This window comes from Opisthocomus hoazin, chromosome 3, assembly GCF_030867145.1.
Source record: "Opisthocomus hoazin isolate bOpiHoa1 chromosome 3, bOpiHoa1.hap1, whole genome shotgun sequence".
Classification (NCBI taxonomy): Eukaryota; Metazoa; Chordata; class Aves; order Opisthocomiformes; family Opisthocomidae; genus Opisthocomus; species Opisthocomus hoazin.
In genome coordinates, this window is record NC_134416.1 from 25235752 (window position 1) to 25306424 (window position 70673).

General features: G+C 48.5%; 1 protein-coding gene and 1 long non-coding RNA gene across 4 annotated transcripts; one reads left to right on the top strand and one right to left on the bottom strand.

The window, feature by feature from the left end:
• Window positions 1–14977: 14977 nt before the first annotated feature.
• Window positions 14978–30669, bottom strand: LOC142360829 (uncharacterized). Of its 3 annotated transcripts, none has more exons than XR_012763398.1 (4): window positions 30394–30622; window positions 21494–25641; window positions 18105–18228; window positions 14978–16477 (listed from the first exon to the last, which is right to left on the bottom strand). It is a non-coding gene; the product is annotated as an uncharacterized LOC142360829 (long non-coding RNA). The 3 variants fall into 3 exon arrangements; XR_012763399.1 differs by having other exon boundaries at window positions 21833–25641; window positions 30394–30621; XR_012763397.1 differs by lacking the exons at window positions 14978–16477; window positions 18105–18228 and having other exon boundaries at window positions 18264–25641; window positions 30394–30669.
• A 476-nt stretch (window positions 30670–31145) lies between these two features.
• Window positions 31146–36443, top strand: ZNF706 (zinc finger protein 706). Its single transcript, XM_075415772.1, has 4 exons — window positions 31146–31261; window positions 34039–34175; window positions 35379–35486; window positions 36126–36443. The coding sequence occupies exons 2-3, from the start codon at window positions 34041–34043 to the stop codon at window positions 35472–35474; spliced, it is 231 nt and encodes a 76-aa protein (XP_075271887.1). The 5' UTR covers window positions 31146–31261; window positions 34039–34040; the 3' UTR covers window positions 35475–35486; window positions 36126–36443.
• Window positions 36444–70673: the final 34230 nt, after the last annotated feature.

Here is a 70673-nt window from a genome sequence, read left to right on the forward strand (position 1 = left end):
CAGTGTGTAAGAGGTGCTTCATATTGTGCTGGCGTTTTTACAGCATCCTCAGATGGAAATTTGCAAGTGCAAATGAAGTGTAGGGAAGAACAGAAACATATCAAAAATTTGCTTTAAAGCATTACAATGGAGTTATTTTCAGGAGCTTTTACAGATCTTAATTTCAGTGGTACAGGTGGTGCCTAATGTTTGATTAAAATCTAACATACAAACAGATTAGAGTTGTGAATTGAAAGCATGGGAAGTGAGCACTGCATCCTCCCAGCAATACAGTCCAGTTGGTCCTCTCTCCTGGTATGGGGAAAGTCAGGGGTTTGCAAAGATAGAGACAGAGCCAGACTCATCTCAATGGCACCTGGTGAAAGGGCAGGAAGGAGTGAGCACAGATTGAAATACAGGAGATTTCACTTAAAGGTAAGCAAAAAGCATTTTAATGTAACAATGGCTAAACACTGGCACAGATTGCCCAGGGAGGTTCTGGAGTCTCCGTACTTGGAGATACTCAAACCCAACTGGACGCAGTCCTGGGCAGCCTGCTCTAGCTGACCCCACTTCAGCAGGACACTGGAAACAACCTCCAGAGGCACCTGCCAGCCTGGGTTGCTTTATGACCCTGTGAAAGGCAGTGAAATTCCTAAGTGAGACAGGTTTTTCTGCAGAGACTGGTGAGACCAGTGTACGGTTCACATCAGTTCCTTCACGTTAGTTAAGGAGGATTTATTGCCGCCCTCAGTCCTGTAGAATAGAAGCAAAGCCTAAATGTCCAGGGACAAGAGCAATGGGATTATGTGGCTTCCCTAAGCAGAAATTTACCTGCATCTGCTGAGGGATTATCTGCTGTCAGCTAGGGTGTTAGGTAGATACCCAAGAGAAATGGTACTCACCACCACCCACACAGGGGCCAAATCACATTGCGTGTGACAGGGCTGCTCTGAACCAACTCTGTGTGTCTCGGGGCTAGGAGCAGGGTTTTAGGAAAAGCAACCAGGTTTCTCCACCTTACGCAGTGATTACTTCAGCATAAATCAGGGGGGTAGAAAATACAGCAAGTCCAGTCTGGGCACTTTTCTTTCATGAAAGTTTATTTTGTTTCAGCCCCAAACCTACAGATTAACTTGGCTTCAGATGAGTAAATCTGCCTTCCAGGGTAGGAGTAGAGGCTTTTTCATCCTTCAGTTCCTGTCCCAGTGATCCCTCCCTGCCGAGTGAACCTCTGACTGACTGGAGGAGCAGAAAAGTTGAGTCTTCAGGGGAAAACATGATAGATTTTTTTTCTGAAATTCTGATAGGGTATTGTTTTGCCATAACTAAAAGTTCTTGTTTGAGGACCAAGTAGCTCTGAAAGGAACGGTGAACTGGACAAGATGCAGCAGATCAGATGACTCAGCTCACTGTTGTTTTTCCATCACGCTGTTCCCCAAGGACCATGACGACATGGGCAAGTGTGTCTTGCCACCTCTAGGGTGAAAGTCTGCATGTTGGTTAATGTAAGAAGGACACCAAAATGCTATTTCCATTGCAATTATGGGTCTGACTATATGAAAAGCAGAGGATGTAACAGAATTCTGGACCATGAGGCCATATAAAGACAGGGCTTTCAAGTTTTCAAGTGTTGTTCTTGATGAGTCTGTTGTTGATGCCAACATCTCTGGGTAAGTAGTATTGGTACAGTGACAGAGCTTGGCCTCTGAGCAGCAATGCAGGCCCAATGTGGAATTTCCAGAATACTTCTTCATCCTCTCTGCACCATTGTTTTCTGCACAGAAATATGAAAGAACATTCTGCCTGTTACGCTCCTGTGCAATTCACAGAAACTCTCAGCTGTGGTCCTTCCCCACCTCACACAGCCGAGGCTCGGCTCTCTCTCATGCCGGTGAAAAGCGTTGTCTGTCATCTTTAGATTTCTCTTTGTATAGGCAATGGCTTAATGAGTGCTGTGGTAGTGCAGGTTGCTCAGAATTGCTGTTGGGGGCATTATGAGAATGTAGTGAACTTTTGCAGCTTTCCTAGAAAGTAGGACAGGAGCAAAGAGGCAGCAACGAGCAGTTCTGCAAGGCGGTAAGAGGTGTGAGACTCCTCTGCGGGGGCTCTTCCTTACTGACTCATCTGAGAGCTGTACTCCCACTTTTCATTTGAAAATGAAGCTCTGCCCCTCCCTTGACTGTAGTTGTCCCTAACAGTGTTGGCGTCACCTCTGCACCTCTTTCTCTCGCAAGCATGTGTGGGTGGTGCTAGCTTTGCACATGAAAACACTGGGGCGTGCTCAGCCCCGCTCTTTTGTTCTAGTAGGGGTCATCAGCGAATACACTTTCATTTCTACTGTCAAAAATGTTTCCACCATAGCAAACATAAGGATCAAGGCTGCTGATAGGCGAGGTACTCCTCCTACCACACAGTAACTGAAAACAGCCAGCAGAGCCACTGGTTGAAGGTCTTTGCTCTGAAGTGCTAGCAACTGCCTTGCTATTGCTTTTTAAACACCCATGAGACAGTCTTTCATTACGTGTGAAATGAATCCATCAAAAATGGTGACAGGGGAACATGGATCAATCTGCCAGATGGAGGAAAAAGACATAGTTACAAGACTCCTTGCTAATCAGACCAAATGTTTCAGATGGGAGCACGCTTACTCACAGGAGGGAGCTGCTTTTCTGCTGTCCTCCACACAGGTGTGCCAACAGTGACAACATATTGCCACCCCAGGTGAGTGGCAGCTCTTTGAAACACGAAAGGAAGGAGTAAAAAGACCTGGAAATCTGAATTCTGCAATTACTTACCCTTAGGTTAATTCAGTCCTTCGTGCTTTCCGTTGCCTTCCTTGGAGTGGAACAAACAGTCTGGTTTTACAGATGAATGGGATGGCCAAGCCCCAACTCCACAAGTCTGGCACTACCCAAAGTTAATGGTCTGACTCCTAAATCCTGACTACAGGCACATCGCTTGCAGGGAGAGCCTTGGCGTAAAGCATCAACTCCTGTAAATCTGTCCTCTCCTGGAAAGTTCCTGAACGTGCTTAGCCTTGATGGATGAGTCCTGTGCAAAGATTAGAAGCAGGGATTCAAGGCGTCTCTGGAATCACAGATTCCTGCTTCTTAACCCGAGGCCATTTGCTGTTAGAATGGGCACACAGGGAGCTGATAACAAAACTCAGCCCTTCACTCCTGCACAAACAGGATGCGGCGGCAACACGCCCAGCAAGATTTAACAACAGCTCACCTGAAAAATGAGTCAACAGAACAGCATTTTGAGGAGTGAGGGGAAATTTTCTGTTCCCAGGACAACAGCACTAAGCGAGGCTGAAAAGTGATGTTTTCGGTTATTGTGGCAACGCAGTATAGTCTGCAGCACCCAGGATGGAGTCAGGCTGATTTCAGCGCTACAGTCAGAGCTGACTTAATCAATGGCAGTTTTCTGCCCTTCTCAATTGCTGTTGTCACTGCTGTTGCTTCACCCTTGCAGCACAGTTCGTCTCAGGCCGGGACGGTACCCTGAAGGACGAGCCCCTGTCAGACATACCCACTGCAAGAAGTGGTGTCACAGGTAAGGAGCGATGTGAGGGTTGTGATATCCAGCATGAAAAATACACAAGAACTCAAGGATAATTGGAGAGCTATTTCTGTCCACAAACGTTTCATGGGTGTTTATTTTCTCTAAACTGTAAAAATCAAAGGCATGATGTTGAAGCAAGACCTGCTTGTTTTAGGCACTGGAGAAATTATGCAGCAACAATTAGCCTTTATGCAAAGATTAATCCTTAAGTAGGGAGGTATAGGTCTCTCTTAACACTGCTTGACTTTTCCACAGGAGGTTTTATATTTATAAGTGACTGTTCCTGATCACACAGAAAACTTCTGTCTCTTCATCTACTTCCCTGGAGACTTCTGAACTTGTCATCAACCAGATCTCCCAGCCGGAGGAACACTTCCCCACTGCGCAATGAAAATTTATCAGCTTGTTCTTCAGCATGTCTCAACAACTCAGAGATTATTAACTCATCTTTCAAGTGATTAATACTCCTGGGTGTTAGAGAGGCATAGCTCTGATACTTGTGAGGTGCTTGGAGGCCCTGGAAAAGGTGGCAGAAGGGGAATGCAAAGTGTGACAGTTTGGACTGAGAGCAGACTAAGCCCACTCTTGCTTGAGTCCTGTACCCACTCCACTTGAGTCCCGTTTTGGCTGGCCTCTGTGGGCCCCGCAGCGCCAACAGTGAGCAGCCCTTTTTACTCTCCTTCATTTGTATGACAATCCAGATCTGCGGATTCTCGAGGGAGTACATCTGAGAAGAAGCCATTTCACTTAGCACTGCCTAATTATAGCCATGTTGACAGCCATAGTTGTAACTCCTCTGCTAAGAGATTTTTAGTATTCATCAGCAGGCTCCTCATTGGTGGCTGCAGAGTACCTGTCAGTCATGATAATTACTAATGTGTTTTAACTTGCCTCGGAAGCATTCCTAGAATTTATGGCTGTGCTGTGAGTCGGCACAGGCCTCGTTATTCTAGCTCTGCCTTCTACTATGACAGAGGTACGGCAGAAATGCAACATACATAAAGTCATCATGGCCGGTCTCTAAGACAAGTGATGCACTAAGAAAATGCATGACCATGATGCATCCATGTTTTCAGCACGAAGAATGCCAGCAGCACCTTCCTATTAAATCACTCCTGGAATTGCTTTTGGGGCTCTGCCTGTGTTTTGAACATACGCACTGAGGCATGTATATAATTTTCCAGGAGAGCTGGTCTGTCTGTCCTTGGACATATGGCTGAGGCAGCTAATAGGGCTGCAGCATTCAAATAGGGCCAGGCCAAGCAAAAAAGAGAAAGGGAGCACGAAGGGTTTCATGGCTAGCCAGGCATGGGTCCAGTGCTTTTGTCCAAAAGCTCTCGTGTCATGTCCCTAAACTGACCCTGACAGCATCGCAGGAAGCAAAGTTCCTTCAGAAGATTGTCACACCCCTCATTACAACAGGGGATGTCCACAACACTGCTTTACTGGAGTACACTGGTGGCAGTAAAGAACACCTAGATCATGTAAAACGTGGGGCAAGAGTAGCATGAACACAACAGTTTGTGCTCTAATAAAGGGCTAATGTCCTAATCATAAAGTCAGAAATGAAGCAACGTTCCCCCTGCCCCACTACCATGTAACACAAGGCAAACACGGACCAGCCACCCCAGCGACTCTGCTATCTGCGTGCTGCTCCCACAAGCCCCCCCCTCCACTCCCCACCCAGCCTTCTGCCTTCCACAGATACTGGGCAGCTTTCTGGATCATGCTGAACCTTAATGAAGCTTCCCAGTGTGGCCCAGGAGAGCCCCTTCCCCATTTTGTCTCTAGTTGCTGTACCCCTGTAGTGCTGAGCCATGGCTGGCAGCCTGGAAAACACAGCCTCTGTGAACCTTGATGTCTCCCCGCACATGGCAGAAGAAGGGGATTCACATGCAGCACCTCAGCTCTGCTGTGCTACCGCTCTCTAGAGAGTTCCCAAAGCACGTGCCATAAATTGCTTTTCGGTGTGCAGCAGTTTCCGTTGTCTCACAGCCTGTTACCCTTGTGTCCATCCTGACTGGAGTGGGGGTTTCCTTGCACGCTCTGCTCTAGGACCTGAGGAGTGCCCCAGGCTCCTCCGTTCAGGCATAGCGATGCCAAGGAGGCAGCAACAGGCGGATCATGAGGTTGTTCCAGAGGGCTGGGCAGACAGGGCTCACTGGCATGGAGAGCAGGGCGACTGTCAGTGAGTGAGCGGCCCCAGTGCAGTCGTTCTGCCCAGATCAAGATTTCCCTCTGCCAGCAAGAGTCCTTTGCAGGACTACCTGGGACAGAATCCCCATGGAGACCAGTCCTGAAGTCCAAAGCATTGCGGCTGGTAAAAATTTCTGAGTTTAGAAGAGGTTCAATAACTGCTGTAGGACAAATATGCTAATAATTATTTTGGGTAAATATCAAAGCAGTAAGGCTCTGCGTGTTCCCTGCAGGAGGAGGCTGCTCCAGCAGCACCGCTCTGGCTTCTGATGCTATTGTTTTAACTCAGAGACCCATCAGGCAATCAGTTCTGCTACTAGTCCCTGAATCCAAATCATCTCCCTTCCATCACATAGAAACTTTGATTTGATGAACAGACAGATGTTTCAAAATGTGACCTTCCCCAAGGTGAAGCACTCAGTGGATGTGTTATTTATTGGTTTTCAATTTTTCCACAGGCAGACATGTCTATTCCTTCAAGAAGGTTAAACAAGAAGATGTTTAAAAATTCATTTAAGTGCAAATGCAGTCCTTACTACTGTAGTAATTCTTTCTCTTAACTACCCATTAAAGAGCAAGATGTGGTTGTACTGGAGGATAAATAATAGCTTGTCTGAGGCAGGACTGACAGCTTGTAGCTATCCACTGCTGCTGCAGGTGCAGCTTAAACGGTCTCCAGCCCTTTCCTCGGGCTCACTTGCCATCCATCTGCTCTTGAAATTGGACTGTACTTTCCTTCAAGCGTGGAGTAGTGTGTGTCTCACCCAGCAACTAAGCTCTCGTCCTTTGGAGGGAGCAGCATTGAGGTGCTCAGAGCGGCTCCAGCCACCCTGGCTGACCTTGCAGGGGCTTCGTTGGATGGGGCAGGGCCTGGTGCAGGGGAGCAGATGCAGGAAAGGCTCTTTGTTTTGGAAGCGTTGTTCTTCTCTCCCTCTGGGGAAGGAGCAGAGGTCACTCAGGAGTTCGCATTCTGACTTGTGTCTTCTGGCTCCTAAGGAACTTCATAACTGAGCGTGGCTAATTCACATGGTTCTCTTCTCTTATTCCAGATGGTGTCAACAGATCAATGTAGCTTAAATCTTTGGCTAAATAATAATTCCAATAGATGCAAGAAAAAAACCTAGTGGATTATGGCAAAGCAGAACAATTTGCTGAGAAATTAGCTCATTTGATTGGAAACAGTACATTATATGCCCTAGTGAATCCTTTAGAAATAGAAAAATGTGCATGAATAATGTAAATAAGAGCAACATTTTGTACTCATCTTTCCAGGAAAATCAGTCCTGACAGTTTGTTGGATTAGTCTCTTCTGCCTGTTTGTGATGGTGACTTAGAAACTCTTCTTGATTGACTGTTCAGTCAAGTGAAAAGGAAGAATAAAACCAGTGTAGGCTTTTACATGTTCTGTTATCAAAACTGACAGTGCCTGGTCCTAACACAATGCGTTATTCTCCTGTGCCAAACCAAGGCCAGGCCCCTACGCAGACTTTGTTCCGCAGCTTTGGCTGCCAGCGCCACTCTCTGATTTACGCTGTGCCACACAGAATCATTAACGTGTTGAGCAAGTTTAAATTCCTTCATAATCGGGAGTAATCAGTAACACAGGATAAGAATAGTAAGTAAAAACTGCAGCCCGTGATAAAAATAGCCTGACTGAAGTGCTGGAGCTGGAAGACTGCGGAGCTTGGGGCTGCAGGACAGGGACCTCAGAGCCCTCCTCCTACGCCTCCCACATATGCATTTAATCATCTCTGCACCAGGTGCCATTTAATGCCCCATGCCGCATGCAGCGGAGGTTTCTGCACCCGTAGAAGGATTTTTCTGTAAACTTTCTAGGCCCTGGAAGAAAGGGCAGATGTGGTAGTGTTTGCATAGCGGGCATCACAGCCCGGATCCACCACCTCGCTTTCGGCCACAGCAGAGCCCAGGCGTAGGTGGCCAGGCTGGGAGTCTGACCAGGTCCAGCATACACTTGGCACTGGAATCACCCCCTTGTCCCTTGACGAGACCCCCGCGGTGCCTGCTGGCAGGTGGGTGAGGCCAGGTCCTGCCCCGGGGAGCAGTGAAACCCTCCAGGCAGGCACCCCGCGGCACAGGGCTGGCATTCGCCCCGCTCCTCTCCCTTGAAGCCCTGTCGGATGCACCAGCAGCACTCTGAGCACGAAGCACTGTCCCCTTGCACTCCCAGAGCCCACGGCACAGCCCTCGTCCTGCCGCTGGAGAAATCTCGTGGCACTGCCACATCTTGCTCTTGGGGCACACCGGTCCACGGGAGCTCAGCCGTGCGTCCCCAGGGCACAGGAAGGACCACCTGGCCCTGTGTACACACACAAGGTGTAGGGACTGCCAGTCATTTCCAGCTCTTCCCTACACTCTTACCATGAGGGTGCCAGAAACTTCAGAAGTTGAGCAGCTTGCTCTGCTGTTTTTCCTCTCCTGTGACCCTGGCGACAGTGAGTAAGTGTAACGCCCATGGTGCACTCTCATTGCCATAGTAACTCAGCCAGGAGCCGACGGTTGCACAAGGAGATGCTGAAAGGGAAAGCCTGCCGAGGGAAGAAATCAGCTCGCTGCTACCTGCGTGCATCGTCCCTGTCTGCACCGGATACTCCTGTGAAGACAGCGGGATTCCTCTGGCACACAGTGAGAACAAATTACAGCTTAGGTCTAAGTCTGTGCTTGCAAGGCAGTTTTCCCAAAGGATCCAACCATTCTACATCCAAACGAAAAATAACCCACCCCTTGTTAGAAGAGGCTGATTTTCAGCAAGGCTCTGCACTGCCCGCTCTGCACTCCTCCCACTCCCTGTGAAGCAGGGACAGCTCGAGCTGTGCCACCTGCAAGGACGCAGGCACGTCCTCAGCTCTGCGTAACAGCAGCTGCTCGATGCAAAGAGGAGGCCGACGTTCATGTTTCAGCTGACCGAGAGCGGCTGGAGCCCCCACGCACAGGATGCCCAGCGTCTGACCTCAGACATCTCTGCTCCGGCTCCACTGCTGCACAGTGAGCAGACCTTTGAACGGAGCGTGGCGAGGAGACAGCCCTCGCTCCAGGGGGTACCGTCCCCCTGAAAACCTCACAGCAGCAGCTGCTATTTCATGCGTTCGCATTCACAGTGCCCTGTGGGGTATGAAAGCACTGAACACCCACCAGGCAGGAGAACAAGGACTGAAATACAAAGAAGCCAGCCGGGTACTGGGGCCATCAAGGGACATGTAGCAGGGCAAGAATTATATATATACACATATATATATATATATATATATATATACACACATACATATATTTGGGTGAGTATAGTTCATAGGTGAGCTCAGGGTCACCCTTCCTTTTCTAAAGCAATGAGATCAAAGAGGACTACTCCAGGTACATGGAGTTTTGTTCATCTTTTCTTCTTAGTCTTGCCTGTTGGGCAGTAAGCCTTATAACAACATTGATATTGCTGTTCCTCTAACATTCATTACTCTTACTCAGGGACATAAAATTACTGCTCAGTATCCAGGGAGTGAGAGGGATGCAGAGGAGCAGGATGAGACTGTTTTGGCAATCATGGACACAAGGACTCTGTGAAGGTGACATTAGGTAGTGACCACCCTTCGAACTCTGTCTTTCCCAGCAGCCCAGGACACCTCCCTTCATGACACAGGAAAAAACAGGACCATCACTGACATTACACTGTGGTGGGAAGTAGCGAAGTCCCGCCACACAGTCTTGCCTAGCTGCATAAAAATATTCCAGGAAGATTTTCATAACCTTTCTGCCAAGTGTTGTTAACAGCTATGAGGGCCAGGCTCAATTATGCAAGATTTCATCTTAAAATTTCTTGTCAGCAATAGCTCAAGCCCCTCGCTACCCCTACCTAGAAACCTGTGAAAGGGAAACCTTCCCTCTCCAGCAAGCTTCTCTCGAGTCCTGAAGCTGCACAGAAAACAAAAATGTGTATATTGTGGAGGAGAAGAGAACTGGAGCGGTCATCTGGGAACACAGAGAACATAAATCACGTAGATGAGCTATATATATTTGCATGTATACAAGTATATATATCTAGTTATGTGTGCATATGAATCCTGCGAGATCTCTCCCCTCCCCTGCTGCTGTGGGCAGCAAACCTCTGTCCTCCCGGGGCACGAGGTGCAAGGCTGCCCATGCTCCTGTCCCCGTCTCACGCTGCTCGCTGTCTTTGGCCCGTAAAGGCACCTGCCGATATTAACAACCCATTTGAGCAGAATAACCAAAACGCTGCACTGGGAGACCAGAAGCAAGCATAAAAGAATCCTGCTGCTGGGTCTTCCCAAGCTTTACCAGCAGAGAGCAACAGCTAACCCTGCTCCTGGCCCAGCGCTGCAGGGCTGGCTGCTGGGTCTCGGCACATGCAGGACAGCCGTGGGCTACGGGGACGGGCAAGAGGGGACTTTCCTGCTTCCAGTGCTGGCTCCTCACCAAAACCAAAAGCATTGCCATCCCTGGGACCCTGGAGAGCTGTGCTGGGGCAGAGGCTTGCTTCAGCGAGGCTGCGTGGGGGAACCCCCAAACCTTCCCCCAAGGCACAGACCATGCCTGCGCCAGGCAGGCGATTGATTGCTAGTGACACCGAGAAGCAAGAGCTGCTTGGCCAGAGTCAAGACGTCATCACGGTGCTGCCATTGCAGTCGGATACTGTAGTGCATACGCTGAAAAATAAGGGAGTAAACTGAAATAAAGAAGGGCCTTTCATTTCCCCTGTACCTGAGCTGCAAGGAAGATGTTTCTAATTGAAAGCGAAGCGAATAAATTCATGAGCTGCTGCTTCTGTTACAATAAAAATTAATAGTGTTTTCATATAAATGTCTTCACATATCTCAGTCACAACTGTGGGGAACTATTAGCATCTGACCTTCCTTGTCTCGCATCTGTGTCTCTGGCTGGCACACACACTGCTGGTGTGCCAAAGCCTGACGGATCGCCCACCACCCAAAACGTGCATGTGGAGTATTCAAGTTCCAGGTCAGCTGAACTCACTGTGTGTACACCTTGCTGAAATCAAGAGAGACACGGCGTCAGTACGGTCTGTGCTCAGGTCAGAGGAGCTCCTACCAAAGCTCCCCGTTTCATTTACCTCCCTCTTTAACAGAGTGTCCTGGTTTCAGCTGGGATAATTTTCCTCCCAGTAGCTGCTGTGTTTTGGATTTAGTAGAAGAATGCTGATAACACTGATGTTTTCAGTTGTTGCTGAGAAATCAAGGAATTTCTTCAGTTTCTCATATTTAGTTGCTGAGCGTGTGTGCAGGAGCACAGCCAGACAGACAGCCAAGCTGCCCAATGGAAATATTCCATACTATAAATGTCACGCTCAGTTTATAAACAGGGGTTGGCTGGGGGGCAGGAATCTTTCTTTCTCGCTTCCATGAGTTTGAATCCTGTCTTGTCTGGGAGTTTGGGATTTTCTGGGAGTTCAGGCTTTTCCAGGAGTTCAGTCTTTTTGGGAGCTCCACGAAATTCTCAAGTTCTGGGTTCCACAGTTGTGGCTCAGGGACTTGCTGCGAATCGGTCATTGTGTGGTGAGAAAATTGTATTGCATATAGTTTGTCTTGCATAATCATTGTTATTATTACCAGGAGGAGGAGCAGCACTTCCTTTGTTGTCTTAATATCTGTCTATCTCAACCCACAAGTTTTACTTCTGTCCATTCTCCTCCCCATCCCTCTGGGGGGGAAGGGGAAGGGCAAGCAAGCGACTCTCGAGTGCTTAGTTGCCGGCTTCCGGGTTAAACCATGACACAGACACAAGCCTCTTGCCGTTCTCCTGAACTTAACCTTTTCTTTTTTTTTACATTCCCTGAATCTTGCAGGCCATCACTTCTGCTACAGTGCAACGAGAGTTTGCTTCATACAGACCACCAAGATGATCTGAGCCTGCACAGAGCTCAGCTTATGCAATTCCTACTGGGTGAAAAGTGCTGTCTCGGAGTGGTTATTGTTCATGTGTGAAACTCAGTGGTGAGCCATCGACCTACAGCAGTCAGGAGGTGATGGCAGGGGAGAGCAGACACTCCTGAGGGCCACTGCTGGCTTTCATAGCAAAATCTGAGGGGGAAATAGCCATCCCCTAAGTAGATGTGGCATTGAAGGGCACTCTCACCTTCTGGAAATGCAGCTCCCGTGATGGGGGATCTGCCACCACTGCTAGGACACTCAGCATTTGATCCCCCGACAAAAACAGACTTGGACAATTCACTTTGAAAGCTAATGCCATATTTTACCCACTCTTCTCTTAAGAAGGTAATGGGAAAGTACTTGGGGGAATGCCTTTGTTTCTAATCTAAGGCTGATATATACATCAGAAAAGTCTTGCTGCAAACATTTAAGTTACCAGAGATGGAGCCAGGCTGACCAGCTGGCTCATGCCTCCATTCCCACTGGAGTCAGAAACCAGCAGGTGTGGGGTTTGTCCAAACCCCCAGAGCACCTGCACCCTTCTCTGCTGAATTCTCTTTAAAACAGGAGAAAATGAAAGGTGACACATGCCAGTCCCTAGCTTATTTCTAAAATACTAATGGAAGTGGAAAACGAGGTCAGAGACACTGCTACGGCTTTGTATGTGACAGCCTGCACTTTAGGAAACAGACTGGAAAGAGTCCAGGGCAGAGGAAAGATGAAAAGGAGAAGAAAGTGGAGATAAAAGTCAGTGGAGCGGCTGGAGCGTGTGCTAACGCTGGGGGAGATTCTGCAGCTAATGATCAGATGACAGTGTGCAAAGAGATTTGAAAGTGCAAAGCCAAACTGGGAAGCCAGATGAAAAGCTGGAAAAGGCAGGTACTGAAGTGTGTGTGATCGTGGAAAAGAGTCTGGAGAGAGCAAGAAAGTGAGAACAGCAGAACAGAAAGTTTTTCTGAAAGGAGACGAGACATCTGTCATCTACTTCGCCAGGCTCAAAGGAAAGTAAAAGGAGTCAGCGGCATTTCAGCCCTCTCTGCAGCAGGTGGCTTGCAGGCTCCATCCCCAGCTGGAGCTCTGGGGAGTCACAATTAAATGCAATGGAGTGGAATAAGATAGGCTGGAGCACTGCAGCGTGACAGTGCCTGAAGCCTGGAAGGTAGTCTCTAAATCCGCCTGGGAGTCGTTCCTCTGATCTGCAAGGAAAATTGTGCTCACAGTCCTGCTAAGAGCCAAAAAAAGAAAAAGACAGTGCAAGTTTACTATATGGTGGTAAAACATGGAATTCGGTAGTAGCGGGGGAAGGACCCCTGAGACAGAGCCAATGTGGGCTTCCAGCCCTGGACCTCGCACCCTCGGGGCTTGCCCTAGGGGTCCCGGGAGCACTGCTGTCAGGGTAGTCTTCTCAGGAGTCATCTTAGTCCACAAGTGTGAGGACTTGCCAATCTCTGCACAGCTGTTTGCAGGCTGTTTTCTGAGGAGCAGGGGGCACTGGGCAGTTGTGGGTACTTCGTCTTCAGCAAGGCAATCTTAGTCTCAGGTGCGTGGAACTGGATATTGAAGCACTCGCACCCTTCCCTCGCACTCGGTTGTCCTCCACTCTCTGCTTCAGCCCCATGTGAGAGGGGAACCCAGCCCTTGAGATGTCTCCTGGCACGGAGGTACAAAAATGCCTGCCTCCAGCTCGTGCGCTGGGATCCTCAAAGGGCCTGTTTCCACTACAGCCAACAGCAACCTGCTTCAGGCCCGACTCCGAGCTTCCTTACTCCCGTCTTGCGTGGTGACAGTAGCAGGAGAGGTGTGAGCCAAGCATGCCCAGCACTGGGGAGCCAGGCGCCTGCTTCCCCAGCTCTTCCACACAGGCTCCGCAGATGCACAAGCCTGGGTCGCTTCCCAGATCAGGAGTCCAGGACATCCAGCTGCATCTTTGCCACCATCGGGGAGCATAAAGAAGAGTGAAGGGAGGTTCAGCCCTTAAGGCTGAATGTCTCATAGTGGCCAAACCCACGCAGAGCCTGTACCGCAGCCTGCCAAAGCGAGCAACATGCTCAGTCACAGTGTGTGGGTTAGCCACTAGCGTGGCACTGCGTCCTGGTGGCCATCCGGAATCCCAGGCACTCACCAGTTGGGGTCCTCCCAGCTCAGCCTGGGATGCTGTTGCCCGTTCTCCATGAGAAATCAAGGACTCGGAGATTACTGCCTTATCTGCGTACTGGTACCCTTCACTGATGCTCCAGAACTTCCCATATATGTATAAAAGCAGCCCAAGTCCAAGGCTTCAGTGGTATGAGTGATGGGAGCCTGATGGTATGTTTAAGCACCCTCCTGAGATAATCTTACATGAGCAACTGCTCCTGAGAATCCAGTAGCCAAGTTCCCAACATGAATACGCTGCATTAGTTGTATTTGCTTTTGTTTCTATTAGACAAATGTTTCTATTTGTCTCATTAGAAGACAACACCCACAAAGCAGCCAAATAGCTTTTGCAAGCTGCTATTTAGTTGCTTCACGCCGGTAAAGACTAGTTATGCTAGTCTTAGGAAGTCGACCTACATCCCTTCAGCTGTTATTATCTCATCAAACGGACCACCCTCATGCTAGCTAACTCTTGCCCTGTCTTGTTTCAATTAGTTGGCATGGTGGATCTTTTTTCAAGGATTCATTTCATTTGCAAAAGAACATTACGGAGTAATTTCAGAAATAAACGCCCAGCTTAACCCTGCTGTACCCTTAGGAAAATTCCTCTCCACTATGAAGGCTTTTGGCGTTTCCCTTCTCCTCCACTGGCTCACAAAGGCACACATGAGACAGGTCAAGCTCCTCTTTGTGCCACTATCAGAAACAGTAGCTTTGACAATAAGAAAACACAGCTGATGTTTCATGTTGGTCTTAGGCTAAACTCATAAATCCTCTTTTCTAGAGGGATCAAAGAACAGTAAGACCAGAGCAGGCAGGCCAGAGAACCTTACTGCTGGCAAACATCTGGACTTTGCATTCAATTACGGTGAGGTTAGCACATGTGGCTGGGGGGCAGTGCCATGTTCAGGGCCCTGTTTGCACATTTCACCTGAGGCAATGACAGGTATTTAGGGAAAAAAGAAAAAATCCTAGAAGTGGAAAACCCCAAATCTCCCTGCACAGGGCACAGAACTCAACTGCTGGGGTGCAGAACCAAACTCCTGTTTTATCTGTTTTTGTTCCCTGGGTTTTTTGCACCCATGGCCATGCTGTAGTGTGTTCCCAGTTCCAGCGAGAAAAGAGTAGAAAATCTCTTTTTATCCTTGAAATAGCCTGCAGCTTGCTGGTTTCTGAGAGGAGGTGGTGGATGTGTGCTCGGGCCCCTCCAGCTGAGCGGATGTTCCAAGTGCCAGAAGCCACTCTCCAACACACAAGGAAGCCAATGCCTGTTTTATCCCATCCTTCACACTCCCTTGCTCTTTCGCTATGAGCTGTGCAGAAAGATTGTGCTTTGTCAAGGTTAATGAGATATTTATTCTACATTTGATCTCTCCATTTAAAGCTTAATTACTGCCCTAGAAAGCTCCAGTCCTTGGAAATCAGCATCTTTGTGTAACAGAAAGATGGAGCCCTCAGCTATTTCACACTACGTGAAAGGAGCGCCATGTCAGTTCATATTTTGAAGTAGCTCTGTTTTCTGTGAGTCAGTCAATCATAGGTTTTCCTCAAGCGCTCTCTACCCTCCGCTCTCATCCTCCTCCTTCTTTGCTGCTCCCTTTCAAACCTCTCTCCTCCCTTGCTCCTTGACACCCCTGTAAGGACACCCAGCTGGGGTGCATGGTCTCCAAGCCCTTGGAGATTCTTCAGCACCTTGGGGAAAGGTGTCCTTTCCGTGAAGGCACTTCCCCATTTGGTTGACAATTCCTCTGCAGAGACGCTCTCGAGCTGTCTGTGTGACTGTCTGTCTGTCCATCCCATGGGCCAGATGCCTGTCTCTGTGGGGATGCCTTCCCTAGCACATAGCTACGGGCCTTCGGTGAGAAAAGGAGAAGGCCCAGAGACCCAAAAGGAACAAATGCTGGAAACGCAGGGCTAGCTCCATGCAGAACATATGCACCGTTCTGCGAGGGCTTCCAGTTACACCAGCCTGGTGATGCACAAGCTGGGGTGCAGGGAGAACTGAGCCCCACTGCTGCTCCCGCTGGGGCCAGCACCTCACACCAAGACCTGGTAATGACATGGCAAGATGAACTCTGGTACCTCTGTCCAACCTGGGTAACATGACAGAGCCAAGTCCCGTGGTATTGTTGCTGGGGGAAGGGTACATTTGAGCAAGAAGAGCAAATAACACATCAGATCAGAAACTTCTGCCAGGCAGGATGCAAAGCAGCACAGGCCAAACCTCCAAACTGCGTCAGCAGAGCATGTTACACTGAGCTGCACTAATTAGTAGCCTGAAGAGAAACGACATCAGCATGGATGAGTTCTCTCTGAACCAAGTCTCCCCACAGAGACCTGCCTGTGCATCAGCCCCTTCTGCAGGCACTGCAGCAGCTTCCAGCTCTGGCTCCCATTCCTTGTGTTGGTCTTCTCCCATGCTGCGGCCAGGTGTGCCTGGCAGGCACCTTCCCAGGGGCCAAGGAGAGTGATGGGGTGGCTCAGGCTCACAGTGCCAAGATGTGCTGGGCAGGAAGCTGAACGCTCTTCTGTTGCGGGCCGTGAGATCTCCCGAGAACGCAGGGCAGATGGGTCAGCAGGAGGTGCTAGCAGTCACTCCTCAAGTGTCAGCAGGGAACGTTTGCGCTGGGATATGTTTCTGAAGTCAGGATTATGTGTGTTCTCGGAGCTTTATGTAGTCGCTTCTGTTAAGAGAGGAATAGCCATATGTCTAATGTGGCTTAAGATTTTAACAAATTATTCACTAGAAAGTTACTCTGAACAATAATGATTCTAGCATGGCCCATGAATATATAAATATAAATGATCATATAATAATGAAAATATTGGGGCTTCCGCAACAAGTCCCATTCGTGGGTTTTTCCAACACACTCTGAAGTTAATGGAGCAGCTACAACTCATCAAACATACATAGATATTACTGTGGGCAAGACAAAACATTCCTAAACGTAGGTGCCTGCCTCTTACAGACTTACTACATTTAAGAGGTGAGTGTCCTTCCAAGGCCACTGCTACAATTGCAGTTATTCAGAAGGAAAAAGTAGTCAACCTCTGTATTTCAGTCTGAGATAACTTGGTGAAAGCAAATCCAAAGAACATGTGCAACTCAACTTTCCAAAGTTTAATTTTTGACATTTACTTTGACATAACATAGTAGTTCTGTTGGTCATTTAGCCCGAAATGATTCAAAATTTCTTGGTTACCTAAAGAACAAGTAAACAGAACAGCAGACAGCCTTCTCCCAGCATTGCCGGAAGAGAGTTGCTCTTTGGCTGTCCATACCAACCTGCTGTCCTCCCAGTGCAGGACTACGCACTGCTGCACGGCTGCGTTCAGGCTTACCAGAAAAGCATCAGGTTATGACACTCCATATTTTCCTGCTGAAAACTGCTCCACTCCTGGAAAAAAGCCCTTTTGTAATGCTTATCCTAACTATCTTCTGTTCTGCTATACTATTAGCAACAACAATCTCTTTCAAAATGGTCTGTTTTGGAGTCTGCTTTTAGTCTTTTAACCTATGCACAGTCCCTTCACCCATGTTGCTCAGGCTTAGCTCAGCTTTAATTGCTCAGAAGCCTGAGGTGGTGGCAGGGCTGTGTGGTCTAGATAGCTGTGAGCGGGTGCTCTGTCCTTGCCTCAGGAAGGCACCTGTGTCAGGGTGCCTAATCCTGCCTCTCCTTCCCCATTCCTTTCTTCTGCCCGTGTATGTCTACAGCCTATCTCATAGCGGCATTGCCTCCTCCCTTTTGAGAGCGGCAGGTTATGGGGCATCGGCTGTTGGCCCGCAAGGGCAGTGGCTGAGATGATGGCTGAGCCAGCTGAGGAGGTTTAGGGCTGAGCTCCAGCAATGCTTTTGCTGTTTAGTTTGCATTTCTGCTTTGGGCTGAGAGGTAAAATTTTCTCTAAAAAGAAGGGGGCAGCTCAGTGGCAGCCTTCTCAGTGTGAAGAGGCTGTGCCCAGAATTGTCTGGGTACAGGCTTTTGCTTGGCATCCCAGAAGAAGACAGTAGTGCTCTTTTTGCAGGCCTTGCATGTAACAAATTTATCCAAACTTTAAAACAAACAAAAAAACAAACAAACAAACAAACCAGTAGTAATAATAGAGCTGAGTCTCTCCTCTTCTGCTGCACTAACAAGGTTAAACCACTCAAGTTGTCGTCACCGCTCTGAGAGGTGCCTCTGGTTACGACAGCTCTGACGCACGGAGGGGAAACTCCTTTTGGAAGCGTCAGGACATGCCCAGCAGTGGCGATGTGTAATGTTTCCTGTTATCATGGGACCTTTCATTAAATATGATGGGAAAACAACATACGTCATGCTAGAAAAGCCATGCGTGCTCCGTGTACTGTAGCTGCAGCCCGCGAGGTGGCAGAAGGACGCGGGTGTCATCGCAGGCTCAGCCTGCTCCGGCTGCGCAGCTCTTCAGCGCTGGTATTCTGAATTTTGAAAAGGAAGGCAAAAGAAAAATCAGTTGAAGAACAGAAGCATGTTTAATTTTCATGTAAAAACTTTCCTGAGGAGAGGAAAAGCTACTCAGAGGGTTATTTATCTGCATTAAAAACAATCAAGAGCAGTGCAGAAAATAAAGCGTGTGTCTTAGCTCCCTTTTAGCAACGTGTATTTCAAAAAGGTAAGGCAAATAACAGCAATGGCCAGGAATTATTTTATGCCTCCTTGTGAAGTGATGACTGCCAAGAAGACGCCTACAGGCAGTTCTGTTGCAATATAAATTGGCACTTTATCAAACCAGCTCCCTACCAAGACCGCCTGGCCTGTATGTTTATTGACTTATTTATTGACCTGATTTCTACCTGGTGGTAATGAGTTAAAAAAAAATGAGCTTGTTCAGCTCTTCGTTCTAACACATATGAATATCCTGAAGGAAGGCAATCCGTTAATTTATTCAGGAATCAGCAATCATCCTCTCAAGCTCCAAGAAACCTGGGTCATAGTGGAGCTTCTGGGGGAATCCCAGAACACAACTGCCCCACACAGACCACAGGCCTGAGCTTCCCTTTTTAGGGAAGACAGAGTGGCAGCCTTGCTGACTGGCATCCCCTCTAGCCATGTGCTGGGGGGATTTGCTTCCTGGCAGAACTGCGCCTCAAGTAGAAGGGTCATATATATATATATATACACATATGTTAAGCTCCCGGGTGTCCCTTCACTGGGCTCCCAGCATGTCCTGCCTCCACTGGGTTCATCTGCTGAAGGAAAGAAAGCTCATGCAAACCCAGTCACATCCTACATTGCAAAGGACTTTTAAAGCATAGCTTCAAGACACTACTCTGCCCAGTATGACAGCTCAGCAGTGTGGCCTTACTATTAGTTTCCTGGAAAAAGAGCATAGAAAACAGAAGAATAATCTGCTTAATTCCCCCATTTGGCCGGGGGAGGGAGGTCAACATGAGCTCATCGTGTCTCAGACAGCAGAGAACCTTTGCAAAGGACCCTCTGTGTGTCTGCTGCCTGTGCACCCCAGTGCGTGCCCCAAAGGGAAGGCTGTGAAGAGAGCTGCACCCAACCACAAAGCACAAAGTCCAAGGAAACCCGCTTTTATTCAGCCTGCCCCTTGCTCCTGCACACGTTGCTGCTGGGCTGGGGTCATGTGTTGTATTGCCCAGATAAAAGTGAGTGAGGTCAGCTTAGACTGTCTTTATAGTAGATCTTAATTAGGCTGCCTGTGGACTACGTACCTTGCCACCACTGCTCTGAGGAACTAGGCTCACTGGCCATTACCCGAGGAGTTTACTGGCCAGCTAGCTGTGCTGCCTCTGCTCTGGAACCCCTGGAAGCAGGGCCCGCAGCACTTGCTGCTCACCAGCTCGCCCTGCAACATCAGCCACTGCAGAACTGATAACCTGCAGAAAGCGCTTGAGGAAGGGGTCCGTTTTGCTGTGAGGCCGTTGTGTTATTTCTGCTCTATATTCCCTTTGTTAACTTAAATCTCCATAAAGCCCCCTCACCAGCAGGCTGACACCACCTCCTCAGGAACCTGCGGTGCTTCTCGTGGATCCAGTACAAGCATGAAGCACCCACCACTGGGCAATGATCCTCTTCTGGCGCCCTCTGGGTGCCAACTCAGGTTATTCTGCCTGTGGAAACCGTAAGTCCTTCCTAGTGGGGCCAGCCTGGTGCTTTTCTATCATTACAGAGCTTAGTACTCTTCTAGCACCACTGTGTAATTAACATTGCCATCATTTACTGACGGTCCTCATTTGTTTCTCTCCTGCTGCACTTTTGGGCTAATGCAGATCTCCCCAGCAAAAAGATGACTGTAAGGTCATTTGCACCCAAGAATTTCTTTGGATTTAGTGCCAGTGCTCTTAGTTATTACAAAAAGCCTTATCTCAAAAAGTTAAAAAGAAGGTGAGTAGCACAGCTAATCCATGTTTTCCCATGGATTTATAGTTGGATTAGCTGATATTCAGCAAGACACAAACTCCCACCAAAATCTGTGTAGGTGGGATGCAATGTCTTTTCCATGTGGCTTCTGTGTGTCTGAGAGCAAAACCCGCACTGCAGCTTGCAGAGCCTGGGGAGGATGCTCTGTGCACGGCCGGCTGCCTCTGCTGATTAACTGCTCCCTCAGATTTTGATGGAAATCAGTCAATGGGCCCAAAACCGCTAGTGGGACAGACCGAATGGTTGCACAAGCCTCCTTTCCATGGGAAGATGCTCCAGCAGAGCACATGGTCAGACCAGCTGTGTGCATGTCACTAACTGCGCTCTGAGTAAGTCAATTTACCTCAACCAATCTGGTCCTGTCAACAAAAATGTAACTACTAATATGGGAGACATGCCAGTAAAGCCTAAGTAGCTCTGATAACATTGTGTATGGAACAGAAAGGTTAAGATAAAGTCAATGGAAAGAATTTAAAGTCGGGTGAGATCTGAGGCTGAAGCAGAGCCCTGGCGTAGCTGGGAGCCCTGCGCTCAGCCAGGCTCTTCCATTTCTGTGGCCAAAGTACGCCCGGTGCTCGTAAAGGCTCCCCCCGAGACGAGAGACTGCTGGAGACTGATCGCAGGGTGCTACGCTCCTCCTGAGGAGAAAGCCCTTAAAAATACAGTCATCGTCTTAATTGCTGCCTCTGTCTGTTGGCAACAGAAAAGAAATCAGAGCTACTTCTGAGTAAGTGAGCTTGCACAGGCTGGGCCAACGTACTGCAGAGGCAATGCCAGCGGATGTTGTGCTAGAAATAAATTGGACTCTATAGCTTGGATAGATGCCAAGGAGCAAGTTTGATCTCCAGAACAGCAGCCAACAGACCATGAAGAGAAGTTGGCAGGAAAATGCAGCGATCAGCTGTTGAGAGCTGCGACACATCCTGCGGATGAGGAGCTCGGGGCAGGGTACCGCATTCTCATACCATGTGCAAGCTGCAAATGAAAACCACATCTCTTTCAAATTCACTCATGAGCCTTCTAGAAACACTCAGACACAGGAAACAGCATTCAAACCAGCAGAGGTGGACTGGATTTCTCCCAGTATTTCTATATCATACATAAGACTCTATTAAATAGAGAGCGGAACCAGAGAGGAAGGCAAGCACAGCCGTTGTCTGAGCGTTTGCCATGCACATAACACTAACGGAGCTGTGCACATCAGTGCCAGTGAGCAATGCAGCCCGTAGTATTGCACAGGATTATCTCTTGGGATGCCTTGCGAGCAAATCAAAGTTCAGAAATTCTTTGTTCCACCTTCTTTAGTTGTTAAGGAATAATGTTATTCATAGCTGACGTCATCTGCCATGATACTACTTCGGTCCTTATTCCGACTAGGGCTGGGTAAGACTCCGCTGCGACGTGTGCCATTTGAGTGCTGTTAGCCCCATGCAAAGCCAGTGACTGACGGGCAGAAGGGGAGATGTTACTGGAGAACCCCCCAAAGGGGTCAGGGTTTAACGTCTCTGGGCTCTGCCATGTCTCCAGCAGAAGCTTTCATAGCAGGCTGGAACATGTTCACTAACACCAGGCTCGTGCAGCCTGGACTCAGCCCCGTCTTTGAAGAGCAGATATTGGATACTTTTAGAGGATTACCGGTATTGTGCTGGATATCATTGCTGTGGTCTTTCTGTCGCAGCACAGTGGAACAGCTGTTTCCCCCTTGGGGTCTAACAAAATCTTCAGGCCTTTCCTAGAGGCCACCTGACACTTGGTCAGAAGGGTCATTACTGCACTGTGCTAGGGTGAGTAACCTTAATGCTACAATCCGCTGTCTCCGTCATCACAAGCAGTGCAAGAGCTGCAGGCACTCAGGAGCAATCAGGCTTTCTACTGTGTGATCAAGCTGGTTCATCATTTCTGCTCCAGTAAATCCCACCTAAAGTTCTTCAGGATTCTCTAAGGTTAGATGAGACACAACATGCAAGTATCCTTGCTGCTTTAATATCCTCTCGCCATCATGCTTTGTCCTAACTGTTAAAACCAAATATTTTGCACGGAGAACGTTGTTGGCTGAAGTGCTCACAGGTTTCCACAGCCACAGTGCCTTTGCCCAGGGCAGGATGCTGATGTGTCAGGGTCTCTGTGTGTTGTGCAGCACGTCCCAGACTGCAGCCACATTTAACGCCACTGCTGAGATTTAAGAGTGTAGACATCCCAGCATGAGACAGCTGAGGGCAGGGGATCCAGCATCTGAAGTTGGCGCACTCCACAGAATCATAAAAAAACAGAGGTGAATAGTGAGCCTTCCAACTGTGCCCATCACCGATTCTTCAGCGTTGCCATATAAGTCTCCCCAATAGTCCTGAACAAATTCACAGACACCTGGCCAAAGCCTTTTCTCTTGCCTGGGCTGTGCTAAGCACAAGGGTGGATCCTCCCACCTCCTCCTCTTTCCCAAGACAAACATTTCCGCCGCCTTTGCAGGCGGGTGTGGTGAAAAGCCACTGCCAATGCTGAGCCAGCAAAGCCATACGTTCTTTCCTTTATCATCGCTCTTTGCCCAAGCACCTCGCTCGCCGCAGTGCTTCTCTGAGCAAGGAGAGCCGCTGGCTCTCGAGCTGCGTAGAGCATGAAGGTCATTTCCTGACCCAGGCCGAGGTCTAATTAGCGGAGTTATGAGCGACAGTGCCTGTGAGGAGAGTTAGCGAGGCTCTGTGCTGGCACAGGGTTGCAGGGTTAGAGCAATGAGGAAGAACATAGAAGCAACAAGCCTGGGAGATCATTTCCAGTCTAAATTTATCTTGCTTAAAGGTGCCTATTTTTAAATAGCGAACAGGTGAAGTGTGCAAGGGCTGAGGCTGTGCTGGCAGCCTTTGGTTTGAGCTGGAGTTACTTGCTACTGTGGATGCGGGACACAGGGAACAGTGCCAGGAAGAGCCTGGGAGAGCTGGTTTGGAGAAGGGTGCACGGAGATGTGGAAGTAGGAAGGCTCAGGTGCAGGATGGTAGGGGGTTGCGGTTTCGGTTTGGGGATGAGGAGAGGGTGCAGCAGGCGGGTCTTGAAGCTGTGTACCTGTCTAAGCATGGACAGGATCAGGCCTTTGTTTTCTAACCTGGTCTTTTTTGCCCATGGAAGCATTGTAAAAGACACTACTACACTGGGACAGACATGCAAGTCTCCAGCACCAGGCATTTCCACTTCACTTCATTGTAATTTTTGAGCCAAGTCGCAAGAGCACAATTTTTCAAATTAGCTTTACAGACCAGCAGTGAGATCAAAATGAGTCTCTTTTTTTAGATCAGGTAGTTTAAATGAGAGCTTGAAATTTTTCTAGCCTAGTAAATACTAATGTGTAAAGTCTGTACCTAATGTTACCCCATAACCAGCTCTTGTTTCTTTTCAGCTCTGGGACTCTCCTTTAAGTGTTATTCTGTCTTGGCTGATTAGAGATGTGCAGTGAGTGTTTTCACAGAAGCAAATTCATCCTGCTGCGTTTTCTTCTGCAGTTCCCAAGCAAAAGGCAGGCTAAAGGACAGAATGAAACTGCAGCCCTCTGCCTGTGCTGCTCAGCCATCAGCCATACAGCAGGAAAAGGGATTTCCGTTCCTTCATCCCATGGCAGTCTGTCTTAAGAGTAAACTTACGAGCATCTACCGGGACATGACTGTGGGCTTCCTATAACCACGGTAACTCAGCTGGAGTAATTCTGACAATCAGCAAGTACATTCCACCTCACTGCCCCACAAGTAGTGTCTTTTGCCTCTACTTAGCTGCAGACTGTTGGCATCGCTGGCTGCTTCCAGAAATGTGTTTTCTGTTCTGCTTCCATATCCCATAGCGCACTGCGCTGCTGCGGCACACTGGGATCTTTTGCAGAAAGCAATGGGATCAGTAGCCTGGTGCAAACCAAATCATTCCCTTGATTTCTCTTGCCAGGTCCTATTTATCCACCAGTGTTTGTGAGCTAGACCTTACTATGCTCAAAGTGCTGTCAGCAGCTGGCAGGAAACACTGGCAATCAGAGCAATCCTCACAGCTCAGTCTGCAGCAGGTGCTTTGGAGTCCTCCCTTTAAATCATGCAGTGACTTCAGATGAGTGTAACAGGGCATCTGAAAAGGAAAAAGCTGAAATCCAGCAGCTGTTTCTCACTGATCTCTTCCTGAAGCAGCAGACTGCTGGGGCTGAGCCAGCACTGCAGACCTGGGAAAACCAGCAGTGTGTGTGTGGCATGTTCGGGTGTCCAAGGCTGCTTTTCTTCTACAGAGAACGTCCTGCAGCTGCAGAGCCCCTTCCTGTGTACTGACTCCCTGTGATTCTGGGATGTGTCATTCTGGGATGCACCCTCGGCCTTTGCTTCCTTGCTTAGCAAGATTTTACATCCTATTTGGACAGCAGAAAGAGCTTCCTCCCATCCTGGCCTTAGCAGTTCCAGAATGGTGATGAAATCTGCATGTGGATAACTGAAAGACAGACGGAGAGGCTGGCTGTGGATGAGAAGTAACTGCCCCTTCTGCAAGGTACAATAAGCAGCTACCAAATATTTGCTAGTATGAGGGTGGAGTCTTGCAGATGGGCTGCAGAGGGAAGCAAGGAGAGCTGGTGGATGCTTTGAGCCACCTCAGCATAGAGGCATCTCTGGGATGTGCAGCCACTCAGAGGCACAGACTGAGGGATGTATTGCCCTCCGCGAGGCTAGAGGCAAGTTGTCAGCAATGCTGGCATGTTTGTGAGAGGTTTTAATCACAGTTGATGCACATGTTTTAATACGCACATGACACAGTGTGAGGATTTTTTTCATGCTTCATACATATATTTAACTATATTGGTGGAGAGGAGGGAAATCTTGGTACTCTGAATCAATAAAATTGTACGGATATATTGGTTTTCACGATAAGGCAGGGACTTCAACATATACGAGACTCAGAAGCATGAATGGAGGGCACACACAAAAAGCGAATGAACGCATCAGATTAATTGGTGTGCATTTAAAAATAGTAACTGTATGTAATGCTGTGCAAAGCTAAAATCTGTTTTAAACTGCGTGTATAGAATGGAAGCGTGTGTTCTCAAGGTCTCCAGTTTGTCTATGTGGGTTGGTCAAAAAAAGTTGTGACATGCTGAGAAAGGCATTTGTGCCTTGTTGTTTTTTAGCAAAAGTCACATCCAACAAAACGGATTTAAAAGAGACTCCAAAATGCTTAGAGGTCACATGACAATCTTTGCCCATGCTCTCCAGGAGGTGCATATGCCTTGCCAACCTTTGAGCATCTCTGAGCTTCTGACTGCCTCCCTCTCTGTCATTCTTTGTGAGCCTTTTCCTCAAGCCCTCTCTTGTTCTGTCTCTCAGGGGATGTGGGCAGCTCCATGGCGCATCTTTCCTTGCAAATTTTTTTTGTCCTTCGAATTGAGAAGAATGTTCACTGAAGCAGCTCTGTCCATGCTTGCTGCAAAGGGTCAGGAGCTATGAGAGGGGGGAAAAAAAAAAGAGAGAGAAAGGACAATTAGTTGTAGTCTCTGGGCCACCAAAAGCAAACCAACACAACACAATCTACCATCATCTTTGGGACACTCTTCTCTGGCTTTGTCCTCATTTAAGGTGTGGTGGCAAAAGTACTTCCATAGGCTGCCTTGTTGCACAGGTTGCTGAGCCCGTGGTAGGGGTGAGGTAGAAGTGACTGGTGTATCAACTTTTGGAAAAGGTTAACAAATGCGCGGACGCGTGGCAGGCTGTCAGCTTGCTGGGGGTTTGGAAGAAGAAGGGACAGTCCCGCTAGGAAGGATAATGCCGCTGTTGTTTATGTGCTTCTGAAGTCTACTGATGGGAGCGTGGGTACAGCGAGTAGCACAGGGAGGCTGGCAATATGATGGACATCACCTGAAGCTGTCCTTGTTCTGGAGGATGTCACCCACTGAGTGTCCCTGAAACAAAGAGGCTGTTCAGAAAGGCAGCAGGCAAACCAGGAAAAGATGCTGCATTGCTGCTAATGAGGCTCGTCTTTCACAGCTAACGTGGAAGTGGAAGGGTATCGCAAGCCTGAGGTGCCCTGCCAAGAGAGCTGCACTGCTGTACCAGCTTCCTTCCAAAACAGAGCACGGTGTTTGGCTTTCCTTCTCATTTTGTTCACTCTTCTTTCCCCCCCCCCCCTTCTTTTTCCGCTTTTAAACCTTGCAGATCAGCACACTGTGCACTACAAAATACAGAATCACAGAATCACAGAATGGTAGGGGTTGGAAGGGACCTCTGTGGGTCAGCTAGTCCAACCCCCCTGCTGAAGCAGGATCACCTACAGCAGGCTGCACGGGACCTTGTCCAGGCGGGTCTTTATCTCCAGAGAAGGAGACTCCAAAACCTCCCTGGGCAGCCTGTTCCAGTGCTCCGTCACCCTCAGAGGGAAGAAATTCTTCCTCATGTTCAGACGGAACTTCCTGTGCCTCGGTTTGTGCCCATTGCCCCTTGTCCTGTCGCTGGGCACTACTGAAAAGAGTCTGGCCCCATCCTCCTGACACCCACCCTGAAGATATTTGTAAGTATATATTAGGTCCCCTCGCAGCCTTCTCTTCTTCAGGCTGAACAAGCCCAGCTCCCTCAGCCTCTCCTCGTAGCAGAGATGTTCCAGTCCCCTCACCATCCTTGTAGCCCTAAATACCTAGTTCTACAGTAACATGCAGAAAGAGGCATAGTACCACATGCCTTAAAACATTTCTTTCTACAGTATTGTGATTCGGTATCATCTCCTACCAGTGCAGAGCTAAGAATCTACTGAATCTGTGAACCAAACAGGTGATTTAAGACCTCACTCCTGTTTGTATTTGCCACAACAGCAATACTGGGCAAGCCCATGAGCTGCCAAGTCCTAGCTGTGGAAAAGTAGCACACAGCAATTAGGGTCATGGAGGGACAGGAGTGAGTGTTGTGTCAGGGAGGCGTGAACTGGGTGTATGAGAGCTGGAGCTGTGGTTGTGAAAAATGCATTTACAGGGAAAAGAATGGTATGCTAATGCACGGGGAAGAGAGGAGATAGGAGTCCATAAGGCAGAGAGAGGGTAAATGAGCAAAACGCTACCTTATCAGGCCCCTGAGCTAGGTTAAGCGCAGCTGCATGATGTTTTGTATCAAACAATACGAACTGCAGAGGATTCCAGCCTGTCTGGGGTTCTGCTCGCAACCGTGCCATTCCGTCCCTGAAATCCAGCGGTACTGACTCTGATCTACCATCGCATCAGCTTGGAATATCCTTTCAAAGGATACTGGCTTCAAAGCCTGTGTCTTACGACCTCCAACTGCAGAGCCAATCTCTGCTGTTCTCCGTTCTTGTCATCATTGGTCTGTAACCACAAAATCTAGTGAGATGATCTCCGTCACTTGCGGGCCCACAGCACAACCCCTTCTCTTTCCTTCACTTGTTCAGACATGCCGAGGGGTCGCGGTGGGGCACTGAACAAACCCACTCAATAGGCAGGCACACGGTACCAGCACGCGTTCTCCCTGCAAGTGAGTGGCAATGGGCAGCACTGGGCCACAAGCCAGCGTTCTGCCGGCGAGATGAAGTTTGATCAATGCCGCACTGGATCAATAGTAAGCACAAAAGCAAACGAGCAGGAGAAAGACGTGGGCAGTGGTAAAGCATGGTAGGGAAGGGCAGTGGGAGGACCTGGCAGGGGGACAGGAGTTGATTCAGAAGGAAGATGCAGCCCCACCTATGCTGCTGTGAAGAAACCTGCCCTGCACCTCAGAACAACTGCTTTCAAAATGGGTTTAATAACACATGCCAAACTGTCAGCTGTTCACAGCTGGGAAGCGTGTTGGGGACACCAGTCACGCTAAGGTGGGATAGCTCAAACTGACTTGCAACAAAACTCAAGTGTCAACAAGGTGCTGTTTAGTATTTTGCTATAACAACAGAAATCGCATCTCTGTGCAGGCACAGAAAATGACACGGGGCTAGAACCCAGAGAGACTGGAAATAGGCATGAGACGTACTAACAATCAAGACTGTTTAAAAAAAACAAAACCTTAACAAATAGTCCTGCCTTACAGCACTGCTCCTTCCAGTTTTCTTTGCCGCTTTCCTCCTGAGTAGACCGGCATTTTGTTTTTTTTCTGATCATGTTGTTCACCACATTGATGTTTGGCCTTCAATTGGAGCCTTGTTCCTCATCAATTGTCTCATCATGAGAAGATAGTAATGTCTTTTTTTTTTTTTTAATTTGGGCTATTTTAGGGGCTCCGTAAGAGCTAAAATGCCTTATCCATACCCATATGGAGCTGTGTTTTCTATGTGCATGATGCCACTATGGATTTCAGCGAATTGTAACCACTGAAACATTTTTGTAAGGCTTGGCTTGGGGATAATGACAAACTCCTTGAATTTGTTCTACCCTTAACTACTGAGAGGTATTCTTGATTTTCACTCTATTATAATGCAGAATACTTGGTAATACCTGTGGAGTTTATGAGTTGATTTTAAATTTGAAAAAAACAATTAAATAAGAAGCATGCAGAAAAAAATGCTGCAGTCTATTTCTAGCAATTTAAAGATACAACACTTCAGTCTAAAGCTTGCATTTATTTTTCATTTTAACTTCTATTTATACTTTCATTCATATACTCTGGCTTGCTTCACCTCACATGGGAGCAACACAAAGCAGAGGAAGTCTGTAAGCCAGATAAACTGCAATTACGAGGGGTTCATTTTGTCAGAGCTATGCAAGGCATCCAGCACACAGACCGGCCTTGCCTCTAGACCAGCTCACCGTATCCACCCTGTATGTCTCTGCTAACCTGCACATGTGCGTGGAAATATCCTCTTTGGCGTGATAAGTAAGTTTCATGCAGTGAATAAATTTTGAAAAATTATTTTAGAGTGAATGGGAAATTTTCCTTATAATCTTCATAGTAGAAATCTCAGCTATGGGGACTCACATTCTGCTTTCACACTGGGTTTTTGTTTCCTAACGGTCTCTTTGGAAGCATCTAAATTGCAGAGCCATGATGTGGGCATATACAGGGACCGATGCTGTGCCCAGGAGCTACAGCACAAAGGGGCACAAGTCAGAGCAGCCAAAGGAAAGGCTGCAGCCCCCTGTCCTGCAAGGAGATCCTCTGTTCTCCCAAAAGCAGAAAAACGTTCAGAGACCAGCCAGAGCTCAACGTGCATTCAAGAGATCTGCCTTATTTGCGATTCTCCGCAGCCAGGTGCATAGCAGCACCATAGTACGGGGACACAACCCTTGAAAGCCATCTCCAGTTTCACATCTGAGTCCAGCAGCCCTCCTAAAATAGCATCAGCCAGGAAAAAGGCTACTTTTTCACTCAGCAATCTTCTGTCCGATCAAAGTGAAACCTCATTCTGAAAGCCACCTGCTTCCGAGCACAGAACCCAAAAATGCCCACCTCTCCCCACCGCCCCACAAGCACATGCACACATGCACTTTCAGTGTTTTTTATAGTTCCATTTCCACGAAGTTCAAAACCTGCTGACAAAATCATTTTAATGCAGTGTGGATTGCACTGCCCAGGCATAGGCATTTTCAGCGCTGTCAGTTGAATGTGGAAGACATCATTGCAAATGTGAATGTTAAGAAAATAGTATTTTTAGGAAAATGTTAGGAACTTAATTTGTTATCACAGGCTTATGTTTGATTGTTTTAGATGTTGTCACATCCGGACCTACTTCCAGTGACTTAAGTGTCAGAAATCTGCTGCACAGCTCCCCTGTAACTGCTATCAAGCTCTGAGCATGACTCATAATGATGGCCCAAAACGTTCACTGAACTGCTTTGGGTATTTTTTTTAAGCTTTTCCTCCCTCAGATCAGAAGGGAACATTACTGTCATCAAGCCTGCGCCCCTGTGAAATGCCAATCCAACACCTAGTAATTCCTCTGGTAAGCGCATTACGTTTGCTGTTTCGCCCCAGCCACAGAACTGTTCGAGACTCCAGGCTTACTTCAGAGCTGCAACTGCGCAGAGTGGCAGAATGTCATGTCTGAGCAGAGACATTGCCTCAATTTCTCCTTTTCCTAACAGATGTACAATCTGAGAAGGCACAGACATTCAGCGCTGCTCTGAGATACGTGACGATACCGACAGAAAACAGTAACAGCCTTCTTCAGGAGGCCTGCCTCCATCTCTACCCATGCAGGCTAACACCTTTCAAGCCACTTGCGCTGCGAATGCAGCCTGCGAACGACTTCCTCCGCGCGGTCCTTGCCTTAAACGCCAAAACAAGATCGGGCGTGCTCTCATCTTGAAACAAACTCTGCTCCTCTCCTCTGAAGCCGTTTCCTTCTGCTCTCGATGCATTTAACCTCGCCAGGCTCCGCGCGCGCCTTCCGCGTGACCTGCCACCGAGCGGGGCTCGCCCGCTGCGGGGCCCCTGCCCCGCTCCCTCCCCGCAGCCATCCTTCCTCCCCCCGCCGGGGCGAACAGCGTCTATTTTTAGGCCGCGCGCGTAGGCTCAGCGCAGAGGAATGCGGCCGGGAGCGGGGCTCGCCGGGAAGCGAGGGGACGCTCCGAGGGCAGGCGCCGGCCGCAGCCCGCCGGCAGCCTCCCAGGCCTCGCGGCCGTTATCCCGTCTCTCGCCCCTTCCCGAGCACACCGGATTCCCCCCCCCAACCCGCAACACTGCCGGGGCTGCGGCCTGCACGGCACCCCGGCGCGGCCTCCTCAGGGCCGGGACAGAGCTCCCCGGGTCTGGCCCGGCCCCCGAGGACGGGGACGCGCAGCCCCAGCCGCCCACCCGCCTGCCGGGACACTGAGCCGGGGACAGGCGAGGGCCGGGGACAGGCGAGCTGCCGCCACCGCTCCCCCTCCCGCCCCACAGCGGGGCGTGCAGCGCGCGAACCCCGCTGAGGTCAGCCGACCTCGTTATGTAACGGGCGGGCGCCGCCATTGGCCGGCGCGGCCCGGCAGCGCGGGCGCCGGGGCGGGGCCGCGCATGCGCAGTACCGCCCTCACGCCCCGCGTCCTCCTCCTCCTCCTCCTCCTCCTCTCGGGCAGGCGGCGGCGGCTGCTGCGGGGCCGCGCGGAGCCTTCTCCACCCGCTCGCCAGGGCCGCGCAGGCCGGACTCGCAGCCCGGGTGAGCGGCGGGGCGGGGGTCGCGGGGCCGGGCGTGGGGGTCGCGGGCCCGCCCCGGAGGAAGCGGGCTCTGCTCCCGGCCTCCCCGCGGCTGGGGCTCGGCGCTGGGGCCCGCTTCCTCCCTCGGCCCCTGCCCGCGGGGCACGTGGTGGGGCTGGCCGGGCCGCGGCCGCCCCCTGCCCCGCCGGGCCTCTCCCTACCCCGGGCCGCGGGCTTGCCTCGCAGCGGTGCCGGGCCAAGGCCGAGCTCGCTGCTCCGCCGGCCCAGGGCCTCGGCCGGGGCAGCTGGGGCGCCGCGGGCTGCTGTTTGCTTGTGGCGGTGACAGCTGCCGGTGTCCGGCCGTAGGACTCGAAGCTCCGCGCTCGGGGTCTTGTTGCTGACAGGGAGGTGACCCGGCGTGAGGCGGGGACGGGCCGCAGGCTCCAGCCGCGCTGCCCGGCGGTGCCCGTGCTGTTGCGACCCGGCAGCAGAGTTCTCGGTGGTGTTAAGGCGCTTCCGATGTGCCCAGGCGTCTTGGTCTCCAGACAGCAGGGCGGTTTGCTGGGCTCTGCGAGGGTGTGCCTGGCGGGGAAGGCAGCGCTTATCTGCCTTGTGCGACTGAAATGCAGATACAGCCTTGCAGGCGAGCTCATCCTTCTTCTCAGCGAACTTTGGGACTGGTTTTGTCGCTGTCTTAGAATACTGATAGTCCACGTAATCTTAGTTTTCCCGTAGTTCAGCATTCGCTATTGAGTGTTTCAGCTGGATTAGTGTAATTTGCAGTATTTAAACTCTTGGATTTTTGGTCTCGAACACCATATGGAGGTTGGTATTTTTAAGCAGATGTTTTTGTTTGTATTTGCTTGTTTGTCTTAACTAAAACCAGCAGGTGTTGAATACATACAAGTTCAGTGTGGTTGGCTGTTGCAAACTCCTGCTTAACAAGCTCTAATCAAGGGACTGAAATACAAAGTAATACGCAAACACTTTGTGAAAATCATTCTTTTTTAGTATATCTGAGTATTTTCTATCCACAGCCCCCTGACTTCTGTAGGATTACTGTCATCCTTGTAAAATAGATCCAAAATAAAACTTACAGTTCCTTCTAGTGTATGGAAAGCTATTGGCAATACAATGTCTTTTTTTTTTTTTTTTTTAAATGGGAATTCAGTGTTCTTGTTGAGCCATGCTGTATGCAGACAGTGTGAGGCACTGGCTAGGATGTCTCGGACTAACTGCAGCATGCAGTGAAACATAAACCGGTATCTTTAGTCTATTAACATTTGGTGTTGTATCTTACAGAAATTGTTGATTGCCATGTGTATTTCTGTATGCTTGTTAATAGAGTTTGTGTTTTCTTGTCTTCAGTTCTGTTAGCCGTATGGACTTCTAAATTCTCTTTTAGAGAAATTGATGGGGGAAGAGGAGGGAGTGCCAAAGATGTAGTGTAATACTTCTGCAAAGGGTTATGTGGTGGTGTTAAATACCGTGAAGGAACTGGACTGAGGCCTGAGAGGTGCCTCTCAATCCACAGGAGCTGTTTTGGATCTTGGGACCATCTCTTTGCTCAGTGTTGAGCACTGTGATGCTCCATGTCCAGAAATTCTTGCAATACTAGTGAATTTCCCGATGTTGTTGATGTTCCATAGAAACTTCATTTTCGTAATAGTTTTAAGGGCTTTTGGCACACATGTACTGGAGGTCAGTCTTCGTTTGGGCAGGCCGTTCTCCCTCTTGCAGGGGAAGGCCATCTGTCCTTGGGAAGGACTGCGTGACGGACCTGTTGTAGCCACGCAGTGTGTCTCATGAGCACCAAACATACAGCAGGCACCCAGGTTGCGCAGAGGGGCAGTGACCAAACAGGCAGCCTCTGGGAATGTTAGTCTTTACTGTTGTCCTGAAAACAATGGACTTTGCTGGCTGTCCTGTGCTCGCATAGTAAGTCTTGCCCTTCCGTGAGAGCCACGCAGCTGGGTTGTGCGTGGGTCGTGAGGGGCTGTGTGAAGGATGGGAGCGGGCGGCTGGTTGGTATAACCACGCTCTGAAGCCCGCTCTGTCCATGTGCCCAGACCTGGCCTGTCGTCTGACCTGGGGATGAGGTGGGCTGCATGCAGGTGGAGCATTGCAGTTGTAAAATACGCAGTTTTGCTGCTCATTTAAATGTTCTTTTTTTCTGTAGCTCGTTTCTTCTTGTGGTGGACCTTCTAATGGCATATGGCAATAGTGTTTGCTTCCTTTGTGCTGCTGTGTTATATAGAGTACTGGCTTCTGATGGGGGCAATTTTATTTCTTTTTAAGAAGTATGTATGCATGTAAAGTCAGCTGAAAATCAAAAAGGATGGCCACCCGTAAAAAGAGCCGTGAATAAAGAGCAAGACCTATTGTTCTTGCCATTCCCAACTGCAAAGCAGATCACAAGCATATACACCAGAGGATAGTAATACAGCTTGGGTAATACCTGTGGAAGTAGAGAATAAGTTTCTATTAACTGTAAAGGAAACATTAATTATTTTGACTATTGAAAGCGCTTTTCAAAAGTAGACCTTGAAGCTTTGTAGAGGAAGAAACCTTGGAATGCATGAAATAATTCTGGTGCATATTTTAAGAAAGATGCTAAAACCAGAGAGTCTTTACATAGTAAAGAACTGGAAGAGATGTCTGTTGTATGTGAACTATGGAAGTTGTAGGCCTTACGGACAGAGCACGTGACTGCTTTATGCTCATGGTTACAGCTGCTGAGTCAGCTAGCACCAGTAATTTCTCACACTTGTAGACTAAATGTCTTCTTTTTGTTTGTAGATATGGCTCGTGGACAGCAGAAGATTCAGTCACAGCAGAAAAATGCCAAAAAGCAAGCCGAGCAAAAAAAGAAACAAGGACATGATCAGAAGGCTGCAGCCAAGGCTGCCTTGATATATACCTGCACTGTCTGTAGGGTAAGAGGAACTGAAGACAAAATATTATTGTAGGCAGGTCTGTCTCGCAGCCTAGAGCAGAATTTTTGAAAGATTATGTAGTGGAAGCTAAAATACTTCTTAAGCGCTTGTCTAGCTTGTTGCTATAAGCATTTGCATGTTACGTGACCTGCTTACACATTACTCAGCTGTACTGATAACTGAGATACGAGGAGATCTAAGAGGTCATGTACAGATCTGTTTTGGGTAGTTGTCTTGCCTTTGGAATTGCGGGGGTCTGCATGTGATGTTAGTGTGATGTATAAAATGTAAAAAGTGTGAGATCACTTCCTGTTTAATCTCCCAATGGAAACATCTTTTCTTTGTGATGGAATTGACCTGTCTTAGAATCACTGATTATTGATGTTAATGTAGAGAGGAAAAGTGGTGGTGCCAAAAGCTTTATTGTAAGTTTGATACACAGTAACTTTTACTAGAATAAATGACTTGACAAGAGGACAGGAATGTGAGCAGTAATCAGATTATACTTTCCTTCTGGCTGGTTTTCCTGAGCATGCTTGTTTTGGACCTGCAGGATACGCTTGCTATTTTCACTTAAATGGTCGGTCCCAGAATAGATTTGTCACTTCGAATGTCTTAAATGAGATTGCAAACTAAGGGCTGCTCACTTAAGTACTTGTAACCAGCTTCTCTTCTTGTGAAATCAGGCTGTTGCAGTGATCACTTTGGGTGATTGACGCTTGCAACTGTGTAGTAGCAATGGTCTGAGATAGCTTGTGCCAAGTAGAGAATCAGTGTGTGCCATGTAATTCTCTGGCCTGTTGATAAACAGAAGAACTAGCTTTCATAAAGATCTGATTCTGAAAAGGGTAAACATTTATCCTTCAGATGGTGAAAAACAAAATGGTAGGGAGGTAGATTTTCCACCAAACCAGCACATGAAGTGTAAGATCTGCAGGAAGATTTCTAGCAAGGATAATACTATTGATGAAGATGCCAAAACAGCGTGATACTAGTGCTGAAAAGCACCTCTCTGAAAATCTGAGGTTCAATATTCTTTCTTATTCTGCAGCTAAATTAATGGTGCTTCTGTCACTAGAGCAGTGTCCTTGAGGAGACAATTCACTTCAGGAAAAAGAAAATAAGACATAGGGGGGGAACAGGTTTTGTAGTATTATTTAACTCTTGTACTGTGCATAAAGTTAAATATTTCTCTTTAATCAGACACAAATGCCGGATCCCAAGACCTTCAAACAGCACTTTGAAAGCAAGCATCCTAAGACTCCACTTCCTCCAGAACTGGCTGATGTTCAGGCATAAAGTTGTCTACAGGTCATTACTTTAATTTTTAGATGATTGTCTGAGAAAGTTATATTATGAATCAGGTTTCTTTTACCACCGACAACTGAGACTTAAAACTTGCTTTGTTTGCTTTAATATGAAAATTAACTATAGGTTGAAGTTATACTCCCAACTGTTACACAGGAGAAGCAAGCTAATACTTATGTAGGTGAAATGGCTGTGTCATTTCGCTGTGCTGGAGTTTGCTTTAGAAGGGATCAATGTTATGTGAAATGGTCAGCCTTAAAGTTGTAGGAATACTTTGTTATTTAGTTCTTGCTTTGAAATGCTAGTTTTGCTTTGAACAAAATACAGATAACAAATACAATCTGTCTGTTGCTACAAAACATGAAATGGAAGTAGTTGTTTAGTATATTTCCAACAATTGAGCCATTTTGTTCCTGAAGCTGCAAGTGAATGCGGATTTTTCTGCGTTCAAATATAAAACCTAACCTCTGTGCTAACTGTAGAAGAGATTTCCCAATAGCCAGTTGTTAGGCTGTAACTGAAAGTGGTTATAATAAAAGGCTGAAATGAGGTAAAAAGCAGTATTATGGTATTTCGTTCACGTAAAGGTAAACAGCATTGTGTAATGGTTCAGCTTAACTGAGTTACTCTTGTTTTTTATAGGTGAAATCATGGCACCTATTGACTCTTCTGCTGTCAGACCTTACATAACAAACCTGCAGCTGCTTTTCTAAAACTGTTGATCAGCAAAAATGAAGGGGCTACAGAAACATTCATATTTTTATGCTGTTCCCTCTTGGGCTTCATGCAAAGACAATTCTGTGTAAATGTACAGTTGTGCCCTATTTGGAAATCCTGAAAAATCAGTCCATACTTGTTATAAAAAAATTTTTTACAATTGTAATTATATTGATGTTCATATTGTGTAAAATAACTCATTTAATAAAGTAGTACTTTGATTTTACAATATCACAGATTAAATCCTTGTAGAAGTTCTGTTTCAACTTTCTGCTTTATCTGCCTTACAAACCAATAAGAAAGACAAAGTGGAATTTTCCCCATCCTGCCAAAACATGAGCAGTATCATTCCACTGAAAGTAATGTACATTACAGTAAATTAATCTTAAGTGAAGAGGGAAGTTGCTCAGATCTACTGTTGGGTGTGCCGCCTGCTTGAGCCCAGTCACTGATGGTCAAGTTGGCTCAAGGCACAGCAGACTCCTAGAAGCTGCGTGAGAATCATGAGACTTGCTTCTACGCTTTTCTCTTGTGTATTGGAGTCTAATACTGCAAGCCATGTCAAATGGGATTCCTTTACTGTGAGGGATCATGGTCCTTGAAGTCGCGCACTGGAGAGACTCTTGTTATCCTTTATATTTGGTCGGTGGCTGAGGAAGCTGAGAGGTGGCAGGATTTTCATGCTGGCTTGAAACATGCTCGCAAGTATTATGTTAAAGCAACTCTGCTCTTAGTTGAAAAATAGAATTGAAAATATTTTTAAGGATATTTTGAGCAGTCAGCCACACATGTTCCCCCCTCAAATGCGTCTGGTTATTTCAGTAGCAACTCTTCAAGAAATATGTAAAATAGCTGGCCATTAATAACTTTTCTTCACAGCCAGCTTAAAATAAGCCTGTTGGAAGCGAGCCAAAGTAACTAAACCAATATGGCTACTTTAAGAAACCAGATGTGATTAAAGTTGCATTGACAAGAAAAAGCTGGATAATAACTCTCTGGCCAAGAACATTTGAGCAGCTAAATGTGATTACCATTAAAATGCTCTGGGCTTCGTTCTAATCCCAGATGTACAGCACGGAAGTAGTAGAGAACCAACTGAATTCGAAGGTCTGCTATACAAAATACCATCTTTGGCATTTGGAGGGGGCTTGTTTAAGAGCTTTAGTTTTGACCTTGCAGTAAGAATCAGTACTAGAATTGCTGTGATTTACTGAGGTTATAACGGATGTAAAAATTCTGTCAGTCCACGTAACCCTTGCTACACAGCAGGACTGTACATCTGACCTTCAAATGGCTTCCTAAAATCTAGGACCATAGTCTCAAAGACTCATTCACTTAAAAGAATGCACTCGGTATTTTATTATATAAAGTCAAAGCCTTTGTCTTCGTCCACTCATTTGCTCTTTATTGAACTACTTCTGTAAGACTAGCTTCCTGTCCTCTTTGCTGTGACAGTATCTCTGTAAATACTTCCTTTGGCGTACAGTTTCTCTGTATTATAGTCACTCCAGGATAAGCTGTATACCACTTAACTTTTATAGATGATGTTGTTCTCCTCTGAGAGTAATCCACTACTGCACTTGTACACTTGACATCAGAATGTAATGCTTCATTTATTTTTCTTTAATGTTATCAATACATATATCCTGACTAACTGGCTCCCACAAGGCAAGGAATCTGCTCTCAACCTTTGTGCTGTATCGGGGAGAGGTACTTAAATGTTCTGATGCTGTAGTTTGTCTGCAAATCCACCGAGTGCAAATGGATAAAGATGTTTCTTGCACTGATTGATACTTGGTAATCTGGTTTTGCTTTGGAAAATGTTCCTGGATGTATCCCTATAGCTTGGTCCTGAGGTGAAGTATATGTTCTATTCTTTCAATTCAGATTGTGTAGCATTAAATAAAAAGATTTTGTTTCGTAAACAGTCTCTCTTAATGAGCACTGAAGAGCTGGAAAGCTGCATCACTAGTGGGATGGTTAACTTCAGTTAGAACTGTATTTTGAAAACTTTATGATGCTCAAGCTGAAAATACCCTATGGAGTGATGCGGGTTTTATGTATTAAAAGGCAAGGGTGAGCCTCAGTTCAGTAAGATCCCTAGCTGCAGGAACTGCAATCTCAATTACAGAAATAAAGGAAAGCTGTGACTGAATTGTTATAAAGACTTTGTAAGTACGGGGGAATGCTATAATAAATGTGGGGATCGTCCTCGTTTAGAATATCTGCAATGCTCCTTGTACCTAAAAGGTCAGAGGAAGGACTAGGAGTTCTGCATCATTTCTTCCTGACGTGGAGGATGGCACCGTTACCTGGCTAAAGACACAGTTGTGCATTGTAACGTGTCTGATTAAAGAGAATTAAAAACCTAAAATGCAAAATGTCGTATTTCCTGCCTGCTTTTAAAAACAAGTATTACTGCACTACAAAATTAATTTCCCGGCTGTGGGCAGTCCTGAAACTTGAAGCTGTCTAACTTTGCAAGAAAGGAAAATAGGCATGGAAATTTTCCCAAGTTGCCTTGAGAAAGATTCATCTTTGCACAGGGACAGCATTTAGGTAAACGGTTCTTATGTTGTCAGTATGGGCATCAGCTGTCATGGATACTTGTGCAGCAACTTTGGAAAGTAATTTTGGATTTTCAGAAGCCCACATCTCTTCTGAGAATCTCTTGAAGTGACATCTGAAATCACGTTTTAAGCAGGGCTTAAAATGTTTTGAAAAAAAATCTCACTTTAGATCCCAGGTTAAAAGCTAGCATGTGTGATTATGATGAGGCCATCTCAGGGACTACTGAGTAATCCAGAACAGTTTTGCAATTTGTGTTACTCAGACTGACTTAGGCTAGTTCCTGTACCTCTACTTTACCTATCTCTGAGGGGTTTCTGGTTTCTTGCTGTCAAAAAGCTGTGTGAAAAATCTGGAACAGAAGTTGAACGCAGTTGCTGTGTAGCCTGAAGGAAATAGCTGGCTTTATGCAGTGCTCTCTAAGCGTCCCTGGAGGCTCTCCCTTTTGGTTATTTGCTGTTGAGCTGAAAACACTTCAGCTCAAGTAAAGCTAATGACCACGGGCTGTTTGCAAACCACATAGTAATGAAGGAATTTGTAGCCTTTCTGTAAACTATATTGAGCTGCTCTCCCATCTTGATAAGAAGAGCTAATAGGTGGAATTTCTTTTGGTAGGCTTGAGGTCTGTTTTGTTTCACAGTTTCACAGAAACAAGTTGGGAAGTATTTGGCTTTACTAGAAGCGTTGTCTTCCCAGGGTCTGACCAGTAACCTCGACCAGTCCTGCAGAATCCACAAAGTAGAGGTCAGCTTGTGTTTCTGTCTACTTAGCCCCATTCTGCTGTGTTTAATTTGGGGGCCTTTGATTTACCTGTTTAGAACCTTACAGGTTTTGCAGTGGACTTTGAGTGCAGCCTCCAAACTCAGCCTTGGACTGGTATTCAGCATGCGATTTTCCGTATTCTGTACCATCATCAGCGATGTTGCTCTAGTCCAGACAGTGGGAGTGTATCACGTTCTGTCTGTGGAATTTTACTGCCCGTTTTGAAAATTATTTGGAAATTTTTTAATGCATTGTCTATTGTGTTAAAGTTTTTGTATAGATAAGGTACAATAGAGTCAATAGTGAGTTGTGTTATCTTGGTAGCTTTCAGAAAAAGGTGAAATGGGTTGGGTGTATATTTTACATTCTCCTATGGCTTTTTAGCATTGGGGTTTCTGGGAAAGGAGGAATCTGTAGTTGTCCCAACACTGTTATCCACCAGGAATCTGTCCAAGCAATGTCTCAGGTTTTTCAGGAAATACAGCACAGCTTTCCTCCTGTCCATTGTGTGTAAAGTTAGGGTCCGTACAGCACTTTGATGGCCTGGCAAAGGTGTTTGTGTGTTCCCTTTTCATAGCTGTTACAAAGTCGCAGTGTACAAAACCTTACTGAATGCTGGAGATCTTTCAGAGGAGTAAGGACTAAGGGGAATCTCAGAAAGTTACCGAGTCCATCTCCTTGCTCTGAGGTTGGACCAAATCTGCCAAGACTGTAACTAACAAGTGTTTCTCTAACTCTTAAAAGCTTCCGAAGAAAGGCATCCCATGCCCTTGTAAGAAGCGTGCACCACTGTTGAACCGTACAACTGGAGAGTTATCACAGCAAGAGTTCATCACTGTGAGTTAAGTCAATTATTTTTGTTCTTACTGACAATAGATGTGATGAATAGTGCCCTCATTTGAACATTGCTATCACGTTGCTCTGCTAGTCTTCTCTTTTAAGAAAACCCAGTTAATCGAATCACTCTTCATACGTCATGTCTTCAAAGTAGCAATTGTTGGTGCTCTTCTCTGGATCCTCTCCAGTTTGAATGTGCTCTTAAGTCATATAGTCCAGAATGTGACCCAAAGTGCTGGCTGAGGCTAGTGCAGAGTAGCTGGAACAATTAACTTCTGGCACTTCCATACATCAGTACTATTAATGCACACTGGAGTTATATTTGCCTTTTTTGCAACAGCATCACCTTGACTTGCGTTCAGTTCCTGGTCTGTGAACATCCCAGCTCCATTTCGGTACCACTAATAATCTCCATTTTGTGCCTGTGTATTTAGTGTCTGCATACGTGGCTCTGATGGATCTCAGACCAAATTTATCAAGATATCAGCAGACTGGACCTGTCTTCTATGCTGTGTACAGTTCATCCGAGCGTGGCATCCTGGGAGGGTCTTGCAGATGTCCTCTTTTACTCTGTAGTCTGAGTTGTTCGTGAACACACTGAATGGGAAAGATGCCAGGGTCTTGTAGGATCCTGCTTAAGTATCTTCCCAGGTTCCCAGTAGGACTTTGGTAATTGTTTTTTGGGGGACGTTTTGTACTGCTGTGATTGTCCTTATGGTCAGTATGGACTGAAGCCCCATATTTCACCTGTGAGGACTTCACAGAATGACACTGTCAAGGGCCTTTGCAGCAATGGGGAGATTTGGGATCCTGTGCGCCTGTGGCCACCAGGCCACTTTTCACCAAGAAGGGAATGGATGGTAGTGGGGTATGGCATGCTTTGGTCCTTACAAAGCCACGTTGGCTGGCTGTTGCTGGCTTACTTCTCCATATATATTTACAAATATGATTTTATAAAAATTATTCTAGCCTTTTTCCGGGTTTAGGTTGACTGACATAGTCCCCTGCTTTTTAAATTCCTTGTGCTTGTCCCACTGCTCTCTTGGACTCTTCTGTGCTCACTGAGGTCTCAAAGAGCAGCACTCGTGGTCCACGCTGACGTGGCTGATTGCTGGAGCATCCTAGGATAAGAGTAATCAGCTGTTGCCGACTTGAATGCCATTTAAGTCCTCTGAATACTTCAACTTTCAATATCTTAACATGCTTTGTTTAGTTAAGTTTTGACTGAAGTCAAAAGTGCTGTTTATTACTTATTTGTAGATCTTATCTTTCATTTTCTTTCCTTCCTTATCAAGTCGTGTACCTATCCTTAACTTTGTCTTTCCCGAGCTATTTACATGCTTTGTATCTGCCTTTTAGAACCTCAGCTGTTTTTTGACGCTGCTCATGAAGTGGGTGTTTTGTTGACTTCTGAGCTGTCTAAAACCAAGTCACCTCGGTATGGATCCCAGGATCCTCACTAACTCTGACATTTGCACCACACTGCACAACCACTGAGGCCAGCTCTTTGACAATCCTTTTTAGGTTTTTTTGTTGGGTTTTTTTTGCGCAGTGCGCCCTCCGTGAAGCTGTCAGAAGCTATATATGCTCCATCCTGATCAGTTCGTGGTCAGGGCTGCAGACTCTCTCATTACAGTTTGAGCTCTGCTAAGTATTTTCTTACCCGCACGTCGGCAGTGAGACACTGCAGAGCAGGCTGGCCTGATAAATCTCCTGAATGTGCAATAGCTGTTACACCGTGTAACACTATATAGCGCTAAGTAGAGTAAATGCTTGAGTGACTTCACCAGGCATCATTCTGACCATTTCCTCCTCTCGTTTTCAAGACTGACCCTGAACTTTAATCATTGCTGTCTGTTCTTTTCCATATGGATGCCGATGCCATCCAACCCCTCACAGGAGTGTATCATGTCTGTCTTCTTTACCTTTTGTTCACTGATAACAGGGTAATACCCAAGATGCCTTCGTGTCTTACATGGTGTTTGCAACATGAAAGTATGCCTGGAAAATAAATGCATGTTAATTGCACAGCATACTCTCAGGCCAACAGGATGGACCTTAATTTTTAGCTTCTAATTCCTGATGTGCCTTCAAGTTCCAGTAGCCATTACCTGCTAATGGTTTTAACTCTTGATGTACGTGTTTTCTTTAGCTGTAAATGGTCACTGCATATTTTGCAATAAAATGGGTGCTTCATTTTGAATTCTTTGTGGATCTTCTGAAGGGTGAAAACTGAGTATTTATTTCCAACCAAAAGAATAATTGAAAAATGATGTCTTCTGAAAAAAAAAAGTCTAAAATGTTTGTATGTGTCTTGTTGATATTCAGAATTATTCTTACAGTCATTACTCACTTTCTGTTACAGTAATGCTTAATGCAACGGCACTTTCTGTTGTTGAAGGAGATACAATTCATATTTCATATCACAGCGGGCTGTGTGCAGTATGAGAACTGACCAGGATAGTCTCTGTGCAATGGAGCTCCTTTTTCTCTCTGCACAGAAACAAAGGGAAAAATAATTTACATTTGTGACTAGATTTCACATGCTGTGTTTTGTATTTAGAAAGTAAATTTAGGTTGGTTGCAATTTTAGAAAATATTGCTCAACCATTAGATACATTTTATAAAGAGCACCTACTGCTGCTATTACCTCTTACCAGATCAATTCTAAAAGAGGATATTTTTCTTAATGAGGTCTGAGAAATACTGTTTATTAAGGACCAGTTAAGGAAGGTTAAGAAATAGTACACAGCTGCTTCTTGTTGCTGCAGTAAATCATTCAAAGAATTTGCCATTATGCATCTGAAAGCATGAGCTGTTACACAGCTGAAAGAATGTGACACTGTTTGGATCATAACCACCCCTAGCGCATGAGGACAACTTTTCAGTTTCTAAACTGCTTTCTCAGCAGACAAAGCATGCCTTATTTTTCTGAAGTAACAATTGAATTCTACATAACTGAAGTCAGTAGGAACTTAATTTTGTCATTTGCTAAATATTGACGTGCGTGTGCAGAAAGCAGCTTGCTTCAACACCTTTGTAAAATCTATAAATCACATATGTTACTAAATCAGTTTAACTGACCTCTGCCAATCAGAAGACAATTTGTGCGTGTCTAGGAAGTGCACTGGTTTGTCCTACAAAATATATGCAGTGCTGTACCAAGACAGACTTCACAAGCTCTAGTTGATAAAGTCGTAAGATGTTTTTGGGCTACAGTCACTGTCAATCTTCAAAATTTCTCCTGCTATTTTCACAGAATCACAGAATGGTAGGGGTTGGAAGGGGCTGAAGCAGGGTCACCTACAGCAGGCTGCACAGGACCTCATCCAGGTGGGTTTTTAATATCTCCAGAGAAGGAGACTCCACAACCCCTCTGGGCAGCCTGTTCCAGTGCTCTGTCACTCTCAGAGGGAAGAAGTTCTTCCTCATGTTCAGACGAAACTTCCTGTGCCTCAGTTTGTGCCCATTGCCCCTTGTCCTGTCACTGGACACCACTGAAAAGAGTCTGGCCCCATCCTCCTGACACCCACCCTTAAGATATTTAAAAGCATTTATAAGGTCCCCTTCTCTTCTTCAGGCTGAACAATCCCAGTTCCCTCAGCCTTTCCTTGTAGGAGAGATGCTCCACTCCCCTCACCATCCTCATAGCCCTCTGCTGGACTCTCTCCAGTAGTTCCTCTTCTTTCTTGAACTGGCTTGTTTTGTTGTAAACATTTTCATTGGAAACACTGTGTGGGCAATATGACTCTGTGGACCTCACAGACGCTAGTGCCCCGTGGACAGAGATTTGGAAACAACTCTTAGACACTTGTGAAATTAATTTTCTTGCTTGCTTGCTGTGCGGCTCCAGGCATTTTCTCAGGACCCAGACATCTCTGTGTCACTCTCCCTTCCCCATTTGGGGTAGGTGAATGGGTAGGAGCGAAATCATGTAACAATAAAGTAGTCCAGTGTAATACTACTCACTGCTTGTACTGCCTTGCTTGCACTGTCTATTTTCAGTCGGTGGTGGCCGGACTTCACCCTTCACTCCTGTGAAGGGGTAGAAGCAGCCTGGCATTTGCAGAGGTGCTTCCAGGGGCTGCTGCTCCCGGACACCAGCCTGCTTTCCTCTCGAAAGGAGGCTCGTGGAGCCACACGAGCACTGTAACTAGTCCTGTCTAGCCAGTCCTAGGCCTGGGCTGTTAAACCCTTTGGCTGAAGACAGCCAAATTTGCAGAAAGGGAGGTAGCTCAAAGGCAATCCTGTTGTTCCCGTTTGTGAAAACTGGCAGTTGGGTAGAGGAAAGGCTCTCTGTGTCATTATGGAGGAGGACGGTGGGTTAGAGCTGCAAAATAACCTCCCACAATGCTGGACACCAGAGAAACACTTGGGAAGTGCCCAAGCCACAAGACTAATTTCCGTCAGTGCTTCTATTTCTGTAGTCAGGAAGGAGGAGAATTCAGGCGAAAGCACCTGATGCCAAGAGCCTGCACCGAACTTCCTTGGTGTCAGAGCTTTGGCCATGCCTCTGTGGGCAGCAGAGCCATGTTTAACTCTCTACTGCCCAGGACAGGGTGGTCCTTCTGCCTTCCTCTTCCCTTCCCCGCTCCCAGCCGCGTGCCCCAGCATCACCCGCGTCGGGTGCTTACTGGGCACTTGCACGAGCTCAGTCAACCCAGCAGCCCAGCAGAAAACGATCCCTTTGACTTTTGCCGGGCAAGTGAGCAAAGTCAGCCCCTGGAAGAGTCTGACAAACCAGGGTGCCCATGCAAGTGGGCTCGTGGTGGGAGCAGGGAAGTGGCGGGGAGTCTGTATTTCTGTATGAGACCAGCAAAGACCAACAGCTCTCCTTTGACAGCTGCTCTGTGTGAGGGAAGGAGGAGAGGGAGAGCTGGGATCCCAGTTAGAGACTGTAAGAACAATTCACTGTGCGTTTGCTCACATGAAGTGTTTGCTTTTGAGCACTTGAGCCTGGCTCAGAATTGATTGATTGTTAATGATGGTCAAGGTCCGTTTAAAGGCAGTAAACTAACAATGGCTCAAAGAGATGGTGCTTTATGGCACCCGTGACAGCTATTTTGCAAGTACTGACACACCATCCCTCTAACTAATGCGGTAATGAATGTGCTAAGTCCTTGGCTGATATTTTTTACCTCTTCCGTGCCTCCTTGCTATGAGTATGTCTATAGCAGACCTCCACATGCTGCGTTGATACCCAGACACTAATCTCAGCAGATATTAGAACAGGCTTGTATGTAATTGGTGTCTCAGGAAGGGAGAAGCTGGATGGAAACTTAAACAAAGCTGATGCTGAGACTTCATTGTCAGCAGCGATGTTTGTGAGGGATGCTGTGACCAGAATTTGACTCCAGCAGATCACAAGCTGTAGAGCTGGCATGGAGAGAAAGAAGTTCCTCCATTTGCAGGGAGCTCCCCGGCGGGAAATGGACAGGAAAGCCTGACAAAGCAGTCACCGTTTAAGAGGAGACTAGAGCAGAGGAACGGGAACATTGACAAGTGCCACCAAAACAGCTACGGCCAGCCATGAACTCAACAGCCGAAAAGAGTGCTGCTTCCCAGAATTTCATTGCAAATGGCTCTGGTTCTCCAGCAGGTATGAGCTCTACCAAGAGCTCCTTGGCTTGGTTGCTAGAACTGATTATGAGAAAGTATTGAAATGCTATTCCTGCTGAAGGTTAGTTGTCCAGCTTCTTAAAACAAGTAAAGCTGTTACTGTCGCTCTGGAGAGTGAAAGGAAGCGGATTATAATAAAACAGATGGTGTAGAATTTAACTTAAAATCAAGATTCTTCATTATTGAGGCTGGTCTATCTGAAGTCATGCTTCAGGCAAATTGGTATGCAGAGGCATTAAACAAATAATCCCAATGGTTACTCTTTGTTCAATGTCTTAGTAACCAGATTTCAGAGTGCTAGACACATCACTTAATTTTCAGATAGACATCTCTTGTTTTTCCTAAGGTATAGAAAACCCCACTTTCTTTTAAGAAGTGGATCCCAGTCTGTGGATTCATATTGTGTAGAAACAACCCTTTTTTAATTTAGGAAGGTATATAAAAAACTCCGTTATAATTTATATCCTTTTTGTCTTCCAATGGCTACCATTTTCTAGCTTCTCTGTTCTCATGGCAGACTTCCTCATCCCCATTTCGAGCCAGCTTTCTAGGAGAGCTGAGTAAGTCTTTACGCTTCAAAAACATGAGTCAGCTACCATTTTTACTCCCAATAACTCCTCAGTTTGCCTCTTTACTGTGGAATAAATCTCAGCCTCCTCTCTCTGACAATTCCACATGAATGTCTAGCCAAAAGCTGTAGCTCCATACTGCTGACAGAAATCTCTTGCCTTCTGCCCACAGCGCTTCACCCTTTACTCTTTTCTCCATTGCTGCCACCATCCTGTCTTTCCCTTTGGGTTGTACAGGAGCCCTTGGCTTGGTTTGGGTCTCCGTCTCGATCCCCTCATCCAAGTTAGCAGTCTTGCTGATTCTTAGCAATGCCTATTTCCAGGTCTTTGCCATCTGCTCTGTGCAGCATCCCTTCCTCTAGTGTATAGCCCCGGTGAACCCGGGACTGCGAAGACCTCACAGATCGGCTTTGCTGAATTTCCAGTGCCTCCTGCCTGACCTGTTTGCTTCCCCCTCTTTCTCGTGCTTCATTGTCTCATGTGTTTTTCATTTAGTGTCCTTCTGTCTGGAAAGACAAGTCTTGTGTGAGAGGAAATGAATGCCCAGCCCGCCTGCCCTCCTCCTCGGCACAGTGCAAAGTGAGAGTGGGCAGGATAAAATCCACGTGAGAGATTCCACATACCCGGCTCAAATGCTGAACAATCAGAGGAGCAGGATTTGCCGGGTCTGGCCCTGAGGTTTTGGCCATCAGAGTAAGAAGCTGGTCTCTGGTTTGCAGCCATTACCTTTATCCTTAGTGGCATCACTCAGCCACCTCTCGGGATCTTTAATGTGCCTTTGCCCTCTGTCACTGTCATCCAAGGTGTTTCTTGCGTGTGTGTTCTGCTGTATCCTGTGTTTTTCACAGCACAGTTTATTTTGGGGCATGAACAGCCGGGTCCCGGTCTTTCTCCTTGTGACTGGGGCTCTACATAAATACAATTCATGTATTTCTTGACACGGGGCCATGAACTGTCAAAAACATACCTTAGGTGCTGATGCAACTTCAGCTGGAGTAGGATTAGCCCAAAATTTCAAAATTCGTATGCAGGTGGCATCTCTTCCTGCACTTACTTCCTTAAAAAAAAAGATTCCAAGCTGTTTATAATCACAATTTATAAAGCTATATTTTCAGTCTTAATCTCTTGCTGTTTCAAACAGAGCTACAGGGTTACTCTTTCAAGCAGCTACCAGGGTATTCCTCTTCCATGCTAATTTAAATTAGACAAAATAATAACCCATTCAGTAATTAAAAAATCACAAAACCCACAAAAATCAGAACAAAAAGCTTCCCACTTAAATCTGTGTTAAACCAATTCATCAAATTGACACGATTAAAATCTTTGGGCCAAATCCTTCTTGTCCTCTTCATGTAAGCGGTGCTTTTGAGAGCAAAGGGATGAGTGAGAACAGCATTTAGTCCGTACATTAATAATGTATATCCTTTGACTGACAGGGAATGGGCTGGCAGAACAAATGAAAGCACCCTGGGGTAAGAGGAAGAAAGCCTCGGCTCGCTGCTGCAAACCGTACAGGCATAAAAGTACATTTTGTTCTACTATTAAATAAGGAGATTTGGGATATAATACTGTCTCCTTCTGCAGCCCTTCCATTTTCTGCTCGTGGCAAAGAGGATAAAACTGTCCACAGCTGTAATTGTTCTATCCAGCACTCGCATACCCGGGAGAATTAATCGTGATCTGCAAAGTCTACTTGTCTTAGCTGCAAAGCAGCGCGCTTTTGTATGGTAAACATCACCTACTGACCTCTGAGTCCAAGTACACCGAAGGCTCTGTCCTCCGTGTCCCAGCACTGCGTCCCGCAAAGCTGCCGGCGTCACGGCTGGGATAGCTCATGGGGGGCATCCCGAGCCTCCTTATTTCACCTAGCTTTTTCCCGGTCGGAAAGAAACTGCCGTCTTTCTTTTGATTAAGCCGTTGGGAATGGATCTGTGGAGACAAGAGCTGCGGTGCTTTGTGAGCGGCCCCGAACCCCGTGGCTGCGGGGTGGACAGGACACGCAGCGTGGGTCCCATGGGTGCCTGCGGTCGGCGAGCGGATGGAGCCGGCGTCCAGCCTTCCCGGCCTCATCTCTGTGTTACGTCTTGGGCGGGGCTGAAAGTTCATTCGAGTTGGATTTACTGCTTTCCTTCACTTGCAGGTTGTTTATTTTTTTTGCAAGAGGATTTGTAGACAGACGTTATCTGGTGAATTCAATAATCTGAGGGAAACAAAGCAAATTCCAGGAACAAATTACCTCCAGTTTTGCACAGTGTAATAACACTGCGCTTCTGCCATCCTTCCAGCCATTTGATAGTGATTGTTGTACTTAAAATGAATCCATAATGTTCCTGACTAGCTTCTGCCAAGCAACTCTCAGCTCTTTCCTGTTTGTTACTCTGGATGATTTTTGTAATCTTGCTGTACCTGTTGTTTTTCATGCCTCCAGAACAAAGCCATAAACTCCTGCATCAGTGCTGAAGGTAGTCAGGGAGCGTGAGTCAGCTTTTCACTTCCAATCATAAAATTAAGGCTCAGTAGCCAACGAAGAGCTGCTGATCCGGGTAAGCACCTTGCCTTTTCCTTGTTCTTGAGCACCTAATTTCTACCGTGATATAATTATTACACTAAAAGATATTCAAGAGGATGAGGCTGCCCCAGGTGTCGTGGGAGGTCCTCGGGGCGAGGTGAGCACTGGGAGGGGGGAGAAAATATAAAACCCCGGCTGATCAGGAATGAATATGTAACATCGTAAATTCTTTATAACACATAAAGAACCACTAAGAAACAACAAAATGCGTAATCATCATGTGTGCTAGTTTCCATCCTGCCATTTGAAAGCTTTCTTCTTCAGTGGCTGAAAAGGAAAGTGCCCGGGTCGAGCTCCTCTTCTGGGCAAACCAGAGAAGATACATCCCCGAAAGGCACTGCCTCCCCGCGAGGCGAGGCTCAGGAGCGGGGCAGGAGGCGTCTCCTCACAGGGCTTCAGTCCTATATTGATTTTGACAATTAGTTTAGAGAAGACCTGACTTTTAGAAAGCAGATGTACGAGAGGGCAGTCCCACTCCTGAAGTCTGAATGGCTTTAGAGTATGACCCAAACTCCTGCTCTTCTCTTATAGGCAGATAAATTACAGTTTAAAAATATGATTAATTTAAAAATATTATTTCTCTTTCTAATGTTTTTAAAAGAATTTCAAAATCCTTCTCAGCTGTCTGGCTGAAACTTCTCCAAAGCTTTTGTGCCAGCCGAGCTGTTGTTCAGCAGAAGCAGGGAGATGTTGCAGCTCTGCAGTCCCAGCCGTAGGCTGAAACCCAGGGTAGGTGACACCAGCCAGCTGCTGGTGACCAGTACGTGCTCAGCCCGTCCTCAGGACAGTGCTGCCTGCTGCTCCTCCGTGTGGAACGGTGACTGGCTGCGCAGTCCTTGCCCTGGGGTATGAGGAGCCTGGGGCTGGCTGGCAGGAGACAGGGAATGGCTGAGATGATCGGGTGAAGAAGCGGAGAGGGGACAACTGGGACGGTGGGTGAGGAGAGGGGTGACTGACCTAGGGGAGAGTGGGGAAGTGGGGATGGGTTGAATGACAAGAGACTGGTGTGAGTGGGGGGCTGCAGGAAACGGGATGCAGTGGGGGGACGGGTTCAGGTCTCGGCACCCCCGGGGCATGTCCCCTCCCGAGCATGAGACAGAGCTCGGGAGTCCTCTGCCGTGAGCGAGCCCTTGTGAAGTCGGGTGCCCGTGGCAGCAGGGGGTCCATCCACACCCACACGTGGCCCCACGAGCACCGGGGGACTTGCTGGGCTCGTTGGTGGTGGCAGAGGGGTTAACTCCACGTACGAAACCCTGTGGGAAGGTAGCAACGCCAGACGCCCACAGCTGGGAAATACTTGCCACCTACGCAAACCTAAATTCAGCCTCTGGAAACTGGTTACTGTGATACTGTCTCCAACGGCAGCCCCACAGGCATCCTTCCCAGAGACACAGCGCCCAGGCACCCTTCCCGTGCTCCGATGGCAAGAGGAGATGCAATCTTCCCCGCAGGGACACAAGTCCCCTAGCTCAAGGGAGGAGACAACCCCCTTCTTTCATCATTCCATCTTTTCTTTGTTAGAACCTCATTTAAGTTTGAGCCTAATGAGACCAGAAGAGAAGGTGAGGATGTCTAAAGGGTGATGGTAGGAAGATGCAGATCCCAGGAGGAGGGAAAGTCTCATGGGTTTTCTTGCCTGATGTGGGATAGACTATAATGTCAAGGCCCTGCAAGCTTCATACATTATGTTGGGCTCAGAAATGCTGCCAGGGCTTTCAGTCTGGAGGCATTCAGCCCTGGGAAATATTGAAGCCTTGTATATACCCTGAAAGCACATTGTTTGTTCAACGCCCAAGAGCAGCTGTTGGGGAGTGGGAAGGATGCGTGGAGGCTTTATTGACCAAACCAGGGTGGGAACGTGCCAACAGGAGGGCTGTGAGAGCAGCCGCCGATCCTACGCTTTCCACTTTCTAGCTCAAAAGCTTTTGCCAGCCTCCACCACACGGCAGGTGAGTAATGACGTGCTCTCCCCTCAGACGTGATACCACCGGGGTGCTGTCGGGCACTGGTCCATCAACAGGGGAAGGCACAAAGCCCTCGCAGACACCGGTGCCTCTCGCTGCCCAGCTCACCAGCTCAGCAGCAGAGCCCCTGCCAGCTTTGGTGATGGTTAGTGCCTAATCCAGCTTTATGCCCACAGAGGGTTTAAACCAGGGGAGCTCCCCAGAATCGGGGACCCCATTTGCCAGTACCATGTTATTGGTATAAAAATCGGGAAGGTCATGACCAGCAAATCACAAGCTTCTCCTCCTGCAGGGCTTTGGGTAGGAGAGCACTAGCAATGATCCTTGGTAGCTGTGTGTAAAGCGTATTTTTTTCCAGCAAAGGGCTAGCATTGATCTGCGAGGAGCTCCTTGCATATTACTTCAAGGCAGAAAAAGCAGATTTGGCACAGTTTGTGTGACAACTGCTGGAGCATTTGAAAAATCAAACCAGAGGCTTCTAGAGAGTGGTGAGATGCTCAAAAATGAGGCTTTAAGATTTTATATTTGGGTATTTGAAGTTATGAAAAGGTTCGTAATTCCCATGCTAGCAGCCCCACTGCCGTAGGCTGGCATAGCTGGTATGCTCTGTCTAACAATTAGAGGCAGCAAATAAGTGAGCTCGTGTCCTGGCCCCTGGCAGAACAACCCTGAAATGTTCATGTTGGGACTGAGGGCTGGTGCTTGCTTCCCTATGTAGGGACCTAGACGGGTGCTGCCGGTTTTTCTGAGCCCAAGGGTCAGAGGTGTAAATCCCACTGACCCTCCTGGGGGCTGGGAGCGAGGTCTGGCCCTGCGACACGGCGCTTTCAGGGTGAGCCGGGGCCGGGGCATCCTGGCCAGGCATGGCTGCAGAGCTGGGCAGCCCCCAGAGCCGTCACCCACTCAGCACCAGCAGCCGCTCGGGTGCGGGGGAGAGCTTCAGCCCTTCATCCCACAGATGCCTCTGGGCTCCGGGGGATGTCCTCCCCCTCACCAAGCATGCCAGACTCGGCAGGAGAGGTGGAGAGGCCAGCTGGCCCTTCCGAACTGAAAGGAGAATTTTAGCCTCCTCTGGAAGATGGTAACAGCCCAAAAAAGGGGAATATGTTTTTGACCAAAAACGGTGGCTTGACACCTCTTTCCTTATCGCTCTGCTCCTTTACCTAGCCAAGGGTGCAGTGGAGGTGATGCTCTCTCCAGGGGCTCCCATGGGCTGCGCCGCTCCCCACGGTCCCCTGAGACCCCCCGTGGGACCCAGCTGCTGTGCTTTGCAGGGGCTGGAGGCTGTGCCTGCCAGACAGCAGTCGGGCTGGGAGGGACACGTCACACTCGTGGCTGATTCACCGGCTGGCTCAGCTGAGTTCGTTTGTTCCTGGTTTGATGTTTGCTTTTACTGATGCTGGATGTATTATACTCTGAGAAGACTAATTGTCAGGGTGCCAAGAGCTTTGTGCTCTTTGCTACTAACCAAAGCTAAACAAATAGAGAGTTCCTTTTCTGGACCCTTCAACTCTAAGATTTGGCCAAAGTCTCTGAGTGTCATTGCACTGCAGTCAGAGGCATTACGCTGGCTGGCGTTCTGGCACCCTTCTTTATCCTTCCTTATACTCCCTTCTTCCCAGCTCCCTCCTTTGCTGTGAAAACCCTCATGGCCCCATTCCCTCAGGCAAACTTGCCTTTTCACCCATAACCTGCTCAGGTTTTTTCTCTCGCTCCTCTCTTCTTCACGCAGGTCCTGGGCCAGGGATCCTCCCTGAGCCACCCCAGCCCTCTCCTGTGCTGTGCTGCCTTTCTCCCTTTCCCTCCACGCTTCAGGTGCCCAGGAAATCCCCCGTAATTAGGGCATGCCCAAATCCCTCCTCCTCTTCGTTCTGAAAAGCATGGAGGACCTCACCTATCTTGCAAAGCACAGAGCCAAGCCCTCGGGGCAAACCAACCCATCCAGCCTGTGTGCTGCCAACCAGGGTCTGCATTAAGGCAGGACTTTCCCGTTTTTTCACAACCCTCCTGTTGCCTCAGAGCCCATTTTGCATGGCCCCGTTATGGGCTCTGCATAAACCCAGCCCTGGGAGCCAGTGCCCATGGTGCACACCAGCGCTGAGGAAGACGACGCAGCATTTTGGCTGGTGCCCCGTGGCATTGCCCACCTTTGTGTGGGGCCAGGGCTTCTGCACCGCGTGGTGTGCTGTGAGGCAATGGGATTCAGGGCATCGGCATTAAACTGGGTTTTGTTTAAAACATCCCTGTTTTATGGTGAAAACTCTGCTGGACGCTGTGGTTTGCACCGTGATGAATGCGGACTGGATGCTGCAAATAAGCTTAAGCTACATACATATTTCATCATCAAGGCAATGAGGAAGAGGAGGCTGAAATCACCCCTCTATCCTTTGCCTTCATGCTAGCGAGCTTTCACATGGTGGTGTGTCGCTCTGGAGTTTGTGCAGCAGTTGCTGCTGGAGCATCGGGGCAGGACCCCCGGATGCCAGACTCCCCGCTGTGGTGGAGAAACCTCACCATGGGCACTCCTCTCCACGCAGAAAGAATGAAAACCCACTGAAATCCACCTTTCTTCAGTGTTCCTCGGTCATGGCAAACCTTGTGTGGTACTGGTGGAGCAACCAGTAATATGTAACGCTGCATGAGTGGCTACTAAAAGACCAAGAAAACGCCAACAGCGTTTGGCTAGATGTGTCAGAAATGACACAACCAGAGCTGATCCTGCCTTGCAGCAGCCTCATAAGCTGTAAGGTATTTCCAAGACTCTTCCAGCCCTTTTTTTCTGTGGTTTCCTTGAGCCAATTACTCCTGTAATTGTCCCATCCGCATGCTGGGGCTCTGCTTGCAACTGCGGCTCGTCCTCCTGCATGACCAGCTACTCAGAGAGCAGCTCCTCCGGCTGAACAGGGCTGGAAGGTGCTGGCAGGAGGTCCCATCCTGCTGGGAGCTCCTAAGGGCAGTCCTGGGTCTGTCGCTGGCCTCCCAGGGCATAAAGCCAGGCTCAGGAGGAGGTGCAGGGCAGCTTTGCTCGATAAGCGTGTTCCCGGTGAGGGGGGGAGGCAGGCAGCGGCAGTTTAGCCCACACTCCCTCAGTAACTACCTGCAGAAGGAAACGCAGCTTCGGGCGAAAGGGCAGCATCAGCTTGTCACTGTCACAGGCTTTGATTAGCAGGCGAGGATAACGGCACTGGGCTGCTGCGTAAGCAGATGCTGAGGCAGAGCCTCTTTCACCTCTGCAGCGAGGGTATGGGCTGCGATCCAGCCATTCCCTTGGCCAGCCGAGCCCGTGGATTACTCGGAGAGCAGTGGCCGCAGCCCAAAAGCAGCCCGGATGGCTACGGAGAGGCAGTGCGAGCCAGCATTCGCACGGAACGGAGACCAGCGGCACGCTCCAGAAAAGCAGCTTCGTTCCCTTTGCATCCTGCACTCAGAGAAGCCGCAAACACCTCTGCACCATGTGTTCGACAGCCGGGGCATCACTTCTGAAGGTTGCCAAGCTGATAACAGCAGCAAAACCCAAATAACCCACGTTCGCTGGAGCGGGGCTCCCAACCCAAGTGCTGCCGAGACGCTTGCTGTTCTGACTCACGCAGTTTATCGCAGGGTCTCTCCTCTGTCCCTGCGTTTCTGCGGAGCAAATACCTGCTGCCTTCACTCTCCCATCTCTTTACCTACCGTATCTAATCCATATTTTTTTAACGAGATTATTTTCATGTTGTTGAAGGTGTCTGGCTTAGGAAGGCCTGTATATCTAGCTTTGGTCTACTGTAGCTGTTCTTCCTAACCTCACTTACTGGAGCTGCTGGTATAGCATAGCCAGGGTTTTGGCAATATTAAGGCTTGTGGCTTGTTTTGCCACTGAGCTTTCACAGCAGTAATTAGTTTAAAGAAACGGAGGGTGTATGAAGTGATCCCATGAGAGCAGAGGCAGCTTGGCTTGGCTTGTGCTATTGCCACAGCCTCTTGCGAGCGGCTCCCCAGAGCATCTCTGCCAGCAAAGGCGCAAGGCCAGAAAACAGGGACACCTGCAGACATGCTTAGCTGTCAGGTTTCCCCACGACCCTTGCTGCCCATGGCGATGTCTCTGGTCAGAAGATGCCTCTTCCCTACGGGACAGTTGAGCGCTGTGCAGGCCATGGTGCTGGGGCAGCCGTGTGTCTCGGAAATCGAGAAGCTGAGTTTTGTAACCCATATTTGATAAATGCCTTTACTTAAGAAGGGGAGGCTGGTCCCTCCGGGTCACTCTCGCCTGCCTGCAGCAGAGCCCACGTGCCGTGGGCTGGTAAAGTCTTTTTTTTTTGGTTTTCATTGTGCAAATTTCCCCTGAGCTGCCCACTGTTGTTATTGTGCAAAAAATAGAGCAAGATATTTATTAACTCTCAAAAGAAGGAAACTAGAAAAGCGAGCAGGAGCAGGGCACCCTCACTGACTCCTTTGGCTGAAAGTGTGGCACTTGCCTGTGGCAGTAGCAGCCACTGCCTGGGCTGCGGGTGAGCGAGGGGCCCAAGTGTCCCACTGAGATGACAGCCCACAGCCCTGCTGCAGTCCCGAAACATGAGGGACCCTAATGGGCCGTGGCCCGGCTGATGGTCCCACCAGGTGCCACAGAGGGCAAGTCCTTGGTCTTAGCTAGAGGCAGGCAGGGATGGGTGTCTACAACCCCATCATCACCCTGGCACCGGAGGACATGGTGTTTTCATCAAGCGCTTGAATAACCTCTTCTTATAGCAGGGTGAGAATAAAAGTGTTTTAATGCGATGACGGCCGCTGTTTGGTGCGGCCCCTCCGTGCGGCTCCCCGACGGTGAGGCTGTGCCGAGTGTCCCCTCCACTCCCAGGGCAGGATGAGCTGCGGCCCCCGGCTGCAGAGCTCCGCTTGCCATGAACCAGCTGGCAGAGCACACTCCGGGGGCGTGTTACTAAAGATACGGGCTCGGGCTGTAAGGCACGAGGCGTTTCTGCTGTTCCCTGAGACACCTTCAGCACCCTGTGGCCGTCTGCCTGCTTCCCTGTCCCCCCTATAAAGCACAAGCCAGGGCTAAAACAGGGCTGGGGGCTCTCAGCCAGCTTTGTCTGACTTCCCTGATTGCCAACAGAGTTATGCGTTATGAATATCCTAAGAGCCTTTTCTATCCTTGTTTCGCACTGAGATTTGGCAGGATGAAACTGTCGGAGAGCTGCAGCCCACACTTGAGCTAGCTCAGCTCAGAATTTGGACATCAATACAGGGTCAAATTTTGTGCAAGTCCATTAGCAATTGCTCCGTTGGATGCTGTGATAGAAATAAGGCTGTGCACGTAGCTGCTGAGTCCTTGCTTTGTGCTGGTCTTCCGAGATCAAAGTTATCGGAGGCTGCGTTTATCCTTTTGCCTGATAATGGCAAAACGTTTACCATATTTTATATATTCTGGGCTCAGCTTTAGCCTTTGGTGACAGGCAGCGCTTCCCGGAGCAGCAGCAGCCGCCTTTGAGCAGCCCAGCACGATGCATCGCTGCAGTCCGAGAGGGAGCTGGAACAGCAAGAGAAGCCTCAACAGGAAAAATAATTAAGCTATAGCACAGTTCCTGGTTGTTACCTGAGCAATATTTGGCTGGGGTACCGAAGCTGTGATGTCTACCTCTGTGAAAAGAGCCACAGGCATTTTGCTCGTATGGAAATTGCCCATCTTGCAGAAACCAGGAAAGCCCCACAGGGCTGTCGCAGGGGAGCAGAAAAACGACTTTAAAACCAGCAGAAGGTAACCAAGCATCATCTCCTTGCTTTCTGCTTTGCGGAGCCATCCCAGGAAAGAAACTGTCCAAGGACTGGCAGGAGGGGCTTTAACCCCCTGCAGCCCCGGGGAGCGGAGCCCAGGGACGCGCAGTGCTGTCTGGTGGGGTGCGGGTCTCCAGCCACAGGCACGGGGAGACGCTGGAGGAGGGGACATGGCTCGGGATGCGCTGTGAAGCGGCGTGAGACCACCGCCTCACTTTTACGTAGGATTTTGTGCCTCTCCCTAGCTTTAGCTACATGCGTACACACATGGAAAGGGATTTGTGTTTACAGCTGCCAGGCAAGAAGGATACCGCACTGGGACGCCTCAAAATCCATCCCCTAGATAAAGTACAGGGAAATCTTGCTCCTGACCGCCGTCCCCCAGGCTCCAGAGACAGCATTGCTGGCAGCAGGGCCCCGGGCTGGCGGGGGGCACAGGCTGGGGTTCATCAGCATCACCCCACTGCCAAAAAAATACAGCGTAAGAGCTTGCAGGGCTGAGGCTGCGGCGCCCGCGCGCGCCGGGGAAGTCATGCGTTTGTTTACTGCAAATGTCTCCATAGAAACTCCTTCTCCAGGGCTGGAGATGTGGATCCGAGCTGTGGCGGAGCGTGCTTTCTGCCCCAGCACACCTCCATGAGCGGCCTCGGCAGTTTTCACGGCAGAATTGCTTGGCAGGAAATAACTCAGACTAATGTATCCCCCTGTGCTCCTGTAATCGTGTGGAATTTAAAATGCTAAATTGACTAAATAATTTTAAAAGTGCAAGCAACCGTACTTATGAAGGGGAGCAAAGTATAAAGCCTGCCTGTTCCAATGCTTTCAGGCTATAATTCTCGAAACCACCCAGTAAAACAGAGCGAGCTAAGCAGCAGAGAAACTGCACCAGCAAAGAGCTGCTCCAGCCTCTAAAATGGCACCGCAGACGCTCAGGAGTTTGGAAGGACTGGGCTCCTCCGAAGCCGGAGGTAGTCTCGGGCACAGCCAAAAGGGTTCAGTGCTGCGGGTGCGGGTGGATGGAGCAGCTGGGCCTGGAGCATTGCCGCCACTCCGGCTGGGAGGTGGGGGTCCCAGATGGACAAGGGGGCTTGCCTTGCAGCAGCAAGTCTCCATCACACACACTTTGGCAAAGACCAAAGGAAAAGGCGAGCATGAGATAGAGAGTGCCCATGTCCCATGTCTTTGCAACTTAAATGGTTGAATTCCCAACCAGTCCTTGGGCAAACGCAGTGTCCCACGCTACCAGGAAGGTCCCAGTTGCTGATGTGAGCCTGATAAAAGTGCCTTGCCACTTCTTGGCCTGTGATTGACCCAAGCAATGGGCAAAAGAATACATAAAGCAGAGGAAAACAGATGAAAATGTACAAAATCCCTACAGAAGCAAAGCTAGTGACTGAACTGAGAAGTAGCTTTTGGCCAAGGGGTTGCACTGGGAAAGGGAAGATGAAATGCATGAGAGCAGGAAATTCAGCGAGCCAGGCATGACCTTGGGCGTCAGAGGGTGTTAGAGGCTGCAAAATCATGATGGGATAGTGGGAGAGAGGAATGTGAAAGCCGAGGGTGGGAGAGGGATCCAGCCGGCATCCCAGATATTTAAGAAGCAGTAGGAGAAGGCACAGTTCACTTCTTGTTTGGACTAACTCCTTTAAAAGGGAAGGAAAATAACTGTGGCCCTGCATCACGGCTTCTTCCTCCCCTGCTGTCCCAGGGGCAGGACAAGCCCGGGGGGACAGGCAGAGTCTCTGGGGGCAAGGGGCAAAGCCAAGGAAGCACGTAACCCTCTTCCCTGGGTCACATGGCTGGGTGGCTGCCGCAGCGCCGTGCCTCTCCATCCTCACCCTTTGCAGGGGCTTCATCTGATAAACTGCTTTCCTGTTTCAGACCACCGTATTTCACTGCATGGAGAGAGAAAACAAGGGAGCTGGTAATGCGGTAGCCCGTAGTAGTGCCGCGCTCTCGTACCAGGCTGCACTTGCATGGTAGCTTTAAAGATGCTACCACATGGCAGCCCTGAAGTGACCCTTTAATTCTGCCTCCTTCCGTTTAATTACTTTTTTTTTTTCAGCATCTGTAGATTGTATCTGCTCTGAAGCCGCAGTTGCCATCCTCTCCCCTTTCCGATCCTCCTCTGCCTGCCTCCTGCCCGCCCCTGGTGCCGTCTCTCCCAGAGCTGGGATTTCACTGTGCCCGCAGTGCCTCCAGACCTCCCTGGGGAGCCAGAGCTGCCCACCGGGAGAGGTCACACAAACAGAAGTGCTCGGTTAAAAATAAAGCAACAAATAATAACAACAACAAGTTTTGACCTCGCACCAGTGCCCGCTGCAGATCACGAGCTTGTCTTTGCCGCAGCCTGGAGTGGGAGCTGACCCAGGACACGGGTTCTTCCCACGGAGCCGGCATCTCCAGCGGAGCCTGACAGCCATCCCACGGCAGTGGCAGTGCACAAGCCCCGTCCTTCCACCCCAGCAGCTACCTCTGAGGGAGAAATCCTGCCCACGAGTGTCCGGGCTGGTTGCTGTGGACAGGAGGGTCGGGAGGAGGATGAGGAGCGGGGGGCGGAGGCTTCTCCCCGCAGCCTCGCAGAGCGGCTCCATCGCCCTTGCCGCTTTCACCCTGATCAACACAGGTCTACAGGGCAGAAATTAAGCCTGGCTGGGCTTCACCTTTCTCTGCCGTGGGTTCTGTAGCACCGGGCTGTCCCAGGCTGGTCCCTGGGGATGTCTGAGTGTGAGTCCCTGCACCCCCGGCGCTGCCACACCTGACCCCCCGCTTTCCCGTGGGTCTTGCTAGGGCCAGCCCTGGAGGAGCTGCCGCCGGGGACAAGTGTCCCCGCTCAGTGAGCCACATGGGTGTTGGCAGCGTGACACATACCCTGTATCGCAAATACACTTGTTTGTGGGCCCAGCCTCCGTCTCATCAGGTGCTAATGAGGTTTTTGTACACAGCCGCAGCGCCTTGTGTGGCAGATGGCGCTGGGTTAGGTTTGGATTGTTCCTGTTCTGCTGGTTTGTCTCTCAAATGTGCTAACTCATGTATGGCTTGGCTGTGCTTATTGTAGGAGTCCCATCAAGGACCCTCTCAAAATATGTCTGCCTGAACGTTTGCTGGGAGCTGCAGCTTTGTCTAAAATGGAGAGCAATCAGTGCCTTTCAGTAGGCCTGAAATAATTATTCAGCCCAACCACTGCTTGACCAATGAGGCACTTGGCAAATACTGATTTTCATTTCTGCTTAAATTAAACAGGCTTTATTGTACCTTGTGATGCCCTTGCCTGGAAATTGGTGTCATGGGTGGCCACCCACACCATGCACAGTGCCAGGACTGGGGCAGTCGGCTCACGTCCACTCCCTCCGCTGGCAAACAGCGCGTGAGCACACCACAGAGCTGTAGGTCCTTGAGGAACACACCGTCATCTCTTGGGTCTGAGTTCAATACACATGCGAGGGAATTCTGACTCTTCTTTCTGTCTCATCTTCAAAAACAAGAGAACCTCATCCTGTAGCAGCCTGCTCGAAGTGTGGGTGAATGGTCCTGCAACGCAGCCTTGCTTTGATGCCCAATGGAAAATGCCCAGAGCATGCAACAAAGCCATCCTGCCCATGGCAGCGCTGCGGCTGCTCCTCAGCTGGCTCCATGTGAGGTAAACGAGAAGGTCCAGTTGCCTTTAAGGCCAGTTTGACTCTCAAACCGAAGTAACTGGAAACCAGTGCCCCTGTTAAGACATTACAAAAAGGGAGGGGGAATGTTCCCAAGAGAAGACTCCCATGTGGGGGCTGTGGATGGACCCTTTTCCCTCCACCCACTCTGCCCAAGGGCAGGGTGGGTGTGATGTCACACTGGTGCCAGTTCCCCATCCCTCTGGGAGCAGCCGGCCCCACTGGGGCTGACACGAGCGTGTTGTCTCGCAGGATGGCGGGGAGCTGTGAGCGTGACTGCCACAACCTGCTGTGCTGTCCCCCCTCCTTCCCAGTGCCATCATCCCCACGTCACCTGTAAAATGTCTGCTTGCTCTTTTCCCAGCTGATTGATTAGGCTGCTCGATGGATTCATCAGATTCTTGTGGCAGAGTCCTTATTTTTCTCTGGTTGCTGCTGCTACCGACTTGGAGAAGGGCTTAATCAGCCTCATAGACCTCATCTGAATGACTGCATGTTACAATTAACTAGTACTCAAATTGTGGCAACACTCACAGGCATCAGTCTTGTAAACAGCATGTAAGAACACTGTTTTCCCAATCTAGCAAACAATGAGGGTATTTGAACTATAGGCTCTGTTTTTTCAGGGCCTATTAAAACTGTGCTGTACACTGGTGGGTATCCTTCAGGACCTGGGAACCCCAGTAGATGGGTCCTCCTCTGAAAGAGGTGTTTCTGTTGGAAGCCCATACTTATCCTGCCCCTGAGGCTATCCCTTGCTTTTTATTTTGCGTCGAGCTTGAATACTGATGGCTAAACACATGAGAGATTGACAGCATTGAATCCTGAAGGGTGCAATTCAAACAGGTGCAGCGTGAGGTGCAAGACACTGGTACAGGTTCTTGGGAGACCTAGGTGCCTCCAAAATGCTTTAAATAGGCTGTCTCTCGCCATCCCATTTCCCTCCCTGTGCCCTCTAGTAGTGATCTGTCTTGTACAAACACCAGCCTTGCTCTCCAGGCTCCCAGGCCCGTGTCTCTCTGCTGAGCTGGCAGAAATGATGGGCAGGTCTTCTGCAGGTCCCTGGGAAGCCAGAGCACCAGTTCATTAAAATCCAAGCAGCCAGACTCCCTGCAGATCATCATTACTCCAAGACGCTACTGCCTGTGCTGGGTTTGAAGTGGGGACCCAAGTACCCAAGGCCTCAGGACCACTGGTGATCTCCCAAGCACACCCTCTCCCCGCTTCTCCATCCACAACGCATTTGAAAGCCCCGTTTAGACTCCTGCCGCCGCAGCTCACAGACACTTCAGGATAAGCATCTGTTCATCACCATGCGTTCCAGGTTGCTCACTCTGAGAGGGAGGACAAACTTATTCAGCATCAAGAGATAGCTCGCTGCTCGGGTCATGTGCCTTGCAAGGAAGATTTTCTTCTGTGAAAGGAACCAGAAAGACATCTGAGGCTGCTTGACTTTGATTGCATAAGCCACCGCCACTTTAAAAACAAGCAAATATGCCCATTTAAAAGGAAACTTTTCCTACAGACAGTCATAAAGCAGCCTGTAGCTGGAATAAAGCAAGGTACAGATGCTCCAGGGCCCTAGGAAGTCTCCCGGTCACTGTATTTGTATTATAATTGGTCCACCCAAGTATCAGAAGTTTTGCAGGCTGAGTAGCAAGATAAGAGGTGCTCTTGATTGTGCGTGGAGGTGAACTTCAGACACATGCCAGCCAAAATCTCCCTGGGAATTCTGCAGCCTACACAGCTACAGCCTCTGCCTCCCGCACAAGAACCAACCTGCTCCCCCAGACACCTCCCGCACCAGCACAGCCGCAGAAACCAGCGGCAAACGCCGGATCGGGCATGCAGGCTGCCCGTGCCGTACAGTACACCGTGCTCAGAGAGAGTCCGAACGTGCAAAGCCATAAAGTACTATCATGAAAGGAATCTGCTGGCCAGAACATGTGCTAGGACTTGGTGAAAGATAAACCCAGTTCACAGGGCTGCATTAGCCAGCCTGTGCAGATTAAATATATCTCATCCTACTGCAGGCTCCAAAGGGAAAAGTCAGGGGGCAATTTTCTTTACTCCCACACAGGCGAAGTCAGAAGGACCTGCAGTAAAAGCAGCAGGTTTGTTCCAACATAAGTAAAGCCAGCCTGGTATGGTCCCATATGGCAATATTTCAATGCCCAGAGGGTTTTTTCCATCCGTGGGAGAACCCAAGGCGCGGAGCTGGGTGGCTGTGGTGCAGTGCTGTTTGCAGCGGCTGCTGGCACCACTGCATCCCTGGCCATCGCAGGAGCCGGCAGGAGGGAGCTGCTTCACTGGGCAGCATTGGGCGAGAGGCTCCGTGCCCCCGCTCCCTCAGCTCCTGTGGACCACTGCTCCTGCCTGCTTGTTCATCTTCTCTGCCTTGCTGTGCCAGTACCAGTCTCTCCCACTCCCCCAGTGCATCCAATGCCCTCCCCAATGCATGTGAGAAAATCCCTTGGACCATATGGCTCAGTGTCTCCGTGTTAGCCTGCATGTTAACAAAAGCCTTATTATCTTGCTAAATGATACGGAATTTAATTGCTGCCCAGCTAAGCTGAATAAAGGTGTTCCGTACAAATGCCAGCTTCAATCCCAGCAGGAATGGCTACAACATATTGCTGTGGTGCAAACATGGACCGAAAGCTGAACTCCTTATCCAGGTACAGCCAGGGCTTTGATCCCAGGAGGAATTTTGCCCAAGCACCTACTAAGAGTTTCACTGGTCATTGCCAGTAAAGCTCCGCAGGTATTTCACATCGGGATAAACCTAAATTGAAAACACAGGTAAAACTCAAGTGTTGAGACTGAAGAGAAGAGGAACTGGGGAGGGAAATGCAAAAGCGGGCAGACAGTAATAAGTGCAGGCAGCTGTTGTCATGATGAATCCCACATGCCTGCAATGAGATGGTCTTAAGGTCATTGCCTGCTCATGCATTAGGATAACAGTGGAGACAAGAGGGGACTAAGCTTGAGGGGATCTGGAGGAGGTATGTTTTCTACTCCTTATCTACCTGGGAACACATATGAAATTTCTTCTCACTCAGACGATGACAAATAACTTCATCCCAGTGTGATTATGGAAAACTGTATCTCCCCCTGTGCCAAGGCCAGGCTAGCACAGTGTCCTGGAAAGCCAGATTGTGGGAAGCTCACATCCAGTCTTGAGAGACATGTATAAGACTTTGGCCTTGAACTTTCATTTTTAATTTCACTATTTCCAAGACTGTTACTGCAAGTAGATTACTCATGCTTGTGACTGGCCACCATCCAGCAACTCTGGGGCACTACAAATGGGGACGCAGGGCCATTAAATTGAGATTGCTAACTACAGCTGGTGGTTAACACCATGGTCTCCCAAGTTACTTGTTTTAAACAACCACTGAGTGTGAAAATTGCAGCTCTGCCTATGAGAGGCCCATGAAGCCATAAGCATCTCCTGTGAGATCTCAACTATGTAATTCAGAAAAGGTGATTTTAAAGCAGCACAGTTGATCCAGGAACTTGGTATCATTCTAGGAGCAGCTTCTGAGATAGACCAGGCCACTCTGGGGGAGCCTTCGCCCTTTTCAAGATCTTCTGCTTGCTCTTGAGGTTCATTTAAAGAATAAAAAAGTATGGGAAAAACACTTTATGGTAGCAAAGATAGCTTTAAAAGCAGTATGAAAAAACACAGGGGTATGTATGCGGCGAATATCAGCTTGTGTACAGGTGACTTGCCCAGTTCCCCTAATGCTGATCAACACTCTGTCCCTGGTTAATTATTTTTCCACCCTATTAGCAGGTAAGGAGGACAAGTGTTTTGACCTTGCTGTAAATGGTATTATGTTTCCTTCCTACAGCTTGATAGAGCTTGGGTCAATATGGTTCACGTGTTGCCACCCAGGTCTGACTGTGGAGTTGGGTGGGGACAGGACGCTGGGTGGCACGGAGCTGCGCTGGTGCCCCAAAGCACGGCCTGGTGGCCACCCCAACACCCAGAGTTGGGGCTGTCCTGGGGCGCGGCGGGAGCTGAGCTGCTGCAGCGACCTGTGCTGTGTTAGCAGTCACACTTCAGACACTACTTGGCAGCTGCGAGGAATAAAATAACTTAATTTTCCAGTGAAAGCTCCGTAGCTGGTGATATCAGGAGCTAGGGTTAGCAATGCTCCACACACACATGCATGTACATACATGTATTTACCACCAGCCTTCTCTTTTTCATAGTGTTATCCCACCTGTACAGCGAGAGAGAACAGTGTGGGACATGCATGCCTGACCTCCAGGCAAGCTAACCTGAGCCTCCGAGGTGTTAACCATAGCTTGACAACTTTCTTGAGGTTAATCCCCTCCCTTAGTTCTGTTTAGTCCCAATGGGGTTTGTTTTATTTAAAAAAAAAATCCAATGCTTTTCTTGTTAAACTACAGATCTTGGATGCAGTAATTCTGTGCTTATTTTCTTCTTGTGCCTGTTACACTTCTGCAGCTTTAATGCTTCCAGCCTTCTTTCTCCCTCTCTGCTCCCTAGTGACTCATCTAGGCAGGTATTTTCTAACCATCCTATGCAGCCTCCTAAGAGACGATGTTCTTTCCAGGTACCAGCTGAAAAGTGCAACTGCTCAGAATAGAGCAGAAATGGTAAGGCAATATGTCAGTCTGGAATGAGTAATTCAGTTCTTTGCATAGCAGGGGTTGTTTTTCTTACAAGAAAAAAAAAAGGGGAAAAGATCTTAAAGGCAGGATACCTTCACAGCAAGCTAAACATTCCTCCGTTTAATTCAATCTTCAGGTGGAGTCACAAGCAGCTATTAGTCTTCAATGCTCTACAGTGGTAAAACAAGACATATCCTTAACTCCTGTGTCATTCTGCCTGCTCTAAACATCCCAGGAATATTATTTTAAGGAGACAGCCTCTTCCTGAAAAGGAAAAATCCACTTACAAAACTTGAAATGCCATTTCCACGTGGTTACAACCACATTTGAGGTCCTCTCCTCATGAGACCACACAGATGAAGAGTACAACCTTCTGCCTTTGCATATCATATTAAAAGAGGATCTCAAGTGCTTTGTTTTCTGGTGTTCTGGCCCCAGCATGAGCACTGCCTATCAGTGCCACCAACAGCACCAGCCACAGGGAGGACTCCTGCCGACTTGATCTTAGTTTTGAAGGATTTTTTCTGTAGGACAACATAATCCAAAGTAGGCTGCTCCCAATTCTTTCATAGCGCGTGCTCAGGCCAGCCTCAAGTCCAGACTTGTTCATCTCTGCTCAAGTGGAAATAAAAATCACCACTAAGCTGTGAGGTTTTCTTGCATGGGTAAATTCTGATGGTGAACAACCACCAGTGCTGAGGTCCCAGCCAAAAAGCTGAGCTCACAGGTCTGATTTATGGCATGTAAATCAAGATGACTTCTGTGATGAAAGCACTTGTATTATTTGTCTGTCCGTGCAATGCTGTCTTGCTTATTTTATTTCTTCATTATGGGGAAAGAGCGTAAAGTCGAGAAAATTACATCTGATTTCCTGCTGGCATTCAGAATGAAGGAGATTTTCTCTTAGGTTTTAAATTACAGTGTCCAAACCCTGAATTAAGACTAACCAAGGATGCTCTCAGTGTGGTAAGGGAAGGTTCTGAAAAAGGGGCAATCCTACCTCACCTAACCATCTTGGTGGTTGCTCTGGAGGCTCCTGACAGCTGGATCTAGTCCATCCAGTTGTGCTGTGTCTTAAATACCACACAAGTTCCCCGCCTCCCTCACCATCCTAATAAACATCATGCTTTCTGGGAGAAATTACTTCAGCTCTCCGAAGACACAGTGGAGCCATGAAAAACTTGAATAAGTCTCTTACTTTCTCCAGAGCTCTGACGAGAGGGAAGGTTTCCAGCTCCCTGACTAGCAGGTCCCTTGCTGAGATGAGATTTGGCACCTTCTCCTCCTCTTTCTGATGAGAGGCAGCCAAGGAGGAACCAGCCTGCTTCTACTCGTGCATCGGAGATGTGTTTGCACACTCACACGCATGCACACTTGCATGTTTAGGCATGGATTCCCTTCCCCCAGCTCCTCCTGGCACCTTCTCCACATGTGGTGAACAAATAAAATGAACAACTGCTGCTGCTGTAGCCAAAACAAGGCAAGAGCATGGAGAAGGAAGGAGCAGCAAGAACAGAAGCAACAAAGGCACCGCAAACTTACGACATCAGGCCGGGCAAGGGGATGGAATGAGGTTAACCCGGTCAGTTCAGTCATTTCGTCCCCCAGCGCAGCAGCGTGCCTGTGCTAGGGGCTCAGCAGGTGTGCCAAAGGAAGATAAAAAACCTCACCCTGGAACAGCATAGTCCTGAGATGGGCATTGGGTTTGCCATGCCTGGGCACCACCACCACAACGCGTCCCATTTTTGACCACGTTATCCCAAAGCTGCCCCACCAATAACGCTTTCTGTGGAGCTCTTTGTTGGCCAGCCCTGTGGCCACCTCCACACCACAGCCCAGCTTTGTTGGGTGGCCGAGGCTCTGCTGGGGTCAATGTGGCTGCCAGGTTTCTCACAGCAAGCACCCATCAGCCTGTCCCGTAGCTGCCTGTTCCCACACAGATGGAGAAACCAATTGGCTTGAATGCCCTAGGGAGCCTCAGGCTTTCTGCATGAGTACATTCCACCTGGAAATGGGTTGTGGCAGCTATTTTAGGGCAGAAGGAGCTTGATGCCAGAGCGTGGGCAGGGCCAGGGGCTCAGCCAGACCAAGAGTGGGGCACCAAGGGTGACACGAGGCAGAACAGTCCAGAGCCCATGCGCAAGGAGAGCAGGGCACAGCCCTCAGCTGTAGTCAGGGGCAGCCTAGAGTCTGGGTCTGCAAAGCCTAAAGCTTCACCCACCACATTGTAGTCATGCATCTCAGGAACCTTATATATGGCAAATTCAACTTCTGGCTCTGGCTGAGCAGCCAGACAGCCATCATCAGTGCTCCTCACCAGGGAAGGAGCAGCCAAGACAGCAGGGTTGAAATTATGACACGTAGCAATGACAGCTGGGACAGCCCAGTGTAGATGCCTTCAGAAGCAATCCACCTCCATTTCTTCCACAGGCAGGTCTAATCAAGGAAACACAAAAGGCACAGTTGGAATGGACCTTTAGATATCTTTTGTCCAGCCACCTGCTCAAGAACTGCCACTAAATCTAGGCGGGGACAAATCCTGGACAAATCCTGAAAATCTCCAAGGACAGAGACTCCACAGCCTTTCTGGATAAATCCTTCCAGCACTGCACTCCCTCCTCGTGACTTTTTTCTTAATGTCCAGCCCAAACCTCCCGAGCTACAGTTTGTGGCCATTGCCCCTTGTTCTACCTTCTGCCATTACAAAAAGAGTTTGTCTCCACTGCCTTTGTAACTGTCCTTCCAGTAGTTGTAGGTTACTATTACTTCCACTGTACCTCCTCTTAAAAACAAGCCCAGATCTCTCAATCCCAGGCCCCTAACCATCTTAGCAATCCTCCAGTGGCTCTTCTCCAGTTTCTCAACATCCTTCTGGAACTGTAACTGTATTCCAGGAGTGTCTCTCCAGTGCAGAGTAAAAGGAGCAATAACTCCCTCTGTTGTGCTGGCTCCACTCCTTCCATTGCAGTCCAGTATGCAGTTTGCATTGTTTGCAATGAGAGCACACTGTTGGCTCATACTCTTCTTCATCTCCATGAACTTCTGAACTTCCTTTTGTTACTAGCATACTTCTTCCTATGCTTCATGTCCCTAGCTAGTTTTACCTCCAAAGGGACTTTGACCTTCCTGATTTTGTTGCTAGATCGCCAAGCAGTTCTTTTACACTCTTCATTTGCTGCCTGTCCTTGTTTCCACTTCTTCTTTACCCTCCCTTTTGGCAGTTTCATTCACTGAGAAGATCCTTGTTTAGGCAAGCAGGCCTTCTCCTGAAATTCCTGGTCTGACTGCCCAACAGGACAGTTTGTTCCTCAGCTCTCAGTGTTTTCTTCAAAAATTAGTCAGCTTCTGGGCATCTTTTTCCCTTGTGGCAGCTTCCAAAGCAATGCTTCCTAGCAATTCCCTAAACAAGCCCAAATCTGCTCTCCTGAAGAGGAGAGTCCTGATTCTGCAGCTTGCCTGCCCAGTCTCCCTCCTGAGCCTGGACTCAGTCACCTCAGGATGAGGAGGTAGCCCCACGGTCCCAGCTGTCAGCTTACACACCATTAATGAGATTTCTTTCCTCTCACCATTACTCACGATGTTTAGATGCAGACCTGCATTAATGTTCAGTATTTCAGTGCTAAGAGAAGAGGTGCCTTTCTGGGCATCTCTCAGTACACGCTCACAAGTGGCTGTGTAATCCCTTACGTCATCAGTGTACCAAACAAAGCCTAAGCAATCATCAGAGCTATAACATTAGCAGCTCCTACAAAATGTTAAAGATTGGGCAAGAAAACAAAGCATTGTGACAAAGGGTTTGAATAAAGGTGCTTCAACACTCCTCACCAGGGTACGTGATGGGGTCGGGGCCTGGGGACACCAGCAGCTCTGCTCTCCCCAAAGTTTGAAGGGGAAATAAAGTTCCAGCATACTTTTCTCACTTGACTTCTCTGCCCCAGGAGGAAGGAACATTTACATTACAGTCTGGCCAGTTTTGCACCTTTCCTTTTGCTACCTGGTTGTCACATCCAGTCCTGGAGGACTTCACTCTGATGGTTTCTGCTATCAGAGGGCTCCCACTGGCAGAGGCTGCTGAGGACTACTCTGATCTCCTCTGACTGCTTTTTGAGTCATCCTGGCTCATGCCTCCTCAGCCTTCTCCTTGCAAGGCAGAACAGAATGGTGATGGTGCACTACTGCAGTGTCCTCCTGGAGGGTTGTATTTTGTCGACATTTGTCTTCCCTGCTAGGGATCACTACTGCTGTAACTACTTCCACCTGCTTTTATGCAGGGTAAATCTGGGCCATAATTAACCTATTTTCTATTATGTAATTAGCTACACCCATGAATGAGAAATAAGTTGGGTTTTACCCAGAATTTGTGCCTGAGAGCTTGTCCTCAAGCTTCTCTCACAGGTCTCCAGGAAAAGAGCTTCTGGTTATGCCAGGCTCCAAGAAGCATCTCCTGTCCCTGGCTCACAAGGTGCTGCTCTTGGAGTCCCAACTTGCACTTGGAACTCCAACTCTGCAAGCTTTTGCAATCGATTGACCTGAATATCTACTGGCATTTGCTAAGGCAGCTGACTAAACCTGAGGGGCTGCAGCCGACAGCTGCTCACCCTGGAGACTAATAGCTGGGGACAGCATGTGTGGAAGCCCATGAGACTTCCCCACGGGCATCCACTGCGGCATAAACAGAAAGAGAGGGGAGGTGATGTGAGGTGTCAGAAAGACAGGCAGCCTTCTTCCTCCCGGGGAAAAGGTATTTGCTGGGAGGATAGCATTGCCCACAGCAAGGGCAGGCACCTTCTTCTCAGAAACCTTCCAAATGGCGGCAGGCAGACTGGCCCAATGAACCTACCTCAAGGTGGGGAGGTACATGTCTGAGCACCAGGCACAGCCATGTCCACTTTTCTTTTCATGCTTAATAGACCAGCGGGTGCTTGATTTCACCACATAAAATAGGAGTTTGGGAGCACTGACTCTCCCTCCACTGGAGGAGCTGATAGCCCAGTTGGCAAGGGGTTCTTGTAGATTCTGGGGACACAAATGTCCTCCAAAAGGGGCTTGCACCTTGTTGAAGAGGGACTGGAGAGGCACCCCTTCCCTTCTGAAAGTCATGGTACCTTCTCTTGTCTATGTTTGGAAGAAAGGTTTCAGAAGTTTTTTTTCCTTCAAGAGGAAGAGGGAGGTAAAGGCAGCGAATCCTGAGTGCAGGCTCATCTCTCCCTGTGTGAGAGTCTTAAATGTTGATGATGGGCAGGATTCAGTCCCAAGAGCTGTCTCACACGTTTCCTGCTGGCCACCTTTGGGGGTCCCCTCTCGGCACACTTGTTGTGGGGATCCTGCTTGGGGGACCCTCCTTCCCTGCATGTCTCCAGGTGGTCTGTAGTGCATATCTTAGAGAGTCCTGTAAGAGGCAGAGTGCCCATCCTTGGCCGCAGCTGATGTTGGAGCTCCATGGCCTGGCACCAAGACTCTCCACAGCTTCCCTGCTGGAGGCATGGATGGAGTGAAGGGGCTGTTGGTGCTGTGCCTTCACCAGGCAAGCA

Coding starts and splice junctions, on each gene's coding strand:
- ZNF706 (XM_075415772.1), top strand. CDS start 34,041: ATGGCTCGTGGACAGCAGAAGATTCAGTCACAGCAGAAAAATGCCAAA. Junction 34,176..35,378: donor ATACCTGCACTGTCTGTAGG/GTAAGAGGAACT, acceptor CTCTTTAATCAG/ACACAAATGCCGGATCCCAA.